This window comes from Juglans regia, chromosome 12 (genome assembly GCF_001411555.2).
Source record: "Juglans regia cultivar Chandler chromosome 12, Walnut 2.0, whole genome shotgun sequence".
NCBI classification, from domain to species: domain Eukaryota; kingdom Viridiplantae; phylum Streptophyta; class Magnoliopsida; order Fagales; family Juglandaceae; genus Juglans; species Juglans regia.
Genome location: NC_049912.1, coordinates 18,064,514 through 18,136,602, shown reverse-complemented (window position 1 = coordinate 18,136,602; position 72,089 = coordinate 18,064,514). Strand labels below are relative to the sequence as shown.

Sequence of the window (72,089 nt, the reverse complement as noted above, 5' to 3'; positions counted from 1 at the left end):
GAATCACCATTCTCGGGTGCTCAAATCTGTTTTTTTCAAAAATTAAGGAGTTTCTTCATAACCATATTCTTCTCATTGTATAAGCCACTAACTCAACCTCTTCAGTATTTAGTTTCTTATTTAGTTTCATCCATGGCTCCATAAAAACAGTTTCATTACTAGACCACTTTTGCAATGGGCTCCCAGTTTCTCCCCAAACATTTGAGGCTGCAGGATAGCTCTACAAAGCATGCACAGATGACTCAACTTCTATTTCACAAACTGGGCATAAGCTATTATCAGTAATATTCTTCTTGAAAATGTTCAATTTCGTTGGGAGTAAATGTTTTTCAACCCTCCATAAGAAATGTTTCACCATTCCTTCCACTTTTAAGTCCCATATCCACTTCCAGCCATCTTCTGTTTTAGCTAGTTTTGATGTTTTCCCTTTCATTAGTTTATTTCTAGTATGTTTTAAATGGTAAGCACTTTTAACAGTAAACATCTCATTATTAGAATGTATCCATATAATTTTATCATTAATACACAACCTATTCAAGGGAATGCTGTTAATAATCTCTGCTTCATCCTTGTTGAAAGTCTCATTAATTAGATTTTCCTTCCATCTACTGGTCCCTTGCTTAATAAGTACACTTACAGTTGTTTCTCTGTTGAAATTCTTTATAGGGGATTGAACGTGGTATGTTGTTGGTATAGACAGTCACTTTGTCCTTCCATTCCCACCTTCCACATCCAACATGGCTTAACCAACTCATAGAAGAAAGTAGGCTCCTCCATATTAGCGAAGGTTCATTACCCAATTTTACATTTAAGAGATCACACTTTGCTTGAAATATTTATCTTTCATAATTCTGGCAACCAAGGATTGAGGTTGTTTTAGCATTCTCCAACATTGCTTTATAAGCATAGTCTTGTTGAAGCATTCAATATCCCTGAAACTTATGCCTCCTTTTTTTTTTTTTTTTTATTTCTCCTATTTTAACCCAACTTCTCTAATGTCTATTCTCATTTGATTGTGATCCCACCAAAATTTCGACACGAGTGAAGTGAGTTAATTTGAAAATAACATACAAATTTTGAAGAATAACAATTTTCATGCAATTGTTATTATGCAAGACCTAGAGATTAATTGGCTAGTTTTTCATACTCAACTGCTTGATATTAGTCTCCCTCTGTTTGCATAGCGTGTTTTGCATCGCCAACCATGGATATTTAAGGAATGAAAGGCTTGAGAATGACGTCTACGACAGTCTACTCTATCGACACTGACATGGTTGTAGCCCATTTTTCTTTTGATAGCTTCACTAATCTATTAGTATTTAATGACTTAATACTATGTCCATATATAACATTAAGACATTTTAATCCGACCTATAGGTCATCTTCTCCGTAACTAAAACTCTTGACGTGATTCTTGCTCTTATATTACTTGTTAAATGTCTAACTAATTGGTCTAAAAGTCTTAGACTGTTGGATATTAATTTGGTTAAACGTTTAATAATAATCATGAGGTGGAACTAAGGAGTGATCTCTAACTCTAAAGAGAAAAACCACAAACTATTTGTTAAAATGATTGTTCTGTTGATTTTGTTTTCATTGAATTACTTTTTCATAGGGAAAACCAGGGAGTGAGGGAGGGGTTTTCTTGCTTTGGGATCTGATTGAGGAAGATTCGATTAATAAGCACTGAAGAACAATAACGTCATGTTTGGTAACAAAATGAAACGAGAAAGTTTTAAAAATTTATCAAAATTATTTTCTTAAATATCACTCAAGTACAAAATAAGTTTCTTTTATATTTTCAATTTTTTTATTTAATCATTATAATTTTTATAAATTTCAAAACAAAATATAAAAATCAATACAATTTTTCTAAACTTCAAAATAAAAATAATATTCAAAAATAAGATTCAAATAATTTTTTTAACTTTATAATATTTTATAAAAAATTATATTCTCAAGCCAATATGGATAACACATACAATAAAGTTCTTACATATTCTCAAGCCATTTAAGTAATTTGGATTATGTGTTCTAAATATCGACTTGAAAATAAAATAATTTTATTTTTATTCAAAAAAATTTTTTCTTATCAAAAATTAATAAAATATTTTAATTTAAAATATCTTATTATTATTCACAAAATTCTGAAATACTCTCAATATATATCCAAACCAGTCATAAATATCAAATCCTGTTATGACTTCCAAGTCTGGGAAATAATCCATTTGAAAACTAGCCTTTTAAGCAATTGGAAGGCGGCTTCCTTGAAGACCGGTCCAGTTTGAAGTTAATTTTGGAACAGTCTCATTCGTTATTAATTAAGTCTACTCTAATTAATGAGAAACATAGGGCGTTGTCATGTCGAAAATAGCATTTGTTTTAGTTTTTTTTTTTTTTTTTTAACGAAAGGTAAAAAAACAAAAAAAAAAAAAGAGGTGGAGAAGGAGAAGGAGAAGGAGAAGGAGAAGGAGAAGGGAGGTGTGGCCGAGTCGTTGTTCTAACTCTAGTCACCTGCTGGTTTCGATCACCACCTAGTGGCCCTTATCAATCCTGTGGTTTTTCTGTTTTTATTTTGACAGGAAAAGACTTCTATTTTCAATTTTAATTCCATCTTTTTGGAAAAAAAAAAATATCATTAGAATTGCATAATATTATCATTAAAATAAACAATTTGTAATGGATGGGTTGTTTTTTTTTTAAAAAAAAAAGAACATTCAGGCATCCATTCTTAGCCAAAACAGATTGTACATGATAATTCATAAAAAAGTAGTAATATTATATATAATCGTAGAATGTACAAGTATCGTACAATCGTTTTAAAAAAAATAAGATTTATTATTAAAAGTTTATTATTTTTTATATTTTATATTTATTCATTTTTTTCAAAATAATTATACGACACTTGCACACTCACAACTACAAGTCTACAACTATCATTTCTCATAAAAAGATCATATTTATTTTTTGGAAATAGAATCAAACTAACTTATCTTGACCTTTGCTCTAATTTTCTAAACATGTGATAGGTGGTTTATGTTCAAATTAAGCAATATAATTAGCACCATCGGTGGGGTCTCTCTAAAATCCTTGTGATTGGAACTCTACGTTTGGGCCAAGATATGCTTTTCTTTACCTGAAGCTCTCTCAAGAAGCCAAATAGTTTTAATTTATTTTGAACTCTGGATAATCTTTTCGGAATGATAGCAAGCTCCAAGGGATTTTTTTTATTCCGTAAATTTCTTGAAAGAAAACTGCTTTGAAATTGCAAGTTCTGCCCAAGTCTTATAGTTAGAGTTTCTTGGCATCTAAAGAGCCATTTTTACTGATAATAATTTTTTTTTTTTTAATAAACGGATGTTAACCTTTAGTAAGAAAGGACTTACAAAGTTGATTTGAAAAATAAATCAATTACAATCGTTAATATCTTCCCAGTACACTTTCGTGACTGACATGGTCTAGTCCAGACAGTAAATCTTTAAAGACCTAGATCTTTAGAGAAAATATCACTTCTATCCACGACAGAGATTACAAAACCACATACCCCGTCTAAGCAGGATAGGGTATATATACCAAACCCCAACAATCCCGTCAACGCAGAGGGGGGACTAATACTCCATTTGGACCAAAGTCCGAAAGTACTAATTTTTTTAAGATTTTTATTAACCTAGAAACTACATTACACAAAGAAAACTATAAAGAAAAATACTGCAACAAAAGAAAACGGAACACAGAGGCTGATGTGGCGCATGCAATACACGCGCCACTCTGGGAAGGGAACTGCCAGTCGACCTTGGAGATTCCAGACTCACAGACTCCAGAAACGCCGCGCATGGTGTTGGCAGAGGGCTCCCAGATGGTGCGTGAAGGCCACGCGCCAAACGACGCCGAAATTTCGAGCCGTGCGTGCGGGCTACTTGCCGCCCCACCCCTCAAGCCGAATCTGCAAAGGAGGTTTTTAGAGAGAAGGGAGAGAGATGGAATTGGCGACGGCGCCCTATAATAATCTTATTTAGATTAAAGATATACACAACATATTTCACAACAATATTATAAGATGAGAGTACTTTTTGTGTTACTTTAATAAAATATTTTATAAAAATACCTCTCATTTAAAATATAATTGTGTAAAATATTATAAAAAAATATTGTATATAAATAATTTTCTTATTATTTATACATTTTGGCTTGAGAGGGAGAGCATATCCCTAAGAATTTTCGTTCGGTGAGAGGGGGAGAGAGGAGAAGGATGAGCTAGTATGCGGGGGTGGATTGTTTGAGCCAGTTGTTAGCTGGTTATTGGAGGGTGTAAATTCCCTATTCACACCATAACCGGTTTGAAGTTAGGAAAATGTTATTATGTCGCTTGACTTTATTCCTTTATTTTAACCGTTTATATATTTAAATATATTTTATTAAAAAATATTCCCACATGGGCGGCACGCTAGCACAAATTTCCATTCTCACTTTTATTTTATATTTTTTAACATATTTAAATTTTAAAAATATATATATTTCAATATATTAAAAATCATTTTTTTAATTATTAAAATAAAAAAATTAATACATAAACTATTAAAATGAAAAGACAAAATCAAGCGACGTATTAGCATTTTCTTAATCATTAAAAAAATAAAATAAAAAATAAAAATATTCCCACATGGGCGGCACGTTAGCACTAAAAATATAGCAATTTATTTTATAACCTAGCTTTACTAATAAAAAAAAATGCCTATTCCCTTAAATTGGTATATGACAACTAGGTCTGAATAACTAGCTACTAGAATCATAATCATAACTAGCTACTAGGTCTGTAGTATATGAGAACTATTACAAACCTTCCAAACAATCCCATCCTATCTCAATCTCATCTTATATTTAAATATAAATATTTTTAAACTTTTAAATTTTAATTTTTTATCTCATTATTATCTAATCATTACAATTTTTCTAAATTTCTAAACAAAATATAAAAAATAATTTAATTTTTTTAAATTTTAAAATAAAAAATATATTAAAAAATTATATTCTAACTTTTTTTAAATTTATAATTTCTTTATTTAATTTTTTCTCTCTCACTTTTTGAAATTCAAAAAATTATTATTATTATTTATAAATTATTTCACTATCATTCATAAATTTTTCATCACCAAATAAATACTAAAAGTTATATTATTGTTCATGTCTACACGATGTCCATCAAATTAAAATGATGGATGAAATACGGGCCCTTTTATGGAGTTTATATGAAGATGAGCAATTTTTTTTACTATTCACCAAGCCAACAAAAAAAATATATATATATATCTTCTTTGTATTGTTTTTTTTTTTTTTTTTATTCCTCGTACAAACCTCGTGAAAAACAACTTGTACTTTAATCGATGGAAACTTATCAGCCTATTATCATTTTGTCTTTGATAACGTTGAAGATTTTCATAATTAAAGTAGTGTCAATTTTGTAACTTTCAATGACTTTCAGTAAATTACGTACTGGCCTCCTTATTGGACAAATATTCGTTCTAGAAGTTCAATTTTCTAAAAGAGCTTAAAAGTCCTTGGAGTTGATAATTCCTGAATAACACTTTTCAACTAAAATATTTAGATAATATAAGCATAGAGAAATTCTACATGTAAACATTACATTACACACTTCTACTTAATTAATATGTAATTTTTTAATTTTACTTTTTTATCTTAATATTTAAATATGTGTTTGTTTAAATAAAAAGAAAAAAAAATGACTAATCATATATTAGTTAGGTGAATGTGTGTGATGTAAAAACACTCAAGTTTAAATTTTGATTAAATTTTTTTAAAATCAACTGCATTGGACTAGTCAAATTACTTCAAGTTAAGTTATAAGCTACAGTAAATGAAAAACCAAAATCATATTTGATGAGTTACTGTTCACCAATCAAAAGAATATTTTATTAAAAAATATTCTCACTTTTCTCACTCACTTCTCGTCTCCTCTCTCCCTTCCTTCATTTTCTCTTCTTTTCTTTTTCATATTAAATAATTTGTTTGGATAATAAAAATTAAATTATTAATTAATACATAGAGTGCATTTGTAAGATATAAAAAAATTTTAAAAAAAATTATTAAAATATATAATATTATATTATTGTTTTGACTTTAGAATAACTAGTCCAATATAGATTAACCTCTTCAAAAGTTTTAACTAAAGCCAAAACTTCTAGTTTTAGTTACAATTTGGACTTGGCATGCTCTAAGGTTTTCTTGTGGCATTTTTCATATGCATAACATCTAATACATAAGGTCGAAGATTGATGAACTTGCTAAATTTGGGACATAGTTATTATATTATCAAGTTGATGAGTATAGTACACCTTACACATCACTTAAATGATAAAATTTTATTTGTAAATTTAAAATATATTTTTCAAATCAAACTGTGTCATGTAAGTATTTTATTAAGTGTGCTCTAGAGACTGACTTGAGAATATAATTTTTCTATCATTAAAACCCAAAGAGTGAAGCCCACAAATAAAATCAATCATTCCCATGTTTTTTTTCTTGATTATATGCACTATTTACTCATTACATTTAGGCTACGTTTGGTTTTACGACTCAATTGAACTCAGTCTTAAATTAAGTTTAACATTCAAACACTAAATTCTCAAATTACTAAATCCATCTTAACTCAAAACTTCCTTACACGTGTGACTCACATTTTTTTCAACTTAACACATCTTTATATGTAGGATCCACGATTATTTTCAATTTTTTATAAAATGTATTAAACTCATCTTAACATCTAAACACATTTTAAATTAAGTTTAGATGAGCACTACATAACTCTCCCTCCATTAGTCAACTCACTATTATTCACGCAACCTTACACAATAGTACATGGCAGGACATGCGGATTCAATTTAGGATTTTTCATAACGAGCTTTGGCATAGGAGTAGTTTCAGTTTAGGTTCGTTTTCGTAATGGATTGAGATTTCTTTTAGTTCTTTGATTCAAACAATTTCTTAATTCGGGAAAAAAAAAAACATTACTCATTAGACACAACATGTGCACTCTACTAATCTTCTGATGATCCAAATACTTTAATTTTAGAGAGAGACAAACAAAACATGTAGACCTTACTATATTTAATTTTAAAATCTACACCATCTACTGGCAACATTTGATGTAACAGAGTCTGCATGCTGTATATATCTTTATTTGAATAATAAAAAATATTTATATAAAAGAATGGACAATGCTAAGGGATCGAGAATGGTGTCCTTTGCATTGTATTGATAAGTGTAAATTTATTTTTATTTTAAAATTTTTTTATACATCTTTAAATAATTTTTAAAAAATAAAAAAATTAATTCACTAATAACCAATTCTTTAACCATTAAATAAAAAAAATAAAAAAACAATCGGTCATGTTTCTCAATCCCTTAAGCATTTCTCTAAAGAGGTGCTACTACACCCATCGAGACTCTCCACTTACTTGGCCAAGTTTTTTTTTTCAAACAATTTTTTAAACTCCTTAAAATTTTTTAAAAAAAATCATAAAATCATTAAAAAAAAATCATAAACTCATTAAAAAGTAATTTCTTAATTAAAAAAAGGGTAGTGATAGGCTTACTACCTATCTACTACCCATCTACTACTTGTAGTGTTTTTATTTTTTTATCATTTTATTTTAAGTATTTTTTTAACATCCTTAATCATTAAGAAAAAATTAAAAAAATATATAAATTTACTAATTATCACTTCCTTAACTATTAAATAAAATAAAAAATTATAAAAAAAATCAAATATAAAAAAAGTAGTAAATGAGTAGTAAGAGGGTAGTAACCCTATCATTTTCCTTAAAAAAAATAATCGACGGAGACTCCGGTGAGGATATTATTTCCCTTTTAAGCTAGTCGGTTGGTAGCGTCGGCTAAGATAAGACTGAATTCTTGGGCTCTTTTAAAATAGAATAATGCTTTAGTGAACCAATGATTGTACCCTTAGATTTGATCGATTGTGTATTTTTATTTTTATTATTTTTTTGATAATTAAGAAGTAAATATTAGTAAATATTTATATTTTTTAAGTATTTAAATATATTTAAAAATGTTTGAAATTAAAGAAAAAAAATTAAAAAAAATACAATTACACTTATCGGTCAAAAGAAAATGCTTCTCCCACCGAGAGAAGCTATTAAGAGAATAGACTTTTAAGTTTGAGAAATGATACTTATAATTGTGAGTGTGCAAGCGTCGTGCAGTCGTTTTGAAAAAAATGAATAAATATGAAATCCACATGAAAAGAAATTAATTTTTTAATAATAGACTCCACTCTTTTTCAAAACAACTACATGTTGTTTGCGCATTTCACTATTATATGTAGCATTACTCTTTAAATTTGGACAACAACTTAAAATGATTTTTTTTTTCTCAACTTCTCACAAGTAAATTCCAACCTTGCCAACTGTGCCATCTTAGACACTCACTCGTGATATTCCCTTCATGTTTGTTTTAATCTTACCTATCTCAGTCTTCTGCAAGTGTAGTTTTTAATTCCATTCCGTTTTGGCCATTTCAGTGTAGGACTCGATACACTATAGGTTTTCGTTTCAAATTTCGGTCCATTGTGACCTGTTTTGGCCATTCTGATCAAGTTTCGGCCATTTCGTGCCCTATTCCATTCTGAATAATTTTAATGGAAGTTTTGTACTTTTCTAAATTTGGATGACATTTTTGTAATTTTAAAGTTTGTATGATATTTAATTAATTTTAAAATCTAAAAGGTATTTATATAATTTTAATTTTTTGTAACTTTAAATAGTCCCCTCATTATCTTTTTTTTTTTTTCAAATATCATTATTTTTAATAATTTATCTGCTCTTTTATTTTTTTTATTTGTGTCCTAATTCAAGTTTATAATTTTTTTAATATTATCTTTTGACACTAATATACATGTATTTATTCTATTAGTTATCACTTTATATATACATAATATATATAGTTAGTCTCGAAACGATACACTAGAACGGATAATTACCGAAATATTCAATTCCAATAATTAAATGAAATAATCACCAGAATAAAATTTAAAATATTGCCTATAAGTACATGTCATTTGTAATGCAAATCAATTAGAAATAGGATCAAAACTTAGCACTTAGAGCTCTTAACTAGGTATATAATTCCAAACTACTCGAACATATAGTCTTCTCTCATTTTTTTTTTTCTCATTCACTTTTGATTTCCATTATATTACAAACTCTTTCACATTTATATTAACACTTCCATTAGAAGTTATTTTTTTTTTATAACATTTGAACTTCATTCAAACCAGAAACCGCTGAATACAAAATACAAGATAAGTCCTCTGTCAACCCAATGATGAACAATACAATACACCTTAATTAAGGTGAAACATCTACTAAAACCTTATTAAAAATAACATATGGACAATTATTCCACCATTGAAGAGTATCCTTAATGTTACGGGCATGTTGCGCTAACATATGTGTCATTTCATTACCTTGTTGTCTCACATGTAAAATTTCAAAATCTAGAAAAAGATGGAGAAGACGATTTATTTCCAAAATTAGAGGCCCATGTCAGAGGAAAGAGGCATTCGAGTTTTAATGGCTTCAACAACATTCCATGAGTCACCTTCTATGATTAAGCTACAAAAATCCATGCCCAACGCTATTTGCAAGCTTTTCAATGTTGCCAAAGATTTAATCTCATTCACTTCAAAGACACCCACTTCCTTCTTACTTAAAGCAAACAACACCCTTCCAACTAGGGGTGAAGACCAAACCGGTCAGTTTCGACCGACCGATTTTTAAATGGAAAAATTGGCCAAAACTGGTCGACATAGAGGGTGAAATCGACCAGATTGGTTCTCGGTCTGTTTGATTGGTTTGGCCAGTTTGGGCCACTTCTTTTGGACCATTGTTTTTGCCCAATTCAACATCTTTTTGGACCTTCTTTTACTCAATTCAAGATCTTTTTGGGCTTTTTTTAGTTGATTTCAAATTCTAATTTTCTGAATTTTTAAAACCCATTTTAAATATTCAAAATCATTTTAATTTTAATGTCATTTGCAATGTTAGCCTTAGGTTAAAAAAAATTAACAATAGTAAAATACTAATGAACTAGTAACTACTAAGTATATACTACTATATTAATTACTAGATAACTTGAAAAAATAAAAACTCCACTAGATATTTAATACAAATAAAAAAAAATTGTCCAAAGCAAAAATGCATCTAAAAAACATAAGATAAATAAATTGCAATAATTCTTGATCTTCAACGATCTTCAATCTTCAATAGATGTGACGCTTGATTGTGCTCCCAACTCTATATAAAAACATTAATAAGATTAAAATATTAAATATTATTAAATTTGAATGATGAAAAATACTAAAATTAATTTATAAAAGCAAATGAATATTGAATGAAGAAAACATTACCAAATTATATCACAAAGTTGCTCACATTATCTATGGACTCTCAGATATCAATTGGTTTTGACGAATGTTGCAACTAATTCTAAGCACAAATAAGCGCCTCAACGGTTATTGAAGTCAACGAACTCCAAAAAGAATCAAGTACACGACCTTCCGTACTAAATGGTGACTTTGATGCAACTGTGGAAATAGACATGACCAACAAGTCTCGTGCAATCTTCACAAGTATTTGATAGTTAAGCTCATTAATTCTCCACCAAATCAGCAAGTCAAAAGATGGGCTAAGTGCCTCACAACCATCTAATAAATATCGGTCCACCTCTGTTTTGGAAGCTGTAGATTCAATGGTGGAAGATGCTTCATACCACTCATAAAACAATTGTGACTCATAATTGTCTTCACCATCTTTTGTGGTTGTAGATATCGGAGGGAGATCATGTTCTAGGCTAATCGAGGTAGATTCTGTAAATGCTAAAGTTGGCTAGGATTAGATGACTAAATGATAAAGTTTATCTTGTCATTATAAGTTTGAATTTGAATGAATGTAAAATAATTTTTGACTTTATTTTAAACAATATTAAGTTTATCTATGAGTCTTTAAGGTTGGTTAGATAAGTCAGCAACATGAAATTCGAATTCAAAAATATCTGCAATTATCCATAACAGAAGTTGAATACAATTTACTAACTACAGAGAAGAATGATCGCGGAATGTTAGCAATCTGCCAAGAAACGTTCTCGAGACTGACTCTATGTGTCAGCAGAATCCTATTTCAACTAGGACTATTTCCAAATCTAATATTTAATGGGATTCGGTTTCATGACTTTCTAAGGAGTTAAATGAATGATCATTGAGATATATTTGGTGTGCTTATGAAGGGAAAATCATCTTGAGGATTTTCACTTTACTTTACATCTCTCCTTAAGTGTGATCGTGCTCCAAGTGTGGAGGATCGTGTGATTGAATTTCAGCCCCTAGAGTTCTAGGAGGAAAGGCAATACTTGAAGATCGTTAGAAGTTCTGGCTGCTGCTGAGGTAGAAGACATAAGTAAGAGTGTCAAGTTGCAAAAATTTTGTAATTGATGAATACTTGTAATTGATTTTCAAATAATAAGATTGACTTTCCTGGATTTGGCTGCCCCGTAAGGTTTTACCTTTAAATAGTTTTTTAAAAGGTTTCCCTTCGAAACCAATCATAGTGTTAAACTAAGTATTTGATTTGTTTAATAATTCTAATATTGAGATCTCACCAATTTGTTCAAGTAAATTGATAGGTGATTTAGAGTGATCATAGAGGTACATTGGGAATTTCATATTCGAATGTAGCTTTATACTCTGCATACAAGTCTGCTAATAACTGTCTTACACTCGACACCAACTCTTCAACACGAGTCTCATCATGAATTTTCTTCAGGTTGAAGTAAGAAACCCTAATTTACTACGTGGATAAAGCATAATTGCAATCAACATAAACAAGTTCATCCTATCTAATGAATCCCATTACTTATCATATTTCATTATCATGCTTATGGTCATGTTCATCAAACAACTATTATCACTCTCACTTAGTCTAAGAAACTCTTTTTGGAGCATATAGATTTTCAAAAAACTGGTGTTGGTCATGACATATAAATAGCTAGAAAATCTCGTAGTGGCATCATAAAACATTTTAAAAAACTTTATAAAATCTTCGCCGTCTCCCACTCATCAGCTCTAGGAGGCCCCACGTTTCCACTATTAAAGTATGAGAGGAAATTGTAGTCCTCACTCTCCATCTGCCTGAAAGCCTTCTTAAACTTCTCAGATGCCTCTAACATCATGTAAGTTGAGTTCCATAGAGTTTCTACATTAAGAGACAACATTTTCTTATAATCAATTTTCTTTTTATCTACACATTTCTTAAACTTGTTTAATCTTGTAGCAGAGGAGCCCACATATCTATCTGCATTCCTAACAATTGTGATGACATCTTACACTCATTCAGACCTTCATTCACAACAAGCACTACAACATATATGCCTATTTGCTGCAGAATTCTTTTCCAAGAGCTTAATTTGTAAAGAATACATGGTTAATGCCACATAACACTTCCACCAAAAATATTGCCCACCTTAAGGTTCAAAATATGAGCACGACATCTCATGTTCAAATACTTTCTCCCAACAAATTCTCCATAAAAAATTGTTTTGTATATGAAATTGAAGTATCATTTGAACTAATATTATCAACAATAATAGTAAATATCTTATCAATTCCCCAATCAAGGAGACACGATTTAATATATCTCCCAATAGTATTCCCCTGATAATTGGGGATTAAAAAAAAAAATAATTTTTTTGCGATTTTCAATCCCTATCAATGAAATGTGTAGCTAGACACATATAATTAAGATTTTGTACCAATATCCATATATAGGTAGTCAATGAAATCTTCCTGCCCTCATCTTTAAACAACTTTTTAAACTTTCCCTTTTATGATGCAAACAATTTTATACAATCTTTTGCAGTCTTGACGCAACATGGCATTTTAAATTAAGGTTCAAGCAACCAACACATATTTCCAAATCATTGCCCTTTAACAATTCTAAATGACAATTCATCAATAATTATTATCTCTGCAATCGAAAACTTCATAGTCTCTTCACAAATGTGTCAACACAATTTATGTAAAAAAATATTAAAGCAGCACTCACAGTAGAAATTAGGTCCCGATTCACCGTTCATGATTCCAAAAATTTGGTTCAAAATTGTTAAACTTCCTGTACATACACACATAAACAATCTAGACAATAAATAATATGAAAAATAATTATCAAAGATGAATAACACATCAAAACCGAATACATCAAAACCAAATACGTTAAAACACAAAAAAATAAGAATAAAATAAATACGAGTACGGAGAGAAGAGGAGATGTGCGACGATGCGGGGCTTTAACGAACAATGTGAATGTCGTGAAAACAGAGGGAAATGGCGATGAGGGCGATTGCGGGGCTGGGAGCAGGAACGAAGAAGAAAAAAACAAATAGAATCGGGAAGAAGAAGAATAGGGAGGGGAGGGTGGTTAATGATCCCTAAGTCGAAACGGCGAAACCATGCCGTTTAACATAATTGTTTTTATAAAGATCAGGTTTAAAACGAGGTCGTTTCACTTATTTAAGTGAAACAATGTTATTTTATACACATATAATATTAAATATACATTTCACATAATTGTTTTTTTTATAAAGATCAAGTTTAAAACACGATGTCGTTTCATTTACTTAATTGAAACGACATCGTTTTATACACGTATAATATAATGTGTATATATATGTATATATATATATAATCGGCCAACGTCAGTTTTAACTTATTTCTATTGTCGGCCGATCGGTTCTCTGCCGGTTTTGTACTCTGACGGCCAGTCTGGTCGATCCCGGCCGGTTTGATTGGTTTTTGTACAACCCTACTTCCATCATCATCTTTAAGAATAATACTCACCCCAGCAGTAACTTCATCCTTAAACAAAGCCCAATCAAAAATTCAGCTTGACCTTATCATGTTAAGGGAGGTTGCCACTTCAGCACTTTCTCATTTTTCACAATTTGAGTAGATGCTTGAATAGTATTAAAACTTATTACATACTCACAACAATGGTCAACAACTTCCAATATTGCACTCATAGTATCTTTAAACAAACATAGATTTCTATATTTCCACACGTTCCAATAGATTGTAATGAATATAGGAACTAAAAACAAATCAACTTCCATGACTTTCCATAATAACATATCAAACCGATTAGCATCACCCAATAACTGAAAAAGTTTTCTGTTTCAACCCTTCCACACTTTAGAAACATAAGAACATGAACACAAAACATGAATTACATCTTCATTTTTCAAGTGACAAAGAGCACAAATCCCTTCAGCCACTATACTTATTTTCTATAAATTAACCTTTGTAGGTAAGTTGTTGGTACAAGCCCTCCAAACATAGTTTTTCACTTTATTAGGAAGAGACAAATTAAATAACTTTCTCCCTAAATCCATATGACATTGTGAGTGTAAACTTCCTACATCACCACTCATATGTACCATTTCTATAGTAAAATGATATCCAAATTTTACAGAATACATACCTAACTTATTTGCACTCCACACGAGCTGATCAACTGCCCAAGAAGGAAGAGGATTATGGTGAATCTGCTCGGCCACATAAGATGGAAAAATATTTCTAATCAAATCTTCATTCCAAGTTCTAGAAAAAGAGTTAAATAGTATATTAACGGTGGCATTCAAGGGTAATAGTTGAGAAGACCGAGAACTAAAAGTCTCCAAACTTGTTGACACCCAACGATCTGTCTATACATTAATGTTTTTTCCAGTCCCAACTCGTCAGGTACAATCCTGAATAAGAATTTCTTTCGTTGCAAAAATGTTTCTCCACAAATAAGAAGGGTAACATCCAAGTTGTGACTGTAAAAAAGTATTTTTTGGAAAATAACAAAAATACTTGGCTTTAAAAACCTCAAACAACAAAGAATCATAATTTTATAATAATCACCATCCTTGTTTAGCAAGTAAGGACAAATTAAAAATCTCCAAGTTATGAAAACCCATACCACCAACCAACTTGGATTTACACATTTGTTTCCAACTAACCTAATGAACTTTATGCTCATCTCCACATTGTCCCCGCCAAAATCTAGCAAACATACTTTCCAAGTCCCTATAAAACAACTTTGGTAATTGAAAACAACTCATGATATATGTAGGTAATGCTTGCGCCACTGCCTTAATTAGAATTTTATGACCAGCTTGTGATAGAAGTTTCTCCTTCCACCATTGTAACTTATTCCAAACTCTTGATTTTATATCCTGAAAAGTAGCACAACGAGAATGCCCAACAAAAGATAGTAACCCTAAATACCGAGTATGGTATTGGATTGACAGTACATTCCAAAGTGCCTTAATAGCAACCACCTCTTCCTCACCAACATTTTTACTAAGTAACAACTCCATTTTTTCTAAATTTACCTGTTGACTAGATGCAGTTGCATACATATTGATTAATTTTTTTAGTGTAGAATTTTCAACCATGTTTGGTCGACAAAACAACAAACTATCATTAGCAAAAAATATGTGAGTTATCATTGGAGCACCATTACATACTCGTACACCCCTTATCAATCTTCTCTTCTCAGCTTCTTGAATGAGAGGTGATAGTCATTCTGCATGTAAAACAAATAAATATGGAGATAACGGATCACTTTGTCTTAAACCTCGACAAGGCAAAATAGATGATGTAGGCACACCATTAAGGAGAATTTGATAAGAAACTTACGATAAACATGAGAGAATCAAAGAAACCCCCCATCACCATTTCAATAAACTTCCATTCTGCCCTATCATGAGCTTACTCATATCCAACTTAACAGACATAACACTAGTTTTACCCTCTTTTTTTTCCCCTTCTGATGGAATGGACAACCTCATTAGCAAGTAGAATATTATCTGTGATAAGTCACTCTGGGACGAAAGCACATTGAGTAGGATATTAGAAGTATTGACACTATCAGTTGGGGGACTAATTGCATAGAGTCATGTATCGCACAGGTTGAACGTAGTTGCATGGGTTACACTAGTGGAATGAAGATGGGAGACAAATCAAGACCTGGGTTAAAGTTAGAATTGGATTTGAGTTGGAAAGGGAAATCAAACTCTTGAAAGACTACGTCTCGAAAAATTATTATTTTTCCAATTTGAAGATTGTAACATTTATAACCTTTGTAATTCAAACTATACCTAAGAGCATCCCCATCCGGATGCATAAAATTTTCCCTAAATTTTAGCTAAAAAAGACATTCCCTAGAATTTTATCTTAAATTTTACTTATCTTAAAAAAATCTTCTACATCCCATTCCCTATCCTTTCTCTATTCTATTAAAATAATATTTTTCTATTTTTTTTATTACTTCTTTCTCTCACTTCCATTTCCATTTTTAACTACTAACTCTTTTATCTTATTCTCTTATTTTCAAAGAACACATTTTATAAATACTTATACGAATTTTTTTTTTTTAGACACAATATTATTTTTCAATTCAACATCGGTATTAAAAATAATAATTTTTTTAAATATGTGCATTTTCCACGTATTGATGATAAAATATTTTACAAAATAGTACAATGGTAATTTTTTGAATTCGCCATGATTAGTACACATGTTTTGTCATTTATAGAACGGTAACTTTTTTTGTCTCTTCTCCAACGGTAACTTTTTTTTATCTTTTTCCTAACGGTAACTTTTTTCGTCTTTTCTCCAACGGTAACATTTTGTGTCTTATATGTAACAATAATTTTTTCCTCTATAAATACGTATTCTGCTTGCATTCACATTCTCAACCAAATCGAAGTCTCATCTCCAACTCCTTTCATCAAATGACTCGTTCTTTCTTTCGCAAATTGCTTACATACTTGTTATCTGATGATGAGTTAGATGCTGTTATTAATGCCAAGGCTGATGGAGAGTTATCCAGGCATTGTGGCAATCGCCAACGTCGTAAGTTTATTCGGCGTGATCATATTTAAGGGCATGAGTGCCTTTTCCGTGACTATTTTGCAGAAAATCCAGTATATCCTTCCAATCTATTTCGAATGAGATTTCGGATGAGTCGTGCCCTATTTCTCCGTATTCTAAATGAGGTAGAGGCTTACGAGCCCTACTTCGTCCAGAGAAGAGATAATGCTGGAAGACTCAGTTTATTTTCTATGCAAAAGATAACCGCAGTACTTAGAATGCTGGCCTATGTGGTTACTGGAGATTTTATGGATGAATACATACGTATTGAAGAAAGCACAGTAATGGAGAGTCTCAAAACATTTTGCAAGACAATCATAACTGTTTTTTCAGATGAATATTTACGGTCTCCAAATGCCAATGATATTGCTCGATTGTTTGTGGTTGGTGAACAACAGGGATTCCCAGGAATGCTGGGAAGCATTGATTGCATGCATTGGAAGTGGAAAAATTGTCCCGCCGCTTGGAAATGTATGTACTCTGGCCACATTCGTGAACCAACTATTATTTTAGAAGCAGTTGTTTCATATGATCTCTGGATATGGCATGCATTTTTTTGTATGCCCGGTTCACATAACGATATTAATGTGCTAGAGAGATCTTTTATTTTCACGGAACTTGCCCAAGGGCGTGCTCCACCAGTCAATTACACAATCAATGGCAACGACTACACTATAGGGTACTACCTTGCCGATGGTATTTATCCCAAGTGGCCAACGTTTGTGAAGACGATTCTATCACCCCAAGGGAATAAGAAGAAAAATTTTGCCACAGCACAAGAATCTGCAAGAAAAGATGTCGAGCATGCCTTCGGGGTACTTCAACAATGATTTGCAATCGTTCGTGGACCTTCCCGATTATTCAAAGTCAATGATCTAACAAATATAATGAAAACATGTGTTGTAGAATTCTACATAACATGATCATTGAGGATGAGCGTGATGATAGTCAGGGTCTGAACATGGAGTACGATCAACTTGATGATGATATTCCAGAATTGTCGCGCAATCCAACAAATGAGTTTATGAACTTCATTCAGCGCCATCATGAAATTAGGGATAGCTCGGCACATCATCAACTACAAGCAAATTTAATTGAACATCACTGGCAATTCCATTCCCAACAATAGAAGAGAAGGTTGTGTTGGAGTCTCTATTTTATCATTAGTAGCGACAGTTTATTTCAAGTTTTTAGAATTTTCATTCCAAAAAACATGTTTGGTTCAAGAAAATGCAGTTTAAGTTATTGTAATATTTTCATTATCTGTAATAGTTTAAGAATTTGTAATGTCGAGTTGTAATCAAGAAACATCTATCCATGGATGACTTAAATTTGACGATCATGTTTTCTATCTTCTTAATAAAACTTTGCAAACGTACAAATTATATAATACAATAAACGCATAAAAGTGCCACAAACGAATGGTTCATAATATACATCACCTTTATGTGCTGAATAAATGTTTAGTTACAAAAAAAAAAAAAATGCCTCAATCTGAGGATGCATTGCGTCGCGCCAATATCTCTCTTTGAAGTTGCTGGAAATATACTTGCTGAACTTCATTTAACGTACTCACATCGAGCAACATTATGCGCTCCTCTCTCTCCAACCTGGCGATTTCCAGTTTCTCCGCCTCCAACCTCAGTCTCTCATCCTCTTGTCTACTTTTATTTTCCTCAATTTCTCGTTCATATGCCATCTTCTCCGCCTTGAGTCAGAAAAATTCTTTCTCCTGAGCACGTGACTCCTTTAGGAGAGTATACCTTTTCTTGCTGAGCTCCACAAGCTCTTCTGAGGCTCTACCTTGGGCCTTACGTTTTCATTTCTCAGCTTTTCTTCCTATTGGCCTATCCAATTCGATGACATCATTAGTTTCCAGATTCTCGCCCTCTGTACCACCAACTGAATCAATGGGTGAATTAGTTGCCACTGCTGATGTACGCGAATATGTAGGGGACATCGTCGACATTCGCTTTGTCCCGTCCTTTGTGCAACGCTGATTCCATTTCGGCTGGTCTTTCAATAGCTGCCAACAATGCTTGAACTGAAAGGCCGTTTTCTCAAGCGATTGGTACATGACCTTCGCTTTATCAAACTTCCAATTCAAAATGAAAATCAAATAATTAACCAACCCATTAAAGATAAAGGGAACATAACGCATATAAATAATAATAATGTGGATGCTTATACATTTTCTTGCTCAGTCATGCCACTTTGATTCAGCCCTTCAACTTGGGCGAGTTTAGCACAAAATTTGTTCGTCGCCTTTTGAATGGCAGACCACCAATGTATTAAGGACCCAACACTCCGCTCATTTGTACTTTCTTTATAATCATTGAAGTATTGACTAACTTTTTCCCAAAGTTGGGCGTGTTTTTGGTCTGTTCCTTGGATGGCATCAATGCTACTATTCAGCCATGCGGAGACAAGTAACTTGTCTTCTTCGGGGGTGAAGTTTGCACCCCTGGCTAATTTTCTTTGAGAGGGGGGAGGATTTACTTGGGGCGGGGGTGGAGAGTCATCCAAAGTCACGGGATGTTGTTCACCTTGACCAACATAAATGTGGTCAAGTTCAGGCTCCTAAGTCAGGAGGCTGGTGAAGAACATATTTCCATGCTCTCTTGAGTCCATCTCTAAAAATTTGTAAACATAAAATATGTGATACACATGTTAGAAAATTAAGAACTAAATTTGCAAGTGATTTTTGTAACCGGCTCAGGAATCCTATGGCAACATATGACGACACACTTGGCACCCTCCCTTGCATGGCTGCAACAACCGATTGCCACTATTTATTGGCCATTCGGGTTACCATGCCATGGAGGTGTGTGCCAAAGTGTTCCATCACCATGTTCGGATTGTCTCATCATCACACCCGAGGGGTTAAGACAACTCAGATCCAATAAAAAATTTAGTTTGAAAACGTGAAAATAAGAGCATTCCCATCCACTTCCCTAAACACTTGTGTGTTTTAAATGTGGCTCAGAATGGGTTACAAAATTTACATCATGTGTGAGAGAGGAGCCCAACATCAAATGGCTGCAAAACCTTACCCAAACCCCACGTGCCTTTTGTGAAAACTATTACAAACTGCAGTATGATCATTCGGGTGAGGATTACCCCGCCATCTCAATGGGGCCCATTAACACTTATGAATTATCTCACTAAACCCCATCATCATAGCCTAACAGTAGACATGCAGCCCCCTCCCTCCCCCACAAGTAATAATTATTCATCAGTACTAAACACTGCAAAGGTCCCAATAGTACAGACAAATTCACAGCCAGGGGTTAGAGAAGGAAAATCCAATACTAAACAGCATGCAAAGTGCATAAGAACATAAAAACAGATTTTAACTTTGTCAAACCAACAGAGCTTAGTCCATGGGAACAATAATTAAAGAGATAACAGTAGCTCAAACCAGCAAACACATGCCACAAACAAAGATTAAATAACTGGTATGAGGTAGGATTAAATATTAAAGAAAGTATAAGCTAACAGAAAAAAGGGAAAGTTTGTAATGCTAGTTGAAAGATCACATTCTACAAAATAAAGCATCTGATCACATTCTTGACAGATCACATATATGGCCTAGCATATATATGATGCACAAAGCACAATCAATAATCAGTTAATGTCATTAAAAATGGCTTTGTATGTGTGGTGATCAGAGGAGGACAGAGAGCACAAGGTGGCTTTGTATGGACATAAAACCTTCGTATGTGTTATTAAACCATTAAAGTTTAATAATACACAACATGTTTGTCTCCATTATATGGATTATGGGGGGCAAAAACAGCACAAACCAAACATATATAGCCATATGTACCCTAACATCGAACATAGTTTAAACATTATAGCATTATGTCCTGTTGTCCATCATTTTATTTGTGTTTCTCTATTGTTAAGTTGCTAATCAGAATCAATACAAATTCCATGCCAAAGGTTGGGAACTCATCCTATTACGTTCAGGGTCCAATGAGAACATGCACTATAAAACTAAAAATGCAAAGGTAAAAACTTTTTGGTCATTGACAAAATACAAGTTATATAATAAGAAATATTCATTATAGTCAGGTAGTTTGACCAAAACTAATAATGTATCATGTTGAATTATAAATTCCTAAACACATACAAGTAATATTTTTCATAAAAAATCATTTAACAAAAATATTACAAACCAACAAGGGAGCTCAAAGCTGGTAATGACAGAATGACAATAATAGTAATAAAAAAAATAACACCATTTGATCAGGTCTCATTGGACAACATGACTAGCTTTGATGACAACCAACTGGATTATGGTAAATGATTCAAAGGGAAAAAGAGTCGGGCCATACAAAAAATTCAGTGTTTTCATACGCACTCAGCTTTAGGAATTAATGGCCAAATGATGCACAACACTCCACACAAGCTCCACAAAGCACTAATTTAAGAGCAATGTCTGAGATTTATCCATGGCAGACAAATGCATTGACTATGCCGTGAATGATACATAGCAAAAATTGTTCATTCAAACCGCAGAGCACCCAATAAAATGCAGTGTTTGTATATAGCAGCAAGTTGATTGATGAAATAGCACTAAGAAGTCGATAAATCCAGGAACTATGAAAACCATGGCAGATACATGCATTCTAAATCCAGTGAATATGGGTCACAGATCCATGAATATTCATACCCTAGAGTAGTAATTGAAATCTAGGGTTCTCAGATTTCAAGTAGCAAAACTGACAAATACAATAGTTTTTGTCAATAAAACTCGAAAATATATCAGATTCACCATGGAAAGAGGCTCAGTTTGTTCAATTTCTGCAAGAGAGGACAGAGTCCATCCATGGGGAGAAGAAGAGGGCGCGAGTTTCACAGAGAAGAAAAAACTTACATTCTTGTGGAGTCGATGAAGAGAAGACACCGTAAATGGTGGCAGACGGGGCGAGAGAGGGCCTTCTCCACGAACGAGGGCAATCGAGAGGAAGAGAGGAACACGCGGGACCAAGGGCAACAGATTTGGGGTACGGGCGATTTGGGGATGTATAGTGGTTCCCCAAATATGGGGAACGACTGTAGATCTCCTAAAACAAATCTCTAATTTAGGGAATGAGATGGGAGGCGCCAAATGAAGTTTCCCTAAATTTCATCTATAAATTTTAGAGATAATAGTGTTTTAGGCATCCGGATGGGAATGCTCTAAGGAAGATATAGTGAGTGCAACGAGGTGGAGGTGCTGCTTATGTTGGGATGAACCTTGCTTTGAAGGCCATGTTGCTTTTGTTAGTGTACTTAGCGTTTGCTTTATGCACAATATTACTTGAGATGAGATGAGATGAGATGAGTTGAGCTCAATTAGATGAGATTAATCAAATTGTATTTTGTGCGTTTGGATAGTGGAATGCCTTCACCGTACGATATGAGTTGAGAGGTTTTTGTCTCAACTCATTAACCAAACCTCGCTTGATGATATCATTTTATTTCATCTTATCTTAAAATTTTTTATAATTTTTTTTAAACATCGATCAAATACAAATATTTTTTCAATTTCAATTTTTTAATTTTTTCATCTAATTATTACAAATTTTATAAACTTCCAAATCAAATACAAAAAATAATATTATTTTTTCAAATCTCAAAATAAAAATTATATTATAATAATAGTTTAAATTTATAACACTTTTATTTAATTTTACTTTCTCTTTTTTAAAAATTTAATAAAATATCTTAATATAAATTATTTTATTATTATTTTATTATTATTGATGCAGTTCTTATTATATTTTATCTCGCTTTCTAAAGGAATCCGTTGGAAATAGGTACAATAATTGGCATGGCCCAGCCAATTAGCCAATTCCCGAGAGAAATAATGGATCCCCACCATTATTTATTGTAGTCTTAATACGAAAATAATTTTTATATTTTGGATCATTGTATGGATTTTTTTTACGAGTAATGTTACCTATATATCATAAAATGTATAAATATTATGTAATCATTTTAAAAAAATAAAATGAACTATCAAATTATTTAAAAAGTTAAAATCATATTATCTCATTTTTAAATTTAAACACAAATTTTTAAAAATCAACTAATATTAACTCAATAATTTTACTACTATTTATAAATCATCTTAATTTATCTCATCTCAATTCACTGTCCAATCACCCTTTTAACCTTCCAAACAAGTCCTCGGAGTTCGTCTCTCATCACATTACGCAGACACAAAATGAATAATTCTATTTATCATTTTTACATACTATACACTTCACTTATTTTAATTTTAATTTTATTTTTTTTTATAATAAGTATGTAGTATATGGATGATAAGTAGAACAACTTAATTAATTTAACAAGAATAAAATAAAATAAAAAATAATAAAAAAATAATTTTAAAATATATAAAATGTGTAGTATGATATGACGAGTAGATCCCTCAACACATAATAATCTGCAGAAAAATAAAACAATATGGAATCTGAAGTCAAAATAAAATCAATAAAAAAACCTATCCGATTATATAAAATAAATGCTTAAATGAAACTAATACAATTCAGGAACGAGAGTTTGATTTGTTTTTTTAATTTAATTTAATTTAGAGCATTTTTATTAGTTTTGTCAAATTTAAAAAATGACTAAAATTTAAATAATTTGTATTAAAAAGACTTCACATTAGATTGGGCATCTCTAAAATAATTTAGATTTTAGCTACAGTACTGCACCAAATCTAGCTAATTATAATTACTTCATCAAACATTAAAATATTAGTTTCTCAATGCAAGTAAGTAAATTAAATTAATTAGAATATAATTAACATTTAATATTTAGAATATAGTTATTATTAATATTTAATAATTTTTTTTAATATTAATTTAATTAAAATATAATTATTATTAATATTTAATTGATAGAACTATAAAATATAATAAAAATAAATTTAATTAATTAATTATTAAAATAATAATATTTTATTATTATATAAAGAGTAAAAATTAAAAAGAATAAATGGATCATCAAATATTAAGATTGAATTTAAATAGAATAAATAAATATAAATTTATGTAATATTAGTTAAAATTTAAAGATACATTTTGTCAATTCACCGGGAATGCTATTGGAAAGAATATGTAAAAGACGTACACTGCAACGGCAACCTTTTCAAGTTTTCAAGTCCACTCTTTCCGTGTAGAGCCAGAAACGGATACTGGCATATATCTCCACATAGAGAGAGCTATTTCTCAGAGTGAGACAGGAAGAAGAAAGAGCGAGACAGAAACAGAGTTGCGGAGCTTCAAGGTAAAGGTGGTAGATTCTGTGCACGCCACGACACAACTGCGCTTTTCAGAATTACGCTATCACTCGAGGCTCCTTTGATCATTGGTCCTGTCAGTTTTTCTTTTTTGTCACTGTAATCCGATTCCCGAGAAATTTGATGGGTTTTTTTGGAGTTTGGTTTCGGATCGTGTAATTGAGACTCGTTGTTTTTTCTTTTTTCGGACCAGACAAAAAGTTTTGAGATCTTTGATTTGAAGGTGAATCAAGCTTGCTTGGGCTTTCCCTTGTACGCTTTGGTCGTTGTTGTTTGGAGCAGAGGTCAGTCTTGGTATTTATCATCTTGTGTTGGAGAAGAATTTGTCGGCGACTTGTGCAAAACATTTGATTGGCCTTTATAAATTTTTAATTTTTTGGTTGGGAGTTGTGTCGGTTTTTTCCTTTTGTTGTGTAGTGTATATTATATAGAGTTAGTCGACATGGTTAGTGGAACGTTGTTCCTCCGTAGAAAGAATTCGTGGCCGCCCGAGGAGTATATCAGCAGGACCACTTTGCAGTTGGTAAGCTTTTATGCTGCTTGTGTAGTCCGTTGTTTTTTTCCCCTTCTTTCTAAAATTAATTTCTGATATTTCTTGGACTCTGTTTGGTTGCTGAGAAATTGCAACAACGACATTTGAACTATAATTTATTCTTTACTTGGAAATTCAAATATCCAAAAAAAAAAAGAAGAGAAAATCCAAGTTAGCTTTATACCACAATTTAGATTAGAAGAAATTTTTGGATAAGTAACAATATCCATTAATATTGCCGGCAATTTTAATGGTAGTGATGCACTTCGTAAATGATACATTGGTTTTGCCAAAATGATTATTGTCCTTTACATAAAAGTTTATAATAGTCAGGACATCCATTTTGAATATTGCACGTTGGCTAATGTTTTGTTTTCCCTGACACTTTTATGTAGTTTGATTTTGATAGTTCTGCTCCTCCAGCACACGCCTGGAGAAGGAGACTGAACAGCCATGCTAATATTCTCAAAGGATTTAGTATCACATTTATGGAAGCAATCAGGATGGTAAGTGAATGCTCTTTTTCGCATTAGTTCACTTATTGTGGAAAGTTGAAACAGATGAGTGCCACATATCATATTGTACGCATCTTATTCTTTGTTTATTTAGCTATTTTTTTTCTTCTTTCAAATTCCTTATTAGTAGTCTCCCTCTCACTGGTTTTGAATTTTGAATTTCAAGGTTCAACTAGGTATACGATTGTGGTCTTATATCAGGAAAGAGGCTTCTTATGGACGGGTATTTCCCTATTTTCCTTAATGCAGAGGTCATTTATGTTATGATCTTTTGCCAGTGTTGTCGATTTGACCTTCTTAATTGTCGTAATTTGAGACCATCGAAACTTAGCTCCAAGAACCTGAATTACATTAGATATTATATGTACAGAAAGCACCTATTGATCCTTTCACTCGAGAAAGTTGCAAGCCATCAGCATCTCAAGGGGTTCCGCTTGGAGGGATGGGGTATGTAGTGCGTCAATTATAATGCTTCATTTCCTTGTTCTGTAAAACCACCTATTAATTTGACAGGGTCTACCTCTATTTGCATCACAGAAGTGGCAGCATATCTAGAGGCTTTAGAGGGGACTTTAGGCAATGGCAAATTATTCCCGGTATATGTGAACCTTCACCTGTCATGGAGAATCAATTCTCTGTAATGCTCTGACTTAACTTTATCCTATACTTGCTATATGCTTTCTATTTTCAATATGAATATGCTCTATGTGTTTTGACATTTTCGGTGCTTTTGACTTTCTTAACTTAACTAGCATTACAAGCCACGGTGTTTGTTTTTCTTTTGTATGCAATATCAGAGAAGAATTGCATGCAGTAAACTCTCTAGGTGAGTATATAACCAAAATATAGTTTAGGTGGTCCATAAATGTTAATATATTATTAACTTATAAAAAAAAATGTTAATATATTATTATATCTAGCATATTGTCGGCTGAAGTGATTCTATAAAATAATTGTGGCTAAATTCTAAATGTATTGTCGGCTGGTCTTAAGACTAAATATGGCAGTCTGAGTTAGGCTTACAAAATTTGTGGTACTGACTAATAGAAGTTGTTAGAAATCAACATTTGTCAAAGATGTTCCTGAAGCTTTGCATCTAGATGATAAAGGTTAGTAGGTACTGGTCTTAATCGCTAAATATGGCAGTCTGAGTTAGGCTTATAAAATTTGTGGTACTGACTAATAGAAGTTGTTAGAAATCAACATTTGTCAAAGATGTTCCTGAAATGCTATGAATATATCGAAGTGGTTAGAGCGTACAGGTTAAAAAAAAAAAATAAAGGATTTCGGACTAGAACATTTTCAGAAACTTACAAATCAATGTGAAAAGCACTATAGTCATAAAACTAAATATGGAAATTTTTAGTTGGATGGTTAGGTTTTGATTGTTGCTTGGAAAACCAAAAAGAAAAAAAGAAGCTAAAATGTGAAAGGAGAAATTACACTACCATCATTTTTGCAAGATGTACCTTAAACTGCTAAAACTAGCAATTGACATCCTATACAACCAAATTTGCAACACGTTCAATGTTTCATTTATCGTAACAATCAGATCTTAACCAAGTGTGTAAATTGCCAAAATCTTTAACTGAAAAAAATGGTGTATACAAGATAAAGCACCCGACTAATCCAGAACTATTATGAAGCGACATCTACACAAAAGAGTTTTTACCACTAAGGATCTGAGCTCATCCTCTATCTTCTCATAATCTTCAAATTTCTGGGCATTTTGTTCCTTCCAAATGCACCAATTAGACATATAGGAACCATGTACCACGTCCTCAATGTAATGACCCACATTCTCAATTCTCTAACAAGCCATCTTCTCAACAAGCCATTGGGCATCACACAGATAACACAAAAAATATGGAAGACCAAAGCCCATACCGTTTTAGCTACTTCACAGTGCAGCAAAAAGTGGCAATTGTTACCCCACTCTTCTTGCACATGCTGCACTAATATTCATCATGAAATTTTCCTCATTCTCACATTGTCAATTGTTAGGGTTTTCCCTAATGCAACTGTCCACGCAAAGAATGCCACCATGAGGGGGGGCTTTGTTCTCAAAATGCCTTTACAAGGAAGGGGCTAGTTTTATGGTCAACGCATTATTAAAAAGGTCTAATCTCAGACTTCCTTTTTGGACAAAACCCACCAAATCTTATCTGCTTCCTTGTTGGAGAGCTACGATAAATCTGCCACCAATGCTCATGAGAAATTATGAGCAACTCTGGAAAAACAACCCGCATCAAACTTCATGCCAGAATTTGATCATGTCCCCATCAGCCACTTTGAACCAAATAATACCTAAGAAAGTCCCTCAACCCTAATGTTTTTCCACACCCCAACCCTGTAAGGACTAATGACTTCATTACAACTCCACCCTCTCTCACATGCCTACCATATTTGGCTTCCAACACGAATCTCCATAGTGTTTCCCTTTCCTTGAAAAAGTGCTGTGGCCATTTTCCAAGCAAATGACATTTGAATATCAGCAAATTTGTAATACAAGACCCTCTAGGAAACTGGAGGACAACTCTTGGGCCAGCTAACTAGATATTACTTGAACTCATCACTGGACAAATTATACAAAGTGTTTTGGTCAAAGTCAGCTTGTATCTTTTTGATATATAGAGTCAATTACAATCTAGCAGTCGGCGTTCTATCTTTTCAGTGATGTCATTCCCCATTTTTTTGGCCTTAAGTGATGGCCCAAAAGGGAGACTCAAGTACCTCATAGGTGGATCTGCCACCCCAAAATACAAACCAGTGATATCTGCAACAACCCCACACACACACACACACACAACAAGAACTAAATATGACTTGGACACATTAATCTTCAATCCTAAAATAGCTTCAAAACATAAGAAGAGATGATGTAAGTGGCAGAAGTTATCTGAGTTTGGCATCATTGAAGATCATTGTATAATAAGCGAAAAGGAGACGTGGCACAAGCAATTCATCAAAGCTCCTATGGCTTGCCAAAAATCTTGATAGATGTTCTCTATTTCTCGGATCTTAAGAGTTGTTAAAAAAACTGAGGGAGATCCATTAATCCATCCACACACACCATTTCTCTCCAAATCCATATCTCCATAACAAAGACAACAAAATTTCTAATTAACATGATCATAAGCCTTCTCTAAATCGAGCTTACATAGCACATATTCTGAGAGTGCTATGTACTTTGGAAATAGACAATCGAGATAATTGTTGGATACTGAAATAAAAGTACAGATAACAATAAGAATGAGAGAGAACTCTCAGCAGGATCCTTAGTTCTGATCAGAAAGATGTCCATTTAAACTAAATAAGAAAGATGAGTGAGTAAACAAAAACAAGAGGTTAGAGGCCCCTTGACTTATTTTTATTTCAAAATATAATAGTTGCCATATGCTCTTGCTGTTTAGCCATCGTTCGTTTCCATTGAAGCAACAATATCACATTTTGAAGCCACTAATAATGGCTCGTTTTCTGTGCAAGACTGACAAAGTGGCTGTTGCTCATGTGACAAGCCCCAATTTACTGACACTTATTGCCCGCCAGAAATATTAAAATATTTGCCCATTTCTAGTGTCAAATATTCTAATGATGACCTTTTTGGAAATAGAACAATGAACTGATGAAGAAGCTCTTAACTTTGAAATGATATGCCTGAAGTGTCTGCTGATCTTGACTTTGAAATGATAAGTTGATTTCTGGTTTCTCTGCCCTTCTATTTCCTATCTTATGCTTGGGCAGCATGGGCTGCATCTCTGTAGATTAATTTCATTGCTTATTGCACCAGGGATGTTACATCTGTGACAATGCACTCAGCTACATAAAGAAAAGCTTTTTTGCCTTCTCATTCTGTGGCTCTGCTTAATTTATAAAGACTAGATATTTATATGTCATCTTAGTTACTGTGAAAGAAGAAAAAAGTTGATGTCCTATTTACAAACTTGACACGTGAATTTGGAGCCAAGGATGTACTTCTGAATTCTGGTTTTGTGCTGTTGCAGATTTTTATATCAAGAGAAGGTGGAAACAAAAAAATTGCATCTGTTTTGGCTCCAGGCCGACATGAAGGGCAGGGGTAAGAAAAAACCAGGAAATTTCAACACTTTTGCAAATAAATCAGTTATTTACATTTTATTGTAATATTTCAGTCATAATATATAGAATTACAGGAGGTAAATTCAACCTGCAACCACATATTAAAATCATGCTTGCTCATTGGATGTCTCAGGTTTGATTTCCCCTGGGTTGATCCCATGCATCTGGATTCTAGGTGATTGTGGGCATCACTATGGAATATTGACTCTTGAGTCAAATGGGTTGGAGATAATCTAATGTAATTGCTACCAAAAACAAAAATTTAGAATTATGCCTTCCAATCATAATGTCAAATAGGTAGTCTGTTTGCCTTTTATCAAGGGATTGAAATATATTGTGGATGACTGTTGGGTGGTGATCTAAGTTGAGTAGGCATGGGCAGATTTCAACAGTCAAATATGGTCCTTGCATTCTAATGGATATGCCATTAAGATTTTATACCTCTACTAGAAGGATTCTGAAGATTTCTTTTCAACTTCATGACTGAGAGTGACTGTTTTGTAGTTCATTATTGAGTGATTTGGTGAGGAAAGAATGTCAAATACACTCGTTTTCTCTGATTTTGAGGTTTAAAAAGTAGAAATTAGATGTGGTGCTGATTGGTGTCATGCATTGACAGGAAAGCTGGCGATCAGGGTATATCGTCATGGGGCTGGAATTTGAATGGTCAGCATTCTACATACCATGCTTTGTTTCCTAGAGCATGGACAATATATGATGGTATCATTCCACTTCATTAATTCTGTTTGCCGTATGTAAATCCTTTTTGGTGTTATTTATAAATTGGAAAATGCTACTTTGCCCAATCAACTTGCGCCCTTATTTTGACACCTCATGTAATTTAATTTTTTTTAAAATTTTTTTCTTTAATTAATAGTTAAGGAAGTGATTATTAGTGTATTGATATTTTTTTTTATATTTTTTAAAAATGTTTTAAAATGAAAAAAAAATATGAAAAAAAAAATTGAAAAAAAAGAAAAAGCCAATTTGGTCTAACGGTCGAATGGAGCGATGCTACTCAGGTGGCAGAGTAGCACCGCTCTTATAAATTTTACCATAGGAACTACCACTCAATTTTCAATTGCACCCATAGAATTTGACCAAGTGCAACTTGGACCCTATTTTAAACTTTTGGGCTCAGTTTGCCTTATCCATTAGAAACCACCACTAATTTGGATAGAAAACTATAAAAAGACACCATTACCCTTAAAATTAAAACTTAGCCTTTCAAATCCACGAAGGGAAATTTCTTCTTTTTGGTCCATTAAAAATTTAAAATGATAGACTTTTTTACATAGGGTGGTGACTTGCACTGAAAACTTCATGTTAGGGCCCCATAGGCATTGGGTCAAATTTTTGGGTTGAACTGACAATGGGGGTAGTAGTTCATGGAGGCAAAATGTAAAATTATAGTTTATCTTGGATTATTGTGTTAAAAAACCTACTTCTCTTGTAGGTGAACCGGACCCAGAACTGAAAATATCTTGTCGACAAATATCACCATTCATACCACATAATTATGGGGATAGCAGTCTTCCTACTGCTGTTTTTGTTTACACGGTATGTTCGTTCAACTTCTCATTTCCGATGACTGTGTTGAAAAAAATAAAAAGATAACAGTCTGATGACATGGTTCCTAGCTTCTTAACCACTGATGTCACCAAGAGCTATCCTGACTCAAACTTCTAGCATCTAATTGTGTTGCTGGTTGAACTTTAGTAATTCGAGATGTATGTGCATACACTGGAAAGTATAGGTATAGCATTTTTCTTCAAGAGATGTACCTCGTATGACTGTAAGTGTTATCGCTTATCTGAGTACTGCCCTCAGTCACATCAAACCAATATGCAGCCTCGTCTGCTATTAGGCGCTGCTGATTTTAAAAAAATGCGAACTCCAGTATCTTTTTGCATTAATGGTATGGTTCATATCCATATGGCCGATCCCTTTCCATGTAAATCTTTTAGTTGATCCCATTCAATTAATTGTTTGCATTCCTTGACCTGAAACAGTATGCATGCTATTAGCATGTTTACTGATGTGGAGTGGCTACTTGTGCTCTAATCAGATGTGCTTTTTCAAGTGATGGATCCCATTTGATGGGGCTCGTGTGTGCCTCAATCATAAACAGAACCATTAACTGATGGCTGGTTCTCCAGTATTTAAAATATGCACATATAATGTGTTTCAATAATTTGAACTTGACTTTGCCTTCAGTCTGTGCACCTGTAAATGAGGCTCTAGCTCAAATGAAATCTTCAACCTTGTAAGAACAAGATGAGAGGTTGAGGTCATTGTTTCAAGATCAACTGGTGCCCGTGTAACTTGCCAATAAAAGAAAACTGTGTACTGTTTGCATTACAGTTTTTTTCATAAGAATTATAGCTAAATCCTGTCACTCATCTTAGTAAACTGTAGATAAAGTCAAAAACCTTCTGTGGTAGAGGCTTAATTAAAGAAAAATGCTGAAGTTCTGTTAATTAAATCCTGTTACTCATTCAGCCACTGGTAGCTAAAGGAACCAAAATTCTGTAGGCTGATGAATGATGACCTCTGCGACTCATTTTTGAGGGATATTCCAATTTCGTGTATTTCTGGTAAGTAACTTTTTGGTGATTTTGATTATCTGGTTTTTGATACTGGTACTTGTTTATGTTGTAGTTGGTTAACACTGGTCGAGAAAGGGCTAAAGTCAGCCTTCTATTTACATGGGCGGTGAGATTACATTTTCCTGTCAGGGTTGTATTACCTTTATTCCAAGCAATTGAAAGATATAGCATGGTTTCTTGGATATTCAGTCATTGTTTCCTCTTGTGCAGAACTCAATTGGTGGAATCTCCCATTTCTCAGGAGATCATGTGAATGAACCATTTATGTTAGTATATGGGATAATTTTTGTTTGTGCCTTTTATGCCCAGCATTTTATCTATATGATTTGACTTTCTTCTCTTTCTTTTGATAGAGGCGAAGATGGAGTCTCTGGTGTACTTCTACATCACAAGCAAGTCATTTTACCTTAATATATATATATATATGTATATGATGGTTGGTTTGCATAAGTTCTCTTGGCCATTTCAATGTTTTTGTTGGTAAAAGTGAAGGCAAGGTATTTAAACCCCCGTCACACCCACCCACCCACACACTCATACACAAACTAGAAAGGACACGCCCCCAGCAGAAGAGAAAACAGTAGAGAGAGGGAGGCACAAAGGAATACCTTCCTTTGTATTTCAACTTGTCAGTAACAAACCAAATCAAAAATCAAAAGAGATTGAGAACTGATGGTAAGAAAGATATATGTGTGTGTGTAAGTGCTGGGGCTTCAAAGAATATGGATTCACTAAAAATTTGGATGCCAAATATTTATCTAACTCACTCAAAAGACAGTTGAAAGGGTTTGATCATATATACTGTTTAGGTAGTGGGTTAATTCTTTTTTTAGGTAAAATATAAAGAGAATGTTGTCATCCATAACATGATGAAATGTATTCAGCAAAACTTGCGTAGTCCAAGGTTTTATGTACTTGTTTTATCACTTGAATTCACAAACCTACCCCCCCCCCCAACAAAAGTTAAGGTAAGGTGTTCAATTTTTCTTTTTTCTAGCTGAGAGGTGACATTAGTTGAAGAGGAGGAAATGAGCATTTCTTCCGATTTATTGGAATGAAGTCCAAAAAGTAAAAACTGGAATATGTATGCTATTTCTTATTTGAATATCCATATACAAGTGAGAAAAACTTAATTTCACACATGCCCCTACTCTACAGCATCCTATCTCTTAGAAAATATGCCTAATGCAAAATTGAAATGGTGTTTGCACTTTGCTGCTATGGCATGTGTACTAAAATATTAGGGAGAACCTAACTCAAATCTGTAAAGCAAGAAAAATAGATTATGCCACTTTGGCATGCAAAATTTGGTTCTCATCAATTTAAAATGTCACGAATTCAAGGCATATGCCTTATATAAGCTCCCAATTTAACTGCCTATTAGCTAAGTTTTCCATATCTAGCTGGTTAAGGCACTTTGGAGGGATATTTATTTATTTTTAATTCATCTGGGTGTCTTTTGTTCCAAAATATGAATCCATATATAAATTATTATCCCATATTGAGTATTTTGGTAGACATTTGGACTAGAATTTTAATGAATCAACTGAAATTAACATCTTAATATCTAGGACAAAATTGAATTAGTTGTATTTTATTATATGTGCTATTAAAAAAACGTGCCTACTCTTGAAAGTTTTAAATCTCAACAATCAACCTTCTATATCTGCAGAACACAAAGGGTTAGAGAGAGAGTGAGTGAGATGGTTGCCTAATTGCCTTCTTGTTCATATTACTTTTTTCTATATGTCAGTGTTACTGGTCAACATGTTGAAAGATCCAAGCTTCCTGCATTGTTTTATGCAGACAATGTTTCCTTCTTGTTCATGTTATTTTTTTTTCATTCAAGTTCTTACTCAACCAGTGTAGCTTTTTGAATTATTTCAATTTTGTTTCTTTTTAATTTAACATTTTCACTGTCATTTGTTACACATAAGGAGAAATATTAATTATTTATAAGTAAAAGGAGAATCCTTTAAAGCCTGAGGAGAAATGTTTTTATTAGACAGAAGATTTGAAAGTTAGTTTCTTTCGGGTCATTCACAGAGTATGTTTTTTGTTAATGAATTTGTTTACTCCACGACTAGCTTCAATTGTTTCATAGGATTAGGTCAATATTTCAGGACTGCAAGAGGGAATCCTCCTGTTACTTTTGCAATAGCTGCCTGTGAATCTCAGAATGTGAGTGTGACTGTTCTTCCATCTTTTGGGCTGTCTGAAGGAAGTTACATTACTGCGAAGGACATGTGGGGTGGAATGGTTGAGGTAGTTATTTGCTTTTTTTTTTTACTTACCAAAAAGTTATTACCTTTTTTCTTGCTGGGGGGAGGTTTCTATCTTTGCTTTGAGCCTTCTTTTGCATAAGGACTCGCATATAGTTTTCTGGTTTTTTTTGCTATGTAGAGCTTCGGACTGGTTGATGGTGGTCATATTCAATTACTTTTGAATTTTTCCTGTAGTAGAGTTTCTGTGGTTGTAGAAGTCTGAGCTTCATTTCAACTTTCAAGTTTGTGACCGAGTATCAACAAAAAGGCTCTGGTGCTAACAAGAATTAACTCTAACTCTCTTGCTTGTATCTTTAGGATGGGCAGTTTGATCGAGCAAACTTTGGTACTGGACCAAGCATTCCCTCCTCACCTGGAGAGACAGCGTGTGCTGCAGTTTCAGCCTCAACATGGGTGGAAGCTCATGGAAAGTGCACCGTTGCATTTGCTCTTGCATGGTCATCTCCAAAAGTAAAATTTTTGAAGGGCAGCTCATATCATAGGTATGAAGCTCTTCTTTCCTAGTCTGCATTTACATGTTTGTTTGAACTTTGTTTGTTTAAGTTATACTTGAAACCCTTCACTGGAATCTGAATTTACAAACATGTCTAGGTAGCATTATTAATGCCATAGTAATTTTCAGAAGTTGCTTTTGGAACTTTTTGTGATCTTTTGAGTAAAAGGTTTAGGAATAGATGCTTTCATCTTTTGTCTCAGAATATGAATTTACAACATATGACAAGTCCTTGACAGTTAAAAATCAAAAGGTGTGTATTCCTGCTCTCCATTGCAGTTTTATGTAATGGTTGGAGATGTCTTGTTGCTTTTTTTATGTGACAATATATATGTCACAATAATTGTTTCCTGAGCTTCTTCCTCGTTTTCTGTCTACTCTTGATTTTTTTTTTTCATTTTTGCCTTATTGGTTGCAGGAGGTACACAAAATTTTATGGCACATCTGAAAGAGCTGCTGTGGACTTGGTGCATGATGCACTAACTAGTATGTATCTTTTCATTTAGATCTGTTTCATATTCTGTTCAAGCCAGTGTCCAATTTATTAAGCCATCGTGTGCTGTGTTTTTAGTCCCAAGCTACTGGTATATTGCAGTTTGTGCTTTTCGTTTTTGTTATAAGCTTCAATGGGTTTTGTATGTTTGAGAATGTAATGCATCTTATTCCATGATATTACTTGGAATCTTGAACAGATTATAAGCGGTGGGAAGAAGAGATAGAGAATTGGCAAAGTCCTATACTGAATGATGAAAGGCTACCAGAATGGTAATACTTAGTCAAACTAATATAATATTCTAACAAACATTTCACTTGGTATCTTAAATATATGAAAACCTTCACAAGGCCCATCCGCAGAAGCCTTTAAGTCCTATATGTTGGACATTCAATTCTTTCAAAGTAGGCTTAGATGTTTGAAGTCATACTAATATCATATTCTCACAAAGATTTCACCTAGTGTATTAAATATGTGAAAAGATTCACAAGGCCCATCAGCAGTAGCCTTTTAAGTCTTATAAGTTCGATATTCGTGTCTTTCAAAGCAAGCTTAGATGTTAAAATTAGACTTTATACCCACGAACTACTGGTAGTTTATTGTGCACATTGTAAATGAGTGGTAGTTTGGGGGTTGCAATTCAATTACCCCCATCTTTTGAAGTTCTTCAGAGTTCCTGTCTAGATTGCATATACTGAAGGGCTGGCCTTATATATGAATTTTAATCCCTCCAATTCATTTATACATTCCAAAACTTGTGTGGGTCTCTATGAGGAACCATTCATGGGCCTGGTGAGCTCCAAGGGATCCTTGGTGTCAAGCCTATTCTCGATAAACACTCCACAACTGGTCATCTAAGAGATACTGGTCTTAAAAACACATGAATACCATTGGGTTGAGCTTTTATGGGTTGCGAAATCTATGCCCAGTAATTTGCTCGAGCAATTGGTGATTTTGGCACATATGCTATTTGTTCTGGATTTTCTTTAGTCTTTTGTTGGAGATACATAATGCTATGTCCACTATTGGCAGGTACAAATTCACATTATTTAATGAGCTGTACTTTTTAGTTGCTGGTGGAACAGTTTGGATTGGTACTCATCTGTGCCATCTTTTACATCTTGATATTTTACAAGTAAAATTTGGTTCCCTAAAGAGGATAATATTGACAATCTCTTTTGCTTGTGGCTACAACTTCGTCAGAAAGGTCAGAAATAACAGTGAAACTGCTTTGATATTTTTGTACAGACTCTCTGTTGTCAACTCCAAACATGAGAAATGATCACCATCAATTAATAGAGGTGGAAAATGCAGATGTCAAAGTAACTGAAACCGAGGTGGACTGCAGACCAGACTCAAATAAAAGTGACGATGTTGGAAGGTTTCTGTACTTGGAAGGAGTGGAGTACATCATGTGGTGTACATATGATGTTCACTTCTATGCTTCATTTGCACTTCTTGAGCTGTTTCCCAAGATTGAACTCAACATTCAGCGCGATTTTGCAAAGGCTGTCTTATCTGAGGATGGAAGGAAAGTAAAGTTTCTGGCAGCAGGCAATTGTGGAATACGTAAGGTTAGAGGAGCAGTTCCTCATGATCTGGGAACACATGATCCATGGAATGAACTGAATGCATATAATATTCATGATACAAGCAAATGGAAGGATCTGAACCCGAAGTTTGTGCTTCAAGTGTATAGAGACTTTGCTGCAACAAGGGATATGTCATTTGGAGTTGATGTTTGGCCAGCAGTTCGTGCTGCCATGGAATACATGGAACAGTTTGATCGGGACGATGATGGCCTCATTGAGAATGATGGGTTTCCAGATCAAACATATGATACTTGGACAGTTCATGGTGTAAGTGCTTACTGTGGGTGCCTGTGGCTTGCCGCACTCCAAGCTGCAGCTGCAATGGCTGTTGAACTTGGGGACAGCAGTTTTGCTGAAAGGTGCAAAAGCAAATTTTTGAAAGCCAAACCATCATTTGAGAAAAAATTATGGAATGGTTCTTATTTTAACTATGACAGTGGGTCAAGTAGCAACAGTAAATCAATACAAGCAGATCAACTGGCAGGGCAATGGTATACAGCATCCTCAGGGCTGCCTTCACTTTTTGATGGCTTTAAAATCAGAAATGCCCTTCAGAAAATCTATGATTTCAATGTAATGAAAGTTAAAGGAGGCAGAATGGGTGCTGTAAATGGAATGCATCCCAGTGGAAAGGTAGATGAGTCTTGCATGCAATCACGTGAAATATGGTCTGGTATAACCTATGCTGTGGCAGCTACAATGATCCTCACAGGAATGGAGGAGGAGGCATTTAAAACTGCTGAAGGTATTTTTATTGCAGGCTGGTCAGAAGATGGATATGGGTGAGTTCCATACATATGCTCTAGTTATTTGTATTGTGATTGCTCCATTGAACTGTATCAAGGATCACTTACGGTATGAGATGAACAATAAGTATATATCATGTCACTTGCCGATAACCATGATATATAAAACAAGGTCCAAGATTTTCAAATTTTGTGTTGTGTTACTTTAGCTGACCCGGAGATGGAAAATTTTACAAACCTGGGTTGATTGTCTTCGTTTGCATGTGCCCTGTCCTCAACCAAATGACCATTTGAATTTATCAACATGACAAAATGTACACCTATTAGTAATTTAGTATCTTGTGTGAGATACAAAGACCACACAGTTTGGAACTGCATATATCAGGGCTGTCCTTTCTTTTCTGATGGGGATGTGTGTGTATCTAATTTGGGTATTGAGACATCTTCCTTTGTGCCACATGCAGATACTGGTTCCAGACTCCAGAGGGGTGGACAATTGATGGGCATTTTCGATCTCTCATGTATATGAGGCCACTCTCAATTTGGGGTATGCAGCAAGCATTATCACTGCCCAAGGCAATTCCGGAGGGCCCTAAGATCAATATAATGGATGGAATTCACATATCTCCCGGTAGGTTTAGATCCTCTCACAATGAAACAGGCGTTAGAAAGATAGCCAAGCAAGCAAAGTACCTCCAAAATTCTGTGTTTCACTGCAGTTGCTGATTGTAGCATGTAAGTTCCCTCATCGTTGTAAAGAAGTGTTTAGGGAAAGTATTCTGTTTAGAAAATAGCAATAAAAGTCTGGTTCGTAACCCGGCTAATACAATTAGATGATGTATAGGTGACAGGTCTTTCCTTTTCTCTTTAGCATTTTGTATTTACTTTTATTTCTTATATTGTGAATAGGTAAAATACTTCATCATTTGAAAAATATTGTGCAACTCTTCCTCAGAAAATCCATTGTGTTATATGTGGTTATAGTTGGAATGGTTAATTCTAAAACCTAAGATGTTTGGATGCTCAGGACAGAATTATCAATGAAGATAAAAAGTAACAACTTTTTTAGGTGAATTAAATGTGATCCATATGTACATTGTTGCTGCCCAATCTTTGTTATACGCATTGTCAACCCATTGGCCTTTTGATAGGGGAAAGAGTTTTGAAAGACTGAAAGGGGATCCAACTAATGTCAAGGAACTTCTCAAGGGGATGGCAATGTAACAAACCCAATGGCGGGATTGGCGGCATCTGAGGCTTTGTTGGGCTGGAACTTAGTAGTTTTAGGCCCATGAATTTACCTATGTAGTTAGTACTAGTTAAGTCCAAATATGTGTATAAATATAACAAGGGGCATTCTGGAAGATTGATAAAAATAATCAAGTCTCTCTTTTTCTCTTGGAGGCAGGGTCACCCTCAAAGTTGACCAACTTTCTTGTGTTTCTTTTCATTTTCCTTATATTTTTCATCCAAGATATTAGGAGGTGTAATTGTTAAGGATGGGGTGGTACATGAAGGCAGTCCTTATAGAGACAAAGTTATTCAAGATTGGCATGCAGAAAGTCAAGCATTACGCATCATAGAGAGGTAAAGGAAGGTGACTAAAGAGTTAGTAATAAGTTCTACAATAGTGATTTGGATTGTGCAGACTCTAGAAGAATGCTCTCAATCGGACGGTAATAGGGGATTTATCAAAACTTCTAGCTTCGGTAGCAATGCTTATATTGCACGACGGTCCTCTAATGCTTAAGGAAGATATTTGACCATAGTAGAGTACAGAGGTGGTGGTAGGAGAAGCATAATCATCATACCCAAAGAAGTTGAAGGGGTCGAAGTTGAAGGGGTCAAGGTTGGAGAAAGATGGCTATGGAGCTCTGTGAGATGTGTGGTTGTGTGGGTAAATTCGTAGGGAAGAAATACGGGAGTGTTGACTGTTGAGTCTCTCATCCAACAACCTTTGAAGATAGCCACATGTGGTGCAACTGCTGTTAAGACATGCAGAAGTAATCATGGGCTATGCTCCAGCCACTAGAGGTGATGCTGATAGAATAGAAGCGATATTGAGAAGAGCAGGGTCGAACCAAGAACGGGAGGGTAGTATTAGAACATTGAAGGAGAGAGAAGTTACTTATGCGCCGCCAGCTAGGAGTGTTTACACAAGAAGGGATGGTGGCTCTCTGTTCAAGGGGCACAGTGTAGAGGAGACTTCCATACTTGGCATAAAGGAGGAATTGATAGATTTAAGGGAAAGGCTCATAGGTTTAATAAATAGAATTAACAAGGATATGGGCTTGGGCCAAGGCTCGGAAGTGGCCTAATATGTCTCTAAGTCATTGGGTTTGCATATGGGCATGGGGGAAACAAGAAGTCTTGGGCTGAGAAGGGTAAGAAAAAAGCCCACGAACCCACAGGGCACCAGACTCAGTGATGGCGGGTCAAAAATGTGTACCACTCCACTTTCAAGCTTGGGTCTTCCTCCGAAGCTGCACAAAGTTCACTAGTGGCCGCCAATCACCGAATGGGGTCACCACAGATTGACCAATGGAGGAAGGCGAGCCGACAGCTGGTATCCCAGCTGAGGGGGGGCACCGGCGTTAAGTATAGTGGATGTTGGGCTGGTTTTTGACACAAAAAAGTCGGTCTGACTGTCCAAACCAACGAGACCACCTCTGCTCCACTCCAAAGAGTGTTGTCATTGGAAATGGGTGGATTTTTTAGCTTGGGAAATGATCCAACAGAGATGTGGGATCGTGAAGATGATACGGAGGTAACGGGAACTTCAAACATTATGATGGTTGTGTTTGAATCGGATGGGTCTGAGGGAGAGTATTGGCAGAGGCTAGGTTTGGTCTTAGATAGAGTGGGTGTGGTACAAGCAACTCCACTTATGAGTGAAGATACTTGCAGGGAAGAATCAACTCCCTTGGTTTTCCTTACATCCAAGCAAAAACAGAAACATCTAGGCTTCAGATTGTGTTTTACACAAGGCAAAGGAGATTCAACACTGTGTGGATTTTTTGTGACGGTTTTGAGGATCAATTCATAGCTCTCTTTGCAGCTATAGACGCTGGAAAGACTCATTCTACATCAGCGGGGAGCTCACATCAGTTAAGAAAAGAGCAAGAGAACTTAAAAGACTTGATTGGACAATAAATGATGGAGCAAGAGAGAAAAGCTCCAATCGTGGAAGATCGAAGGAAAGAGCAATGGAGGTTTTTTGAAACCAAAAATTGTTTCTTGGAACGTAAGGGGGCTGAATGAAAAGGGAAAACACCTTTAAGTTAGAAATCAGTTTCATAAATGGAAGGTAGACATTGTATGTTTGCAGGAAATGAAATTGGCATTTATCCCACTTCGCATTATTAGGAGTTTGTGGGGTTGTAATCAAGTGGGGTGGCATTATCTATGGCTTTTTTTCAAACATGCTGGGGAGTGCTTAAAGAAGGCATCATGGGGGTCTTCCATGAGTTTCATAAAAATGGAAGGTTTGAAAAAAGCCTAAATGCAACTTTTATAGTGCTCTTACCAAAAACGCTTAGCGCTGTAGTGGTGAAAGATTATTGTCCCATTAGCTTGGTGGGCGGGTTATACAAAATTCTATCCAAAGTATGGGCGAATAGCTAAGAGCCTAATGGCCTGAAGACATATGACTAGTTCTCCAAATGGAAAACCTGGGTTCGAAATCCCCCACCCCCTTTGTATAAAAAAAAAGTATTGGCTAATAGGTTGAGCAAGGTGTTGGAGAAATTAATATTGAAGCATCAAAATGTCTTTGTCAAAGGTAGGCAAATCCTCTACTCAATATTTATTGCCAATGAATGTTTCGATAGTTGACTCAAGTCGGGAGGGCAGGGGATTTTGTGCAAGCTGGATATGGAAAAAGCCAATGATCATGTCAATTGAAGATTTTTACTTTACATGCTCGAGAGATGTGGCTTTGGTACGAAATGGTGTACATGGATCCATCATTGTATCTCTACGACTTGTTTCTCTATATTGGTGAATGGCACGCCAAAAGGCTTCTTTGAAAGCTTACGATGATTGAGACAAGGTGACCATCTATCTCCTCCACTGTTTGTTTTTGTGATAGAAGCTTTTAGTAAGATAATTTCAGGTGTTATGGAGGGTGGGTTCATATCTGGATTCTTAGTGCGGGAGGCAATCACTGGTTCGCTCAGTATATCTCATTTATTATTCGCCAATGATACCTTAATCTTTTATGGGGCCATACATGATCAAATTCGAGCTTTGAGGGCTCTCCTATTATGCTTTGAGATTGCATCAGGGTTGAAGGTGAACTTGGCCAAATTAGAAGTAGTGTTAGCGGCAAATGTTCCTAATGGAAAGTATGGCATCCATTTTGGGTTGTAAGATATCTCATCTAGCCATGAAATATCTTGGCCTCTTGTCAGGTGCTACGTCCAAATTGAAATCTATTTGAGATGATATTCTAGAAAAAAAATGGAGATGAAATTAGCTAGTTGAAATCTATTTGAGATGATATTGTAGGGTGACCTTAATCAAAAGTAATGTTTCCAATTTGCCAACTTATTTCCTCTCCCCGCAAAGGTGGCCCATCGTATGGAGAAACTCCAACATGATTTCTATGGGAGATAATATATGAGTTTAAATTTCACTTGGTGAAATGGGCTGCAATTTGCTCTCCCATTAAAGGAGGTTTGAGAATTCAGAACTTGACATCTTTGACATCTTTCAACAAAGCCTTGCTTGGCAAATGGATATGGAGATATCACTCTGAGTGGGAGGCCTTGTGGAGAATTGTCATCGCATTAAAGCATGGGGAAACATGGGGAGGATGGGGTTCTAATGAGGTGAGTGGGAGTTATGGAGTGGGGGCTATTGAAGCATATTAGAAGAGGTTGAGACACATATGCAGCAAATACTTGCTTTATTGTGGGTAACGGATTGAAGGTCAAGTTTTGGCATGATGTATGGTGCTCAATGAAGTTTATGGCTTAGCAAGAATGAAAGAATGAAAGAAGTTTAAGGTGGACTTTTTTGTTTGGACAACCTCATTGGACAAGATCTTGACTATGAATCTACGAATGGTGAGACTGTGAATCATCTTCTTCTACTACATTGTGAGGCTGTTAGATCACTAGGGGATGATGTCTTTAGAAGATTGGAGTTAGCTTGGGTTATGCCTGCTATAGTGGTTGAGCTCTTGGCCAATTGGAAGAATTTTGGACCGGATTCCACAAGTCTCAGCCATGTGGAAGATGATTCCTATATATATTCTATGGTGCCTATGGAAGGAACAAAATGATCGGACTTTTGAAGATAAGAAGCAAACAAGGAGATTAGAGTGTTCTTTGTTAACACTTTGTTCCTTTGGGCAAGTGTTGTAAATTGTAATGGCTTAAATTCTCATGATTTTCTTGTTTCTATCTCTCCCTCTTAGCTAGATGTAAACTTTTGTATACCCCTTCGAACTTGGGTTATGCCTACTCATATTAATACAAATATCTTTTACTTATAAAAAAAAAAGATATGAAAGAAGCCTTGATTGCGGATCTATTAATCATCTCCATTGGTCCTCCTTAATGGAATGTTACATTTCTCAGAGACGCACAAGATTGATAAATTGATTTTTTTCGATGTTCTTTGACCTTGTGTAATCCACCCGTTTGTCGGGGGGAATTGAAGACAAGATCTATTGGTGCTCCTCTAAGAAAGGGATATTCACAGTCCGCTCTTTCTACCAAACCATAACCATGCACGACACAAATTCATTCCCATAGAAGAGCATTTGGAAGACAAAGGCACCTCTAAAGACAACACTTTTTGTATGGATGGCTTCTTTGGGGAAGATTCCCACTCTAGACAACTTGAGGAAACATCAAATCATAGTCATGGATTGGTGTTATATGTGCAAGAAGAGCGGAGAGTCCACTGACTATCTACTACTTCATTGTGAGATTGTCATAACTTTGTGGAATGAAGTTTTTGCCGGTTGGGATTAGCTTGAGTGATGCCGAGAAGGGTAAGCAACCTCTTAGCTTTTTGGAGAGGTATTTGGGCTAACTCTCAAATTGCATCCATATGGAAGATGGTACCAATATATCTATGGTGGTGCATTTGGAGGGAGAGGAAAGAAAGAAGCTTTGAAGACCAAGAGCGGTCAATGGATGAGCTTAGAATTGTTTTTAATACTTTACTCCATTGGCCAATTGTAATTGATTTTCATGGCATGACCTTCCATAAATTCCCTGGATCACTAAACTAGCACCCTTAGGTGTTGCTCTTTTATATGTCCCATATATTTGGACTTTTCCCTACTCTTTTGATCAATAAAAATTTGTTTACTGATAAAAAAAAAATATTTTTCATCCATCCAAACACAAATTATAGGTTTGTTACAATCTTGAATCCCTGTTGATTAAAATCTTAATTTATACTTTTATAAAAAAAAAATAATAATAAGTCTACAAAAATGTAAGATTCCAACTGAGCACGATAGCCACCTTTTGGAGAAGAATTTTGCTGTGTCTTGGGGTTAAAACTACGATCTTTTCCCTACTACCACAAGGGAATATATATGCTCTGTATTCTTCTTTCTAGTTTTGGTCCCGTTTGCATCCTTAAAAACTAGGTAATGTGCTTTTATCTTCATGGCCACGGTTGTTATGATGAAACAAGGGATATCCTGAAACTCCTCTTTTTCCAATTAGTTGGAGCCAATAAGTTTTCCAAATAAGTCATTCTACTTGCAAGCTGGTATGGAGAACACACACTCTATACCGATGACAACCAAATTTGATTTGCATGATTCATTTTTTTTTTAATCTCTCTTTCAAATAAAATCATGGCAAGTCAAAAAATACAGATTTTGGTTTACCAAGTTGATAGTTATTGCTTTAAGTGTCTTGGAGGCTGAGTTGTGTGTGATTGTGATCATAGAATTATGTGTCACATAGAAATCTAGAATCAAGCCAAGATGCTTAAACAGGTGGCACTGATGAGGAGCAGTCTATCCAGAAAAACTGGTTAAGAACAAAAACTTTTGGGGACTCAGTTTCAAAGGGAATTTCTCTTGGGCATGGAGGAAAAAATGTTGAAGCAGAGGAGAACAGCTTGATGTGGGTGATGGAAAAGTTGGATAGAGGATTAAGTGGTATGTTCTCCATGAAGAGTGTGGTGGAGATGTTATAGCCCACAAACATGTAAAGGTAAAATAAACTGATTGGGGATTGGAGAATATGCATATTTTCAAAAGAAAATGAAATCCTAGAAAGTAGGTAAGCATTTACAGACAACCTGAGGTTTTTCTCTGTTCCATTGATAAAAGAGTAGTTACAATTTTTACATGATTCCCAATACTGCTGGAGTACTTACAGTCATCATAACATATTTACAATGTGCAATTCACCACTCAAAACCTAGTGGCTCTTTTGCAAGAGTACTCCAAGATTATTTATATACAATGAGTATATACAATCATTTACAAGATTTACAAACTCTGATCCCCCAACAAATTCACATCCTGGTTTATTTTTAGGCGCGCTCTGAGCATCATAGACCTCGTGAACCACAGCAGAACCATATATATATTTATCACCTATGATCCAACTACAGTGAGAAGTTACACATATACAAACTGTCATTTACAAGTGAGGTGATGAAATATTGAGCCCACGCCTGTGAATACATCACTTCCAACGTGATTGAAGTTCATGGTCCCTCCTAGTGATAGTACCGGGCCGGGGAAAATTTTCTCCATCACCCAGATCCAAAGGATTGACCTCCCATCCACCTTCTCTCCAGTAGGTAGAATAGACTTCTGGGATGTGAGCAACTTTCCAATAATCACTTTGATTGTCATCTGGGCGAAGTGTCTGTATGAATTCTTCAGGCATGTCAAAAAATTCAAGAACTTTCAAGTTGGTGAGATATTCAATTCCTATTGGCACCCTCTTCAGCAATTCGCAGCGTTGGATAATTAGCTTTTCAACACAAGGCATTGCTCCAGCCTCCACTTGCATGCATCTAAGTTCACTGAATTCGTCAAGGCCTAAAACCTTGAGCTTCTTGAACCCCCCGGTCCCAAAATACAATGTGTCTCCCTCAAAAGCTTGAAGTAATTCGAGGTGAACTAGATTGGGTAGTTTTTGGAGGAGCACAAGTGGATCATCCATTAATCTACTCCATTTCAAGGACAATCTGACCAGACCATGGAGTGATGGTATCCAGTGAGGTAATGTTTCCAAACGTCCTCGCAAATAGACTCGCTGAATCAATGGAGGTGGAGAAGAAAGGTGCTGCAAATCAAGAATCTCTTCCTCCTCTATTGAAGTTAAAGACAACGCACGAAGGTTAGTCAGCTTTGTAAGGGATGAACACAGAGACTTCCCATCTTCTTTTCTCAGCTTTACAATGCCTAGCCTCCTTAGTTGATAGAGTTTCCCCAGCTCTAGCATTATGGTGTCACTGCCTTGGTTCGCTTCTATGAAACACAGCTTTTGTAGGGATCGCAGAGCCCCTATATTTCCTTGAACCTTAAAACCATATCTCGAGTGAAAATATTCATAAGATTCAAGTTCGAAATGATATACAAGGAGATGCCGAAGTCGTTGGAGCTTCAAGATCTCAACAGGCAATTCAGTGACTCGAGAATGTTTAAGATCCAAAGTCTCCAGGTTCTGGAGCTTCCTTATGAGGCTTGGAATGGTTTTAACCTTGGTACTTCTGAAGCTTAGATATTTCAAGTAGTAGAGGTTGACTATATCCATTGGAAACTTGTTTAAACGTGCATTTTGCAAATCCAACACACTTAGCAGCTTAAAACCTCCAGGAAACAATCTTTGTATGTACAGCTTTTCTACCACCCGAAAGATAAACAAAGAACGTAGACGAGAAACAGACCTGTTTTCTTGTATATTTTGCAATGAATTATGTATAGCAAGGCGTCGAACCTTATCAGGTCTCGTCATGTTGTGGTCCTTAGCTATGGAGGTGAAGTTCTGATCTCTAGCCTTTGACATGATGATCTCCCGGAGCAGGTCATGGATGCGATACAGTTTGACCCTTCCGTCGGTGGTTGTGCCTGCCACTTGCAGTAGGCCTCTATTCAACAGTTCATTGAGGTAGTCCTCTGCAACTTCTTCCAGTGTTTTCCCTTCTTTGGCTTCAATGAATCCCTCTGCTATCCATAATCGTATTACTCTCATTTGCTCAATACAATAGTCCTCTGGAAATATGCTCAAGTATAGAAAACAAGATCTTAGGTAGAATGGCAAATCATTGAAACTGAGCCAAAGTACTTTCTTCAGATCCTGGAGTTTATCATTTCCATCAATTTCAGCCCCAAGACTGCGGCCAACCATATTCCACTCATCAGTCCTGCGCTTGTCTTTTGTAGCCAAAACACCACTGATTGCCACAATTGCAAGGGGAAGTCCCTCACACTTTTTTAAAGTATATTGACAGATTTCCTTGAGATAACTAGGGCATTCATTCAATTGAAAGGTCTTCCTGCTGAAAAGTTGCCAAGATTCTTCTGGGGTCAAGGGCTTCAAGTTATAGACCTTACCTACGGATTCAACACCAGAGGAGGAGGCCACATCAGCATTACGTGTGGTGAGGATTATCCGGCTGCCAAAGTTATTGTTAGGCATGGCATATTTGAGAGCATCCCATTCATACAAGTGCCATACATCATCCAAGACAATCAAGTACCTCCTTTTCTGGAGCAAATCCTTGACTATTCTTCTCAGCCGGTCTTTGTTCATGCTGTCTAAACCTTCTGGAACTGGTCTGCTGACTACGCTGTAGATTTGATGGATCATGTCTCTGAGGAGTTCTTCCATCTTGAAAGATTGAGAAACAGTGATCCATGCACGTCTTTTGAAGTGTTTCTTCACTTCTGGATCATCATATACTTGCTTTGCCAAGGTAGTTTTCCCCATTCCACCCATTGCTAACACAGAAACCACTTCACGTCCATAACCACCCTTTACCAGCCACTCCACCAGCTTCTGCTTAGGCTCATCCATCCCAACTAAATCAGTCTTGTCGAGAAGAAGAGCATCCCCTCGACGATACTCCCATGTATTTCCTGCACTTGTGATGCCTGAACCTTGTTCGGCTCTAGTGAATTTGGGAAGCAGCCTCTCATGAACCTCGGAAATATTTTTGAATCTGGAGTTGATGCAATTTAATTCAGAAATAATACGAGAACGAGCCTTCATGCTCTTGATACAACATGAAAATTTGTGGAGATAACCATAGAGTCCAAGCCCATGACATTGATCATGTGCTTGAAGAAGTCTGTATTCATCAAGAGCATCTTCTGTTTCATAAACAATCTCTCTTACTTGCTTAAGCCACACTTTGAGCTCCTCATCACTTTCTTCCAACGCATCTGCAATCTTCAGCAAAGCCCTCGTGCGCTCTAATTCTCCTCTCAGAAACAAAGCTTCTTGCCGATCCCCCTTCAAGAGTGGAATCTCATTTTCAACAAAGCTAGCGAGCTTGTCAAGCAGAAAGCTCACTAGAGACTCTGCTGCCATTTTTTTGTCTTTTTGGCAGCCTAATCAGTTCCTCCAAAATTCTCAAGACATCGTTACTTTTAACTTTCAAGTACTTTTTTCTATTGCAAGTGTTGTGTTCATAGAGTTTTGCTGAACTCCGCAGCTATGGCCATATTCTTTTATTCTTTCCGCCTTTCAATACTAAACGTTGGCTGACAGCGTGTTGACCGATCACAGTCAATAACGTTTATAAAATGAGTGATTAGAGTAGCTTCCCCGTTCCTTCAACCTTCATGAACTAAGATATATACAATCAAGTTGTCTTGCATCATAACCATTGTTCACAAGCAATTAAAAAGCTGTTGGCTTGCCTTGTCTGCATAAGGATTACTTTTGTCTCTATTAATAAATGGTTAATCTGAGGTGTACAATTGCAATACAGAATCTTCCTTGCTATAATTTTCTTGGAATGTTCTCATCACCTTAAATTTATAGGACAAGTGATATTTTGTATTTATATATTGATTGTATTTCCTTTATTACTTTATAAATAGGCCAGTCATTCTTGTACAATTCCTGCTATTAGGGATATTCCTTCCATGGAAAGGATGCTGCATGTAAGCAAGAATATACTCTTCAAAGGTTTCTTAAATGCTTGTTAATTTATGCCAAAAGCCTGATTAACATAATCTATAACCTCTAAAATGAAGTTATGGAATTCGAAACTTTCCTCTTCTAACTTAAAAAAAAGTTAAAAAATACTTGTTAGTTTACATTGATCAGAAGATTAGAACGAATCTGTCCACGTATTGTTTGTCATTTTGCATTCATGTTCAAGCCAATAGTAGTTATCACTTATCAACAGGTGAGGTGGAATGTATTAAAATAAGCCAATGCTGAAAACAGTTGGTTGTTACCACCAAGACACAGCCTGCAGGAGGGACCTTAGATTCAAGACTTCTTTGACTATTTGGTAACCTGCTTTATAATTTGTATAAAAATAATGAACAGACCCTTTCACTATATTTAATATCAACCAAATCATAACTGATCACAGCCACATCTTGTTTATTATTTCTTCTTTCTTGTAGGCCAAGAAACTGAGGAAATTGTTTACACATTCTCTTTTGCTTCTTCTTTTATTTATTGTTTTATTTTTTTTAAAAATAAAATAAAAATAAAGATCTGTCTGTCTCTGCAAATCTTGCAGATAAAGTTAAAATTCAAGTGGGTCAATCTTTCTTGCAGATCAGTTGTGGTCTTGCGTTTCAAAATTTTCTTTTCTTTGCTTTTTTTCCGGAAACTTCAAATGGAGACTTTTAGAAACTCGAGGGTTGAATTTTCAGGCTTCCGATCGTATGGCACATTGGTTCGTTTGAACAGTAAGATGAGATGATTTTAGATGAGTTAAATAAAATATTATTAAAAAATAATTATTATTTTAAAATTTAAAAAAGTTGAATTGTTTATTATTTTTATATAAAAATTTAAAAAAATTATAATGATGAAATGAGATGAGATAAGATGGATTGATAGTATTTTTATATCCAAAAGTAATAATAATTTTCGCTAATATTGAACGAGTTAAAACTTAATATTGAACAAAACTTGCTTAAATTAGACTTTGTATATTTATGCATATTGTAGTTATACAGTGTAAATGTTATATGCAATATTAGTTAGAATTAATCTGGGGAGCAGTCACTGTTTGGGAGCAGCCATTTTGCATACTTTATGTGGCATCATCCAAATCATACATCTCCCACACATCATCCAAACTGGGCTGAGAGAGAGATGATGGATGAGAGGTGGAGAGCGAGAGAGAGGTGGAGTGCTTGGCTGGCTCGAAGGTGCTCGGGGAGGAGTCGCGATGGTTAGGGGAGGTGCTTGGTGGGGTTAGAATCGACGCACGGCGACGATAGGGCAGTCGGTGGCCCCGAGCCCGAGCTCGTGTGAAACTCATTTTATGGGTCGTTTCCGTGTGTGTGACGGAGAGGGAGAGGGAGGTTCGTGGTGGCTGGGTCTGCGAGAGGTGGTTGCCAGTGTGAGGTGGTGGAGGTGCGGTGGCCTGGGTGGCCGCGTACGGCAGCGCAAGTGAAGAGAAATGGGTGAAACCCATTTCGGTTGGGAAACCATAGGGGAGAGAGAGAGCTGTGCGTGAGGGAGATCGGTGGTGGCTGGCTTGGTCGCAAGCGTGATGGGGAGTCACCGGTGGTGGCGGCAGTGAGGCTGGACGACGCACGACGGATCCGGACTGGGTATGGGGAGAATCGGGCCAGAGGAGATAGAGAGAGAAAGTGAGGAAAGAGAATTAAAAAACAAAACACCAAAATATTGATTTCTTGGTCGGGCATGTAGCCACGTAGCATGTGCAATGTGTGCATAACTTCAGTTGTTGCTCTATAGCACTAATAAATGTATGCATATATGTTAATAAAAACATATATCATATGTGATGATATGTTTAGTTTAATATATTCTAGAAACAATTTCTTTTTTAGAAATATTTTAGTTATATAGGAGTTATACAAAAGTAATTATATAAATTGATGTATTTTAATATGATGTCATATTATAAAATTATTTTTATTATCAAATAAATTTAATGAATCTCATAAAGTTAAGTAAGTTTATGAATTTATTTTTATATAATATTTTTATATATGTAATAGTTTTCTATTATTTATATTACGAGTATTACGTCTAGGAAACAACCCCCCACTTGCCTTGGTCTTCTAGAAGAGATTTCATCCTCCCACAAACAGACACGTACACAAGCCTAAACCCACCTACTACTATTCATACGGGCCCTGTCTTCCAACAATTCCTAATTCCCCTATTTAATCACACACCCGCAGGGCCACAAACAGAGGGAGAGAGAGAGAGTAAAGTCAAGAAAAAAAATACGTGGCTCCAACTCTTTTCCGACCAAACTTATGGAGCATATAAATTAGGAGTAACAATATATAATATATATTCGTGAATTCAATTCAAATATGATATAAAATTAATAAATTTAGATTTGAGGTTAACGAATTTAAGTTAAAATGAATTGATTTGTTAATATACAATTTATAAATAGATCAATTTATTTAATACAAAATTAACACGTTTTTATCTATTTAAAATTTATTTTAAAATTAAATTTTATTATTGTTAAGTTGTAATATTAGTATTTATCAATATGCTTATAATTTTATTATTGAGATTGTAATTTTAGACCTATACTTATAATTGTTATTGTATAGTTTGTAATATTAATTTTATTATATGTTAAAATTTGAAAAATATGGATATATCTTTTTTAAGATATTGTGGTTATTAATAAATATAGATTTTAACTTTAATGTAAAATTATGTTAATAAAGTTAAATGAGTTATACATTTTAGTTTAACCTATTTATATGAAACAAATGAATTTAAATAAGTTGTGTCATGTTAACATATTTCTAATTAATTATTAAACGAATCAAATATGTGACGCAACACGACCTGTTATCTAAGTAGGTTGGATTAGTGTTTAGAAGTTTAACACATTTAATTTAACCAATTGGATTATGATTGATTTATATAATTAAATATTTATTACTTGACACGACACGAACATGATTCGAAAACACACCCTTAATACAAATAAAAAGGTCTAAAAAGAAATTCACAAAAGAAGTCCATAAAAAATACGTGACACTGTCACCACGTGCATGTACTTTGAAAATCAAATGTAGATTTAATTCTACCATACGGCCAAATACGGTGAGACAGAAAAATGGCCCACTCAAAGATTCGTCTAACCCATAAAATGTAGATAAGGCCCAAACATAACTCCCAAACAAGTAGGGCTGTGCAAATTAAAACAGAGTCGGAGTAGCCGAATCTGGATAATTAGCTTTTCAACACAAGGCATTGCTCCAGCCTACACTTGCATGCATCTAAGCTCACTGAATTTTTCAAGGCCTAAAACCTTGAGCTTCTTGAACCCCACGGTCCTAAAATACAATGTGTCTCCCTCGAAAGCTTGAAGTAATTCGAGATGCACTAGATTGGGTAGTTTTTGGAGGAGCACAAGTGGATCATCCATTAATCAACTCCATTTCAATGACAATCTGACCAGACCATGGAGTGATGGTATCCAGTGAGGTAATGTTTCCAAACATCCTCGCAAATAGACCCTCTGAATCAATGGAGGTGGAGAAGAAAGGTGCTGCAAATCAAGAATCTCTTCCTCCTCAATTGAAGTAAAAGACAACGAACGAAGGTTAGTCAGCTTTGTAAGGGATGAACACAGAGACTTCCCATATTCTTTTCTCAACTTTACAATGCCTAGCCTCCCTAGTTTATACAGTTTCCCCAGCTCTAGCATTATGGTGTCACCGCCATGGTTTGCTTCTATGAAACACAGTTTTTGTAGGGATCCCAGAGCCCCTATATGTCCTTGAACCATAAAACCATATCTCGAGTGAAAATATTCATAAGATTCAAGTTCGAAATGATATTCAAGGAGATGCTGAAGTCGTTGGAGCTTCAAGATCTCAACAGGCAGTTCAGTGACTCGAGAATGTTTAAGATCCAAAGTCTCATGGTTCTGGAGCTTCCCTATGAGGATTGGAATGGTGTTAACCTTGGAACTTCTGAAGCTTAGATATTTCAAGTAGTAGAGGTTGACTATATCTGTAACGCCCCGACCTCGAGGGTCCGGAGAGTTAACTCAAAACACCTGATATTCAATTCCAACATTGCTAATATATTTCCAAAAGTTCCAAATCCAAAGTAAACACTTCAAATTTAATTAACTACACATTCGTATATAAAATCTTCCATACAGTAACCCCCAAAAGTACCAACTCCACTACATGTCACTTAAACTCATATTTCAACAATACAATTATAAAAAATCATCAATATTCATCGAAAGTTTTCTATTCTTAATCCACTATTCTTAAGTCATCTCACCCAATTCTTCATAGTCCTGATCCTCAACTGAAATATCAAAAAATCATCTGAAAATATTGGAGATAAGAGGGGGTGAGTTATCAACAACTCAGTAAGAAGAAAACATATACTAGTATGTAAATATGAGCCTTTTCAGAAAGTTCAGTATGCAGAAACAAAATATTTTATTTTTATATGCAGATATCAGAAAACGTGTTATTAGAAAATTAGAACGACTTTTCAAACTTTTCATACTGAAAATCAACTATTCATATTTAAAGATCCGTTTCATATTAAAAAACGCTTTGGTATAACATAACTGAATATCTTCATCTTATCATATCATATCGTATCATATACCATGTTTAACCCCCATGGTAGGGTTGTGCTATCCCCGGTGGCCAAACCAGGCATTGTCATATAGTGAACTTCCCATTTTTCAATCTCGGAGCCCCGAGTGTGCACACAGGAAATAACACGTAAAAAGATCACTTTGTTTCCAACTTGGGTGCACTTATATCATATCATGTTGGTACCAACCATATCACGTGAACCAGTATCATCATATCATAACCATATTAAAAAATCAGATTCAGAACAGATAAGTATGCTAAAGTTTTATCATATCCATATCATATCAAAACATGTGCGAAACATATTCATATCATTTCCAGTTGATCAAAAACAGATCCAAATCATTTCATATCACATGCATAAAAATTTCAATGATATCACAATCGCTCTTTTGCATATTTCAGAAACATGTCAAATATTGTTCATGTTTATACTATTCATGTCAAAACATTTCTTTTATCTTTCATACATATCTCATGAGTGAATGCAAAACATATACTGAGGTTGTTTTTCACATTTTCTTTTTAAAACAGCATGCACATTTTTTTATAAACCAACCTCAGTTTATTTCTTTTTATGCAAATCTAGCATAGGAATCCCGCTTACCTGGACTTCTTAGCTTTTCAAAAATTTCCTCAAAAAGGTCGAGTCGATTATAAATCGTTACCTACAAAAATAATCACGTAATTTCTGTAAGTTTCCAATCAATCACGTATTTCGATATTTAAGTTTAAGCTTATAAAATAACCTATTTTAATTCTTCAAAACTTAAAACTCTCATAATCCCAAAATATATCATCACTTTCTAAAATTATCAATATACACCATAACCAAGGTCAACCTCAAGATATCAATATTTAAACCCGAAACAATATTTAAACCCGAAACAGCCAAAAAATCTCACATCGTAAACCAATTACACGAACAATTCCATCATCCAATCCAACTGACCCCCAAACTCCTTGGACTCAGTTCGGCACAACCAACCAATTCGCAGTAAATATGAGTTAGCGCAAAAATACATTTAAATCTCAAAAGTTCTTTGAGAAAATACTTACAATGCTATAATATAATTTTTGAAAGATCACAAAGGTGCTAGAAGCGGCAACGCAACGACAAAACAGTGTCAAATGCACTGTGGCCGTGGGTCTCAAAAACTCACTTTTGAAAGGGGACAAACCAAGACCCGAGATTGCTAGGGTAGGGCTTAAGGATGTTGGTGAAGCTAGTGGTGGTGGTGGTTGACCGTGGGTGGCGGCGCAAAGGATGGTTGAAGACCAAAAGTACCCAAATCAAAAATGGGGTTGGATGTGCTTCATCGGTGATGAATCGGAGCTGGGATTGGGGGGTCCATTGGGTTGCTAGGAGGTCGAGGATGAAGTGGTGAAGAAATGGTGGCCGGAGGTGACGCGACTGTGGCGCACGAACACAAGAGGTGTTGCGGCCTTGCGTCGTGCGTGGGAGCAAACGGCGGCACGAAAGGGGCTGAGATTGGAGGGGTGGTGTCGCCGGCCGGTGGGGGAGCGAATGGGCTGGGCGGTGTCGGTCACAGCGGCGCGTGGCGATGGGCTGGGTGAGAGGAAGAAAACGCATGGGGGAGAGGGGAGAGACGTTGTGTGCGCGCGGGAAGGAGAGAGTGAGAGAGGAGAAAGAAAATGAGGAGAAAAAGAAAAAGAGGAAGAAAAGGAAAAATAGAAAAAGAAAAAGTGAGGGAAAAAAGTGAGGTCCAATCCTCACATCTTTGGTCACAAAAAAGATTCAACGGAAACGATTTCAAAACAGCAAGTTAAATAAAATAATTCAAACGTAGTGATTAAATGAAAATAAAATAATCAAACCCAACAATAAATTAATTTAAAATAAAGAGAAATTTAAATGCATAACAATTATTAATATTAAGGAAACATGTCAAATTTAATTTTCACAAATTAAAAATCATAAAAATAAACCCACTAAAATATGAAAATTTAAAACAAAAGAATTAATTTTTAAATTAATAACAAATAATTATTCGATTAAAAATACACTAAAATACGGGATGTTACATCCTCCCCCCTTAAAAAAATTTCGTCCTCGAAATTTGTAAGGTCAAACATCAATGCTAAGGCAGGATACAAGATACAACCCGAAACACGCTCGAAAAGACCATACCATCAACAACTCCCAACGAGTATGAGTAATGTTCTCTCAAGTCTATTCCTATAGGCAATTCCATCAAACTAGTATTAGTCCCCCAGTGGCACAACATGTCCAGTATTCCTAGGGTGGCTATTATATCCAAAATCTCATTTTCCACAAGAGCCTTAATACAACATCCAAGGAATTCCAATGATTAATAGCTCTATTCGATAATCTATACTAACCTCAATTGATTCCTACGGTATAACTTACAAATCTTCATTGTATTCTACCTTTGGTAATCTAATGGTCACTTCCAAAGTTAACCATCAATAACATAATTGGTACAACTGAGCGATTAGTCTCCAACTACAAGTATCGTCTCAAAAATTCAAGTCACGACTAATTTCTCAAAATCAACACAAAATTTGAACTCCTAATTACAACCAAAATATCACGCTCCTGTTGCGCATTCTGATAATTTGCCACATGCATAAAATTGATGTCCTCATAAAAACAACACCATTGAGTACAAGGTAGCTTCATACCTACTGACTAGAAAACTCTTGTCACATTTTGGTAGAAAAATGCTTGATCTCCCAAAACCATGAATTATTACACTTTTTTCCTCAAAATCACAAAGAATGACTTCTTGAATCTACACCAACTATCATCCTTAAATTTGGTATGGATCAAATCCCAAAACCTGCCATTATAACCCCGAACTAATAACAATCATTATCCAAACTAGATCAATACCTTCAATCCCCAAAGAAACAATCTCCTTGAAAATCCCTATATCTATAACTCAACTCTGATCAACCCCATTTTAATGGTCACAGACTAATTAGTCTTCAAAATGAATCAAGATAGCACACCAAGCCTGCGAAATTAAAAATTTAAATCTTATTACAAATCATTCCTTCAAATCTGTAATTCTAAAACCTTAAATTATATAAAAATCATTTTTCGAAATCTGTAAGATCGATGAACTTATATCCAAAAATAAAACAATCGACTCCCGAAGCTTTCAAAATCTAAAATATTAAATGATAACAAATTATTTTCTAAAGTCTGCAAAAACCTTAAACTTTTGGTAAAATTTTTGTAAATCTTTTCTTAAAGTTTGTTGAACTTACAACCTCCTATTCTAAAACTTCGTGTCATACATCCACGAAATCGAAAACCTCAAATATCTTACTCCCCAAATAGATCACCCAGACCATGCCGTTCCTTTCAAACCTCGATATTATAAAAGCGAACTAAGTTGATAAAAGTTCAAGCCTACTACACTAAATATTTATACCTAACAATTGCATTCTCAGTCGTACCATCTTTCTGCCATAACTTAATCTTTAACCCACTTTTCAACTTCGAACCAAACGAACAAAATAAATAAACTTAATAAATAAAATAACATAATTTCAATTCAAACAAAATAAAATCAAACAAAATGAAATAAATTCAATTGAAATAAAAAACAATAATAATAATAATTTCAAATTAAACCTTTAAACTTTTCTGGTACTGCACATATGGTTTTACCCAGTCTTAGCCATATCTTTAACCAACTCATATAATTCTTCCTACTATCTAATATTGTAAACCGGACATGGCTCTCAACTCCCGTACATCTTTAGAATCTAAACCACAAAAATCTAAACCTTAAATCTTATAAAGATTAGCTCTTATAATCCACAAAGTAAGCTTGTCGAATCTAAAATCCCTAAACCTCAGAATCTCAAAACTCAATCATAAAGTCTGCAAAATTTAAAACCTTAAATATCCACAAAATCAGCTATTATTCTATACAAATCTACATCTCAAATCTGAAGTTTCTTCCTAAACCCACAGATATCCAAAACTCAAATGTTTTTAGTCTACAGAACCTCGAACCTGAAATATTCCCATGATCATATCTTAGTTCTCAATTTTCTATATACATCAAATATGAATTTACTTCCTAAATCGAATTGATATCCGAAACCTCATATGTTATAGTCTGTAGAACCTCAAACTTATCATACAATTGAACTTATGTGCATCTTCAAAAATATAAACCTTACATCTTATAAAAGATCCTTACCTATAGCCAACAAAGTACGCCTACCTGATCTAAAACCCCAAGTGTAAAGAAAGTCATTTCTTAAAATCTGAAAAAAATCTAAAGCCTTAATTCTCTTCAAAATCTTCTTTTTAAAACCCACACCATCTAAGACCTCAAACACCTAGAATATATTCCAAAAGGTTGCCGAATTCTAAGACTTTAAAAACAAATAAAATCATTTTATAATCTACAAATTTCCATACCTCCAATCTGAGTTAACTTCCTAGTCCACAGATATTCAAAACCTCATATTTCGAACGCCACCCCATGTGAGTATGCAAAAGCTCAAACCGAATATCTTTAAAATCATGTCCTAGTGCTTTTCAAATTTTAAAACCTTAGATGTCATCAAACATCTTATTATAGTATGCAACCTGGCTTTCGCTCAAACTTTGTAAACATCGAAATCTAGACCTCCAAGTCATGTTCTACAACCTTCAAACTAAGCCAATCAAATCTAAAACCTTAAATTTCTAAAACCTCAATCCATAAAGTCTGCAGAATCTCAAACCTGGCTTTGATACCAACTGTAACGCCCTGACCCCGAGGGTCCGGAGAGTTAACTCAAAACACCTGATAATCAACTACAACATTGCTAATACACTTCCAAAAGTTCCAAATCCAAAGTAAACACTTCAAATTTAATTAACCACACATATTCGTATATAAAATCTTCCATACAGTAACCCCCAAAATTACCAACTCCTTTACATGTCACTTAAACTCACATTTCAACAATACAATTATAAAAAATCATCAATATTCATCGAAAGTTTTCTATTCTTAATCCACTATTCTTAAGTCATCTCACCCAATTCTTTATAGTCCTGATCCTCAATTGAAATATCAAAAAATCATCTAAAAATATTGGAGATAAGAGGGGGTGAGTTATCAACAATTCAGTAAGTAGAGAACATATACTAGTATGTAAACATGAGCCTTTTCAGAAAGTTCAATATGCAGAAACAAAATATTTTATTTTTATATGCCGATATCAGAAAACGTGTTATCAGAAAATTAGAGCAATTTTTCAATCTTTTCACACTCAAAATCAACTATTCATATTTAAAGATCCGTTTCATATTAAAAAAAGTTTTGGCATAACATAACTGAATATCTTCATCTTATCATGTCATATCGTATCATATCATATACCATGTTTAACCCCTGTGGTAGGGTTGTGCTATCCTCGGTGGCCAAACTAGGCAGTGTCATTTAGTGAACTTCCCCTTTTTCAATCTCGGAGCCCCGAGTGTGCACACAGGAAAGAACATGTAAAAAGACCATTTTGTTTCCAAAGTGGATGCACTCATATCATATCATGTTGGTACCAACTATATTACATGAACCAGTATCATCATATCATAACCATATTCAAAAATCAGATTCAGAACAGATAAGTATGCTAAAGTTTTATCATATCCATATCATATCAAAACATGTGCGAAACATATTCATATCATTTCCATTTGATCAAAAACAAATCCAAATCATTTCATATCACATGCATAAAAATCTCAATGATATCACAATCGCTCTTTTGCATATTTCAGAAACATGTCAAATATGTCTACACTATTCATGTCAAAACATTTCTTTTATCTTTCATACATATCTCATGAGTGAATGCAAAACATATACTGAGGTTGTTTTTCACATTTTCTTTTTAAAACAGCATGCACATTTTTTTACAAATCAACCTCCGTTTATTTCTTTTTATGCAAATCTAGCATAAGAACTCCGCTTACCTGGACTTCTTAGCTTTTCAAAAATTTCTTAAAAAATGTCGAGTCGACTATAAATCGTTACCTATAAAAATAATCACGTAATTTCTGTAAGTTTCCAATCAATCACGTATTTCGATATTTAAGCTTAAACTTATAAAATAACCTATTTTAATTCTTCAAAACCTAAAACCCTCATAATCCCAAAATATATCATCACTTTCTAAAATTATCAATATCCACCATAACCAAGGTCAACCTCAAGACATCTATATTTAAACCCGAAACAGCCAGCAAATCTCACATCATAAACCAATTACACGAACAACTCTATCATCCAATTCAACCGACCTCCTTACTCCTTGGACTCAGTCCTGCACAACCAACCAATTCACAGTAAATATGAGTTAGCGCAAAAATACATTTAAATTTCAAAAGTTCTTTGAGAAAATACTTACATGTTATAATATAATTTTTGAAAGATCACAAAGGTGCTAGAAGCGGCAACGCAGCAACAAAATAGTGTCAAATGCACTGTGGTCGTGGGTTTCAAAAACTCACTTTTGAACGGGGACAAACCAAGACCCGAGATTGCTAGGGTAGGGCTCAAGATGTTGGTGAAGCTAGTGGTGGTGGTGGTGGTTGGCCATGGGTGGTGGCGCAAAGGGCAGTTGAAGATCAAAAATACCCAAATCGAAAATGGGGTTGGATGTGCTTCATCGGTGACGGATCAGAGCTGGGGTTGGGTCCATTGGGTTGCTAGGAGGTCGATGATGAAGTGGTGAAGAAATGGTGGCCGGAGGTGGTGCGACGGCGGCGCGCGAACACAAGAGGTGTTACGGCCTTGCGTCGTGCGTGGGAGCAAACGGCGGAACGAGAGGGGTTGAGATTGGAGGGGTGGTGTCGCCGGCCGGTGGGGTAGCGAATGGGCTGGGCGGTGTTGGTCACGGCGGCGCACGGCGACGGGCTAGGTGAGAGGAAGAAAATGCACGTGGGAGAGGGGAGAGACGTCGTACGCGCGTGGGAAGGAGAGTGAGAGAGGAGAAAGAAAATGAGGAGAAAAAGAAAAAGAGGAAGAAAAGGAAAAATAGAAAAAGAAAAAGTGAGGGAAAAAAATGAGGTCCAATCTTCACATCTTTGGTCACAAAAAAGATCCAACGGAAACGATTTCAAAACAGCAAGTTAAATAAAATAATTCAAACGTAGTGATTAAATGAAAATAAAATAATCAAACCCAACAATAAATTAATTTAAAATAAAGAGAAATTTAAATGCATAACAATTATTAATATTAAGGAAACATGTCAAATTTAATTTTTACAAATTAAAAATTATAAAAATAAACGTACTAAAATATGAAAATTTAAAACAAAAGAATCATTTTAAATTAATAACAAATAATTATTCGATTTAAAATATACTAAAATACAGGTGTTACAATATCAATTGAAAACTTGTTTAAACGTGCATTTTGCAAGTCCAACAGACTTAGCAGCTTAAAACTTCCAGGAAACAATCTTTGTCTGTACAGCGTTTCTACCACCCGAAAGATAAACAAAGAACGTAGACGAGAAACAGATTTGTTTTCTTGTATATTTTGCAATGAATTATGTATAGCAAGGCGTCGAACCTTATCAGGTCTCGTCATGTTGTGGTCCTTAGCTATGGAGGTGAAGTTCTGATCTCTAGCCTTTGACATGATGATCTCCCGGAGCAGGTCTTGGACGCGATACAGTTTGACCCTTCCGTTGGTGGTTGTGCCTGCCACTTGCAGTAGGCCTCTATTCAACAGTTCATTGAGGTAGTCCTCTGCAACTTCTTCCAGTGTTTTCCATTCTTTGGCTTCAATGAATCCCTCTGCTATCCATAATCGTATTACTCTCATTTGCTCAATACGACAGTGCTCTGGAAATATGATCAAGTATAGAAAACAAGATCTTAGGTAGAATGGCAAATGATTGAAACTGAGCGAAAGTACTTTCTTCAGATAATTTCCATCAATTTCAGCCCCAAGACTGCGGCCAACCATATTCCACTCGTCAGTCCTGCGCTTGTCTTTTGTAGCCAAAACACCACTGATTAACACAATTGCAAGGGGAAGTCCCTCACACTTTCTTAAAGTATATTGACAGATTTCCTTGAGATAACTAGGGCATGCATCCCCTTGAAAGGTCTTCCTGCTGAAAAGTTGCCATGATTCTTCTGGTGTTAAGGGCTTCAAGTTATAGACCTTACCTACGGATTCGACACCAGAGGAGGAGGCCACATCTATATTACGTGTGGTGAGGATTATCCGGCTGCCACAGTTATTGTTAGGCATGGCATATTTGAGAGCATCCCATTCATACAAGTGCCATACATCATCCAAGACAATCAAGTACCTCCTTTTCTGGAGCAAATCCTTGACTATTCTTCTCAGCCGGTCTTTGTTCATGCTGTCTAAACCTTCTGGAACTGGTCTGCTGACTACGCTGTAGATTTGATGGATCATGTCTCTGAGGAGTTCTTCCATCTTGAAAGATTGAGAAACAGTGATCCATGCACGTCTTTTGAAGTGTTTCTTCACTTCTGGATCATCATATACTTGCTTTGCCAAGGTAGTTTTCCCCATTCCACGCATTGCTGCCACAGAAACCACTTCACGTCCATAACCACCCTTTACCAGCCACTCCACCAGCTGCTGCTTACGCTCATCTATCCCAAGTAAATTAGTCTTGTCGAGAAGAAGAGCATCCCCTCGACGATACTCCCATGTATTTCCTTCCATTGTGATGCCTGAACCTTGTTCGGCTCTAGTGAATTTTGGACGCAGCCTCTCATGAACCTCGGAAATATTTTTGATGCTGGAGTTGATGCAATTTAATTCAGAAATAATACGAGAACGAGCCTTCATGCTCTTGATACGACATGAAAATTTGTGGAGATAACCATAGAGTCCAAGCCCATGACATTGATTATGTGCTTGAATAAGTCTGTATTTATCAAGAGCATCTTCTGTTTCATAAACAATCTCTCTTACTTGCTTAAGCCACACTTTGAGCTCCTCATCACTTTCTTCCAAAGCATCTGCAATCTTCAGCAAAGCTCTCATGCGCTCTAATTCTCCTCTCAGAAACAAAGCTTCTTGCCGATTCCCCTTCAAGAGGGGAATCTCATTTTCAACAAAGCTAGAAAGCTCACCAGAGACTCTGCTGTCAATTTTTTTTTTTTTTGGCAGCCTAATCAGTTCCTCCAAAATTCTCAAGACATCGTCACTTTTAACTAATTTCAAGTACTTTTTTCTATTGCAAGTGTTGTGTCCATTGAGTTTTGCTGAACACTGCAGCTATGGCCATATTCTTTTATTCTTTCCTCCTTCCAATACTAAACGTTGGCTGACAGCGTGTTGACCCATCACAGTCAATAACGTTTATTAAAATGATTGATTAGAGTAGCTTCCCCGTTCCTTCAACCTTCATGAACTAAGATATATACAAACAAGTTGTCTTGCATCATAACCTTTGTTGAGAAGCAATTAACAAGCTGTTGGCTTGCCTTGTCTGCACAGGGATTACTTTTTGTCTCTATTAATAAATTTGGCTGTTTCTAAAAGAAGCCATGAAAAGTATATTTGTGTATATATATATATATATATATAAGATAGGTCATTTTGTACAATTGCAATACACATTGAGTATACAGAATCTTCCTTGCTATAATTTTCTTGGACTGTTGTCGTCAACTTGAACTTTTAGGGCAAGTGATATTTTGTATTTATGCATTGATTTATTCTCTGTAAGACCCAGTGATGTGAGGCCTGGTCCTGCGATCAAGGCCCAGCCTTTTCATGGAGAGCTTGATACGGCGTCGTTTTGGGTGAGTTTTTCATTTGCCTCATTCTCCTTTCCGATAGTTTCTCCCTCTTTTCGATTTTTCATTTGTTTCTCTTCCAGTTGATTTTCACTCACCCAGTACCCATCCTCCCCCGATTCTTTTGTTTCCCTCCTTTTGGTTTCTGTTTTTGTGAGTCCTGGTTTCATGCCCGACAGTTTCCCCATTTTCTTTTCCTCTCCTCTGTCTTTGTCAAAAAATGCTCTACTCCCATTCTCTCTTCTCGGCCGTTCGATTTTTCCCTTGTGGTTGGTTTTTCTCCTCAAAGCTTTAGCTCTCTCAATAGACCCATCTCTTCTTCCTCTCCCACTTGGTGATCTTTTGCCTACAGGTATCTCTCTCTCTCTCTCTCTCTCTCTCTCATTTTACACCTTGATTCTGAAACTTAGAGCCTTCGCTGTCGGCACTCTCTCTTCCTCTCCAGTGCAGATTTCTTTTTCTTTTACTGTGTGATTTTGTGCTCCTTTGTCGTTAATCCTTGAAGCCCTATAAGCATCGAAGCCATACCTGGTGACACTATCTTGCACCGGTAACCCATTCTCTTTCTCTGTTTTTCTCACCCGTACACACACTTTCACTTCAATTATTTTATTTCACTCCAATGAAATTTCTGGGTCATGTTCTTCATATAGTGTAGTTCGTGGGTTTTCTTTGGGAATTTTTTTGTGTAAGCGGAAGACCATGTGTTGGAATGGTTTCTGAGGATGGATTATTCGGTGGGTGTTTAGGCCAATGTTGAAATTGGTATATGGTATTTTGGGTTGAAGTGTAGGCTGTCCAAGTGATTATATGGTTGTTTGAGTTGAGTTTTATTTGCTGAAATATGGTTTAGAAATTGGGCCCTAAATTTTTAGATCGAAATTGTGTAGGTTTTTAATACTTAGTTTATATATATTATTTTTATGCATAGGTGACGAGACTGATAGAGATCATATTCAAGGCATAGATAATACGCTGCAGGAGTCAGGTAAGCGGGGTCCTATGCTAGGTTTTATACAAGTTATTAAGATTGAGATTGACTTTCTGAAAACTTTGCATATTTTGTGATGAAATGAGAACTTGGAAAAAAAAAACCAACCTCAGTTGCTTATTTGCATTACTCATGAAATCTGTACGAAAAATGGAAAATATTTTCTAACATGCATTGTGTAAACATGAGCTAAGTTTTGTCATGTTGTCTCTGAAATCTGAAAAAGAGCGATATTGAGAATCTAAAAAATTGTACATTGATTTAGAAAGATGCTCCGACTTTTATTTTTTAGCAAGTGATCTGGTTATATTTTGGTACTCTGTTTTGTTTTAATATGGCATCTGAAAACCTTTGGCATGGTGTACTGATTTTGTATCTGACTCTGTCTCTGCTCTGCTCTGTTTGAGTTGGTACCAACTTCTCTGTTTCTGAGTGCACCCAATTTGGAAACAAAGTGATTTTTATTGTGGTCTTTCCTGTGTGCACACTTGGAACTCGGAGAAGAATAAAGAAAGATTTCACCTCTGTCTCTGCCCGGTTTGGCCACCGGGGTTAGCACAACCCTACCATGGGGGTGAAACATGGTCTCTGCTCTGTGAGATGCTCTGTTTTGATGTGATGATGATGCTCTGTTTATGTTATGCCAAAGTACTTTGGGTTTTTACTTGTCTTAAAACCATCGCTTTGTTACTTTTGAAAACATTTTCTGTTTTGCATGATAACTCTGGAAAATATTTTTGTTCTGCATTTTGTACTTTGTAAATGCTCATGTTTGCACGCTAGCATATGTCCTCTACTTACTGAGTTGTTGATAATTCACCCCCTTATCTTCATAATATTCTCAGATGATGTGGAGAGTCCAATTGAGGACCTGGATTAGAATGGTGACCATGATTAAGCTGAGGAGATGATGTTAAAAGAAGGAATGCTGATGTCCTTTAGATTTGAAGTCTTTTAGATTTAATTATATCTTGGGTTTAGTAAGACTTATGAAATTATCAGTTTGGTTTGTTATGACTACCGGGAGATTTTGGACCCCTTAGTTTATATTTGTTGTGATAACGACCTTGTGGAGTTTTCAAGGTGTTTATTTAGAAGACATGAGATTGAGCTTTGATTATAAAGTTTTGGAGATTTATTTTAGTTGTGTTGGGAAACATGTTTTTAAGTAGCAAGTAGTAATTCTCCAAGCCACTCGGGTTTGGGGCGTTACATTCTCGATGGCTTATTCGGGGAGGGGATGTCAATTTCTGGATGGACAATTGGCTTGGCGATGGACCACTAATTGAAGTCATGCCAGTGATTGGGAATATAAATTTGAAAGTGCGACATGTTGTTGCTGTAATGGGACCCAATTGGAGTCGCATGCGTGAACTGATTTCAGCAGAAATTATTACGAGAATGAGGCAGGCAGACATTTGGTTGAGGTAGGGGAATGATATATGTATTTCGAAGAGCTCAGTGGATGGGGAATTCTCTACTAAGTCTGCTTGGCAGCTTATTCGGCATAGAGGTGAAGTGTGCACATGGAAGAAATGGCTTTGACAGAATTCGTTACCAAAGAAAATGTCTTTTTTTTTTGTATGGAGAGCCAAGAGGCGGGCTACTTCGGTTGATGATGTTATTCGAAACTTAGGAATTCCTTTGGTTTCTAAGTGGGAATGTTGTGATCAACCTAAGGTGGAAACTTTACATCATGTGTTATGTGAGGGGCAGGGAGCTAACATGGTTTGGAGGTATTTTGCAGATGCATGTCGAATTCGAATCCTGCACATTCGAAATTGGGAGGGGATGATGGAGAGCTGGTGGCATAGAGCTTCAATGTGCTCTCAGGTTGGCTGGCTTCGGGGATCTCTCCCTATAGTCATTTCGTGGGCGTTATGGAGTGCATGATGTGCGGCGAGAATGGAAGGTACGAAATTCATGGTTGAAAATGTTATTAGAATTGTTAAATTATGGATTAGGGACATTGCTTGTAAGCTTAAAAAATTCCAGCATATGGGTAGAGAGGATAGGGGGAGGTTATGGAGCGGATTGCATGCCCAATTATTCCTATTTGTTCCAATCAAGTAAAGTTAATTGCTTGGACTCCACTAGAGAGAGGAAGAGGGAAGCTAAATGTGGATAGGGGATCTTGTGGTAACCAGAGGGTGGCTGGGGGAGGAGGTATTATTCGAGATGAGAATGGTAATGTTATTGGGGGTTTTGCATATGCTTATGGTAATGCTACAAACACCATTACTGAATGTAGAGCTCTCCTTAATGGATTGCGATTATGTAGGCATTTGTGCTTGCGGGATGTTTTGGTAGAATCGGATTTTGTGGTCATAGTTGGCTGGTTAGCTTCCGGGGTATGCAAATTTGGTTCCTGTGGGATTTTTGGGAGGAAGTAAAAAATTTGGTAAGTGAGATTAATGCTCGATTTTGTCATTTTTATAGAGAAACTAACATGATGGCAGACTACTTGGTAAAGAAGGGGACTCAAGGGATAATTTCTGATTTTTATGATGCTTCGTCCATTCAAGGCCATATTTGGAGATTAATTCGATTAGACAAAATTGGTATACCTTATATTAGACGGTGATGTTTGGTGGGTGAAGTGGTTTTTTATTTGTTGTTATTTGATTGGTATTTTGGCACCTGAGTTTGGTCATTGTGTAATTTTTGGATAACTCTTCGGTGTTCTTGAGATTGTTACTACGGTATTCCTCCTTAATAAGTGAAGGTTTTTTTAATAAACTTAAGGTTGTGTCACTCATGGACAGGTGATTTGGGTCTATTTTTTAAAAAAATAGTTATTAATTTATGTCAAAGACTTGTGGCCTGGTTGACATAATCCTTAACCTCTAAAATAGAGGTATGGAGTTTAAAACCTATCTCCTTCAATTAAAAAAAAAAAAAATGCTTGTTAATTTACATTAGTCAGAGGACTAGAACGAGTCTTTTGTTTTTTGCATTGCATTAAGTGAAATGTATTAAAACGAATCTGTCCACGTGTCATTATGCATTAAAACGAATCTGTCTTTTGCATTAAGTGAAACTTAAGAGGATTAGAACGAATCTGTCCACGTATTGTTTGTCATTATGCATTCATGTTCAAGCCAATAGTAGTTATCACTTATCAACAGGTGAGGTGGAATGTATTAAAATAAGCCAATGATGAAAACAGTTGGTTGTTACCATCAAGACCGAGCCTGCAGGAGGGACCTTAGATTCAAGACTTCTTTGACCATATGGTAACCTGTTTTATAATTTGTATAGAAATAAAGAACACAGAACCTTTCACTATATTTCATATCAACCAAATCATAACTGCTCACAGTCACATCTTGTTTATCATTTCTTCTTTCTTGTAGGCCAAGAAACTGAGGAAATTGTTTACACATTCTCTTTGCTTCTTCTCTTATTTCTTGTTTTTTTTTTTAAATAATAATAATAATAATAAAAAAGATCTTTTGGGTCCCTTGCGTATGAGCTAACGCCATTGTTGTTCCTCTGTCTGTCTCGGCTCAATCTTTCTTGCAGATTTGGACATATAATTTTTTACTAGAAGTTGTCAAAGATCAATTGTGCTCTTGCGTTTCAAAATTTTCTTGCTTTTGTTTTTTTCCCGGAAAATTCAAATGGAGACTTTTAGAAACTCGAGTGTTGAATTTTCAGGCTTTCGTTTATATGGCTTTTCACATTGGTCCGTTTGAATAGTGAGATGAGATAAAATAATTTTAGATGAATTGTAGAGAGGACATCCTGACCGGTTAGCTCCTAAGATGGACTTGGGCCCTTACCAACGACTAAAGCCCATATCATAACCAAGAAGCCTAGCCCAGTACAGAGGAAACCAGTCCATGGCCAATAACGACTGAATAAGCTAATACCGACGGGATAACTATCCAGTCAATGGTAAAAGATAAAGCAGTCTATTATTCAAATTTGCTAAGAGATGAATCTTCATCTCTAAATTTGAATTTGAATAAAGAATAACCACTATCCATGAGGGAACAAAAATAGCTCATGAAACTCTATATAAAGGAAAAACCCAAGTAAATAAAGGGATCAGATTATTGTTATTATTATTGTTATCCTCAAATTACTAACTTAGGCATCGGAGGCATTCCCTTGGACCCCCGTGCTCTCTACACTTTGATTGTAGGTGATCGTGAGGTGGTGGTGGTGAAACACGTCCATAACAGTTGGTGCCGTCTGTGGAATTTGTTGAGTCTCACACTTTGTGTACTTTTCACATGCCCATCACTACTCGATCTCAGGCAACTAGAGATTAAAGAGAAACTTTACAAAGCATGGAGGAGAAGGTTGCGGAAATAGAAGAAATGATAAGAGGCTTACCACAGAGGTGGATTCCTTACGCAAGGAAAATGAGACTCTTAAGTCACGAAATGGGCTGCCAGACGAGGATGTGACACCTAGTTAGGCTGACAGCATAGAGATGGAGGCAAGTAGTGCGGGAAAAGGCCATCAAGAGAATGAGGAAGCGAAGAACTTGCACCACAACGTACGTAGCCTGATGGACAAGTATGAAGAGATGGCCAAGAAGATAGGAACGTCTTCTTCGGTTGATCAGTTGTTGTCCAGCAAACATCTACTGTTTTCTACGGAAATCCTAACGACACCCCTGCCCGTGAAATTTAAAGTCCCGTCAATGGACCTATACGACGGCTTGAAAGATCCCGTGGAGCACATTGAGACTAGCCCATATGACGCTTCACGGGTTCCCGAAGGAAATTGCTTGTAGAGCTTTCCCTTTGACTCTAAAGGGATCGGCGAGAGGATAGTTTGGTGCACTACAGCCAAACTCCATAGTGAGTTTTGAAGAACTGGGCCGACAGTTCTTGACCCAATTCATGGTGAGCAAAAAGCGCAGAAGACGCTTTTTGACTGTCAAACAAAGGGAGGATGAAAGTTTGAAAGCGTATTTAACAAGCTTCAATAAAGAAAAGATGACGACCGATTACCAAGACGAGAAAATCATGCTAGCAGCACTATTGAGAGGTGTTTGGCGAAGGAGTCCTTTTATGGCCGAACTGGCCCAAAAAACCCCTCCTACTTTACGAGAGTTTATGGACAGAGCTGACGATTTTGTTAATGCTGAAGACACCTTGATCGCCCTAACCACTTAGCCAGAAAGAAGGAGTGAACGAGAACAAAAAGGAGGACAGAGGAAAGACCGAGATGGAGGTCAAAAGGTGAAAAGGGACCAACAGGAGTCAAGGCGAGATGGCAATATAAGAAGGCATAACGGCGGTTATGTACACTATTCAGAAAAAGCAAAGGAAGAAGAACCAATCGAGAATGAACGAAAAATTGAGAAGTATTGTACTTATCACAAAACAAGGGGACATAGAAACGAGGACTGCTACAACTTGAAACAAAAAGTAGAGGAAATGAAGAATAGTGGTGAGTTGGAAATGAAGAATGGATATGTAGGAGGTGGCCCAACTTCCTTAAGAAGAAAGGCCTATGTAAGGTGGGCGAGATATGAAGAAGTCTACAATGTATAGAGGCCCATCAAATAGCCTCGAGTACAAGTATCTCCCACGATATCTTTTGACGAGAAAGATTTCCGAGGGGTTGTATATCCCCATGATGATGCTTTGGTGGTAACAATGTTGGTGGCAAATTTCACCATCAGGAGGATATTAATTGACAATGGAAGTTCGGTGTATATTTTGTTTTGGGACGCTTTTAGCAAAATGGGAATCGGCGAAGAACAGTTGAAACCAACCCCAACCACGTTAAAGGGGTTCACTGGAGATGCAGTGCAACCAATGAGGTCCATCACATTGCCAATATCTGTAGGCATAGACCCTTACGTTGTCATGACGATGATTGAGTTTTTAGCAGTAAGAACTCGGTCGGCATATAATGCGATCATTGGGCGACCCACGTTAAATGCATTAAAAGCCATTACCTCGACCTATCATCTAAAAATGAAGTTCCCAACAGGTGAGGTACGCGGACCAAGAGGAATAGGCAAAGTGCGCGGTGAGCAAGTCTTGGCCAGAGAATGTTATGTGCAGGAACTCAGACAAGGGCAAGCAAAGGTCAATATCGTGGGTTCTGAAGAATAGACGTTCCTTCCGCTGGGACCACAGGTAATGGCGACAGAGTTAGAGACTAGAGATGAAGAGACCTTGAAGCATGTGGAGGCAGATGAACCTCTAGAGTTGGTCACTCTTTAGCAGAATCATCCCGAAAGCCATGTGAAGATCGAGACAAAGTTGGCACAAGAAGAGAGACAACAACTGATAGACTTCCTTCTAGACCATAAAGACGTATTCGCATGGAGTCATAAAGATATGTCAGGGATAGGCGAGGAAGTCATCGAACATGAGTTGAACATAGACGTAAAGGTGCGCTCAGTAAAAAAAAAAAAAAAAAAAGAAACTTTAGTACCTAGAAGTACGAAGCAATCGCAGAGGAGGTGGATCGGTTATTAGCAGTTGAATTCATCGAAGAAGCACATTATCCAAAGTGGCTGTCTAACGTGGTGTTGGTAAAAAAGTTCAACAGGAACTGGCGAATGTGTGTGGATTTTACCGACCTCAACAAGTCTTACCCAAAAGACAATTTCCCATTACCAATGTAACGCCCTGATCTCGGAGGTCCGAAGAGTTAACTATTAATATTTAATATCAACTTCAATAACACAACTATAAAATCCAGAAAATTTCATAAAATATTAATTCATTTACTCAACCCAAAAATCTATGCTCCTTCATAGGGACAACAAATAAATTCTCAATAACATAAATTAAAACTCTCCAAAGGCTCGAAAATATCCTTAATTCATCAAATCAAAATAACAAAAAAAAAAAAGTCAATTTACTAACTACGACACTCAAATAAGCACTTGTACCCTTAAACACTTATTCCACTACAATCATCACACTTTACTAAAACTTCCTACTCTTGTTCTCTAGTTGAACCATCAAAATTATCTGAAAAATATATGGAGATAAGGGGTGAGTTATTAACAACTCAGTAAGCAGATAATATATACCAGTGTGTAAACATGAGCATTTACAGAGATCAGAATGCAAAACAAGACATTTTCATTTTTAGAATGCGGAAGCAGAACATGTTATCAAAATATTAGAGCGAAGATTTAGAAATAATTTCATGCAAAAATATCCTTTGGCATAGCATAAATGATGATGATAATCATCAGAACATCATATCAAAATAGAAGCCATGTATAACCCCCGTGATAGGGTTGTGCATCTGTAGATAGCCAAGCAAAACATAAATCACTCTATCACCAAGGTGTGCACTCAAAATAGAGACCACTACTATAACCCGTGGCAGGGTTGTATCCACTATTATAGCCCGTGGTTGGGCTGTATCCACTATTATAACCCGTGGTTGGGCCGTATCCACTATTATAACCCGTGGTTGGACTGTATCAACTATTGTAACTTGTGGTTGGGCCGTATGCCACTATTATTACTTGTGGCAGGGCCGTAATTGAACAGAGCAGAAACATAATCAAATTCAGAATCAGAGAGTCATGCCAAAGATTTTCAGAAATCACGTCTTATCCAAATAGAGTACAGAACAAAATCATATCACCTTCATAATCATAGCAGATCCAAAGCATATTTACACAATCATGCGCAAATTTTCATATTCGCTCTTTTTGCATAGGTCAGAACTAGAATGTAAAAAATAAGCTCATGTCTATGCCAGTCATGACAAAAATGCTTTCTCTTTCATCAGAGTTCAATGAGTAATGAAGAATAAATAACTGATGTTCTTTTCACATTTGTTTTCAAAACATATGATGCACATTTTCGCAAATCAACCTCAGTTCATTTTTATTTTATGCAAAGTCTAACATAGAAATT

General features: G+C 35.5%; 4 protein-coding genes and 1 long non-coding RNA gene across 7 annotated transcripts in view; 3 read left to right on the top strand and 2 right to left on the bottom strand.

The window, feature by feature from the left end:
• Nucleotides 1-555, top strand: part of LOC108995876 — a 1,940-nt gene extending 1,385 nt beyond the window's left edge. The window contains exon 2 of the long non-coding RNA XR_001996927.2: nucleotides 1-555. This exon is cut by the window's left edge and continues 774 nt beyond it. This is a non-coding gene — a long non-coding RNA (uncharacterized LOC108995876).
• Nucleotides 556-16,866: 16,311 nt separating this feature from the next.
• Nucleotides 16,867-17,835, top strand: LOC108995881. Its single transcript, XM_018971527.1, has 3 exons — nucleotides 16,867-16,987; nucleotides 17,051-17,286; nucleotides 17,404-17,835. Exons 1-3 carry the CDS (start codon nucleotides 16,867-16,869, stop codon nucleotides 17,833-17,835), a joined length of 789 nt encoding a protein of 262 aa, XP_018827072.1.
• A 6,306-nt stretch (nucleotides 17,836-24,141) lies between these two features.
• On the top strand, nucleotides 24,142-38,601 carry LOC108995887 (non-lysosomal glucosylceramidase-like). Of its 3 annotated transcripts, none has more exons than XM_018971537.2 (19): nucleotides 24,142-24,373; nucleotides 24,496-24,825; nucleotides 25,230-25,340; nucleotides 25,516-25,572; nucleotides 25,720-25,796; nucleotides 25,887-25,986; nucleotides 29,354-29,427; nucleotides 30,067-30,167; nucleotides 30,904-31,007; nucleotides 32,109-32,162; nucleotides 32,267-32,322; nucleotides 32,410-32,448; nucleotides 34,180-34,321; nucleotides 34,639-34,823; nucleotides 35,253-35,320; nucleotides 35,527-35,599; nucleotides 36,360-36,421; nucleotides 36,576-37,701; nucleotides 38,130-38,601. In XM_018971537.2, exons 2-19 carry the CDS (start codon nucleotides 24,745-24,747, stop codon nucleotides 38,389-38,391), a joined length of 2,772 nt encoding a protein of 923 aa, XP_018827082.2. In that variant the 5' UTR covers nucleotides 24,142-24,373; nucleotides 24,496-24,744; the 3' UTR covers nucleotides 38,392-38,601. The 3 variants fall into 3 exon arrangements, with proteins under 3 accessions (XP_018827082.2, XP_018827079.2, XP_018827078.2); XM_018971534.2 differs by having other exon boundaries at nucleotides 24,142-24,378; XM_018971533.2 differs by having other exon boundaries at nucleotides 24,142-24,586; nucleotides 24,720-24,825.
• A 6,330-nt stretch (nucleotides 38,602-44,931) lies between these two features.
• On the bottom strand, nucleotides 44,932-48,422 carry LOC108995886 (disease resistance protein RPM1-like). The gene is made up of 2 exons (XM_035683581.1): nucleotides 47,362-48,422; nucleotides 44,932-47,277 (listed from the first exon to the last, which is right to left on the bottom strand). The coding sequence occupies exons 1-2, from the start codon at nucleotides 48,192-48,194 to the stop codon at nucleotides 45,336-45,338; spliced, it is 2,775 nt and encodes a 924-aa protein (XP_035539474.1). The 5' UTR covers nucleotides 48,195-48,422; the 3' UTR covers nucleotides 44,932-45,335.
• A 4,710-nt stretch (nucleotides 48,423-53,132) lies between these two features.
• On the bottom strand, nucleotides 53,133-62,653 carry LOC108995877 (disease resistance protein RPP13-like; the record flags this gene model as incomplete). Its single annotated transcript, XM_018971520.2, has 3 exons — nucleotides 61,018-62,653; nucleotides 54,045-54,105; nucleotides 53,133-53,152 (listed from the first exon to the last, which is right to left on the bottom strand). Coding segments are annotated over exons 1-3 (1,542 nt in total), but the record flags the coding sequence as incomplete, so codon positions are not given.
• Nucleotides 62,654-72,089: the final 9,436 nt, after the last annotated feature.

Bases quoted from the DNA above. Each gene is read 5' to 3' on its own strand.
- LOC108995886 (XM_035683581.1), bottom strand. From the start codon at position 48,194: ATGGCAGCAGAGTCTCTAGTGAGCTTTCTGCTTGACAAGCTCGCTAGC. The intron at 47,278-47,361 runs GTACTTGATTGT...TAACTTTGGCAG, and splicing joins GATTTGCTCCAGAAAAGGAG to CCGGATAATCCTCACCACAC.
- LOC108995887 (XM_018971537.2), top strand. From the start codon at position 24,745: ATGGTTAGTGGAACGTTGTTCCTCCGTAGAAAGAATTCGTGGCCGCCC. The intron at 24,826-25,229 runs GTAAGCTTTTAT...ACTTTTATGTAG, and splicing joins GCAGGACCACTTTGCAGTTG to TTTGATTTTGATAGTTCTGC. The intron at 34,824-35,252 runs GTATGAAGCTCT...TATTGGTTGCAG, and splicing joins AAGGGCAGCTCATATCATAG to GAGGTACACAAAATTTTATG.
- LOC108995881 (XM_018971527.1), top strand. From the start codon at position 16,867: ATGACTCGTTCTTTCTTTCGCAAATTGCTTACATACTTGTTATCTGAT. The intron at 16,988-17,050 runs GTAAGTTTATTC...ACTATTTTGCAG, and splicing joins TTGTGGCAATCGCCAACGTC to AAAATCCAGTATATCCTTCC. The intron at 17,287-17,403 runs GTAATGGAGAGT...GGTGAACAACAG, and splicing joins TACGTATTGAAGAAAGCACA to GGATTCCCAGGAATGCTGGG.